We start from the raw sequence: 71223 nt of genomic DNA on the forward strand, positions 1-71223 counted from the left end.
GTGGCGGCGGAGGTTGGTATCAATCGACGTTGACATCCACACGCATTCTCCCGTCGCACCGGGTGATGCGTCGATCGTAGGACTCCCGCCCCCCGGGGGATGCCAGCCCGGCCGCTCGGATGCCTGCGCCGCCACTGCTCCCTCCCGCTAGCCAGAGGAGCACGTGGCAGCGCTATAAAAAGCAGCGCTGCGCGAGGCGCAGAGGCGCACAGGCACGCGGGCGCCGGCTGGCAAATATGGCTCCGGCGAGCCGCGAGCCAGTGCGGTCGGGACTCGGGAGAGAGGGCGGCCGCGCCGTGGAGCTGCCGGAGCCACCATGGGTGTCGTGGGGGTCCCGACGCCCCCTTCCCAACACGGCTAAGAGACCCACGTGGAAAACTTTGGACAAATCTCCTGGTATTTTTCAGTCCGCGTTTTTCTCCCTTCACCGAGGCATCGTTTCGCACATCGTGACGGGCCTGGATTTTCACCTCCTGGTTAAATAAGAGACACCGCGGGCGCCGATTGTGCCGACGACGACGGAACCTGTAATCGCATGGCAGCGCGCGCAGTCGGCTGGGCACGGAACTGCGGCAGCCAGCAGCTGCGCGGGTTAGCTGTGACCCTGGCCACGGGAGAACTCCTCCGTGCGTGGTGAAGCAGACGGGGCAGGGGGTGGGGGCGGCGAACTGCACGGATCCCGCCGGTAGTCCACCCTGTAACCACAGGTAGGCCCCCCCCCCCCCCCACGACTTCCACAGCGCGGGCCGGAGGAGGCGGTGAGACGTGTGGAGGCGACGGAGCCGCGCTGCCGACGCTTGCCCGGGGCCGGCTAGCGCAGGGTCTCCAGTGTCGTGAGTCGAGCGATAATCTCCGCGACTCCTTGATGACCCAATTTAGATTCTGACATCGGCTTGAGTTTGGTGACTTCTCCCAAGGCGCGTGTCGCATTACAGGGCCTTCTCGATTTTAAATATATCACAAATGCCACGTGCGGATTTTGGAAAATTACTTTGTATGTTCCACTGATGTCTTCATACCGCTGAACGTTACGCTGTGATGTAAGTTTTTAGTATTTTTTACGTTGTATAAGATTGATGTAATTGCACTGAGAGACAGAGGTGGTGGAATACAGGCATCACGGAGGAAGAAAAAAATCAAGGGATCATACCGACAATTAAGAAAACCTTGATGGGCTGGCGCTGGACTCATCGCTTGACTGGATGATGGTCGATGGACGACACTGGTTACGGAATGGCAGCCCAAGGAGAGAACATGCCCATGAGGACGTATGTTTGGAGATGGAGCATTGAGATCGGTTTAAGTGCAGTCAAAATGATGGATGGTAGCAGCGAGCAGCATTGGACCATGAAGAATGGTGATGGCGTGGGGAAGCCTTCAGCAGTGGATATACAATGGCCGATGCGGTGTTGAGATGTAATCATGCAGTGGCGTGATGTTAACTACTTCGCCTGGTATGCAGCAGGTCGTGGGTTCCATCCCGACTGACGCCTGTCTATTTGGAGTTTGCATGTTTTCCCCGTGGTCGTGTGGATTTTTCTCCGGGTCCTCCGGTTTTCCCCTCAACATTTAGAATCAATGTGCCTTTAGAGTATTTGTGGCCTTACCTGGTAAAATAAATATAAATAGTTTAGTTTAAATAGTTTATAATACGATGGCAAATTCGCAACCTGTCAATCCACCGGTGCGGGTGATGACACCGCAAGGGTGCACCCTGACTGGGCCTCGTCAGGACGATCGTGAACGCAGGGTGAATGCACCAAATCGTCAGTTGCCGAGACAGAGAGGCGGACGAAGTCCACCAGAGCACAGATCCGGAACCGCAGCCAAAACGCAACGAGCAAAGCGCGGCACACAGTGGGTGCTCTTCCGCGTAAACGCCCCCGACACGCACGAGGGCTCTGCCAGTCGAGAGAGACGAAAGCCAGAGTTTGGTCGAGAGGCAGGACGCACGACCGTTAGGCTCTGTTGATATCGGGGCTGACTCTCGGATTAACCCTTTTTTTAAATCTCGAGTTTAAAAGAAGCCAAGAGACTTTCCAGGCCGGCCCCTGACACTGGCTCGATACGGGAAACCGTCCCCCGTGGATCGGCGCATGCAGAGGGGTTACGTCCACCGGCCAACGGCCACATTTTGCGGCGTGCTGGCAAAATTTAACCCGGCTCAAAAGCCTGCTGGGAGGGGAATGACATTCGAGCCATTCACACGCTTCCAGCGCTCGGCTCCAAGAAGCTGTCACAGCCGCTAAACGCGTTTCCCGCGGCCACCGCCAACGTAGTCCCGTTGCCGGGCCATGGCGCCGCCTGCTCGTTCCAGCGTGACGCTGCGGCAAGGGGGCCCTGCCGGTGTAAATCAATACATTTTTTTTTATAATTGTTCAATCGCTTCGTGAGAGATAGATTTGTGTCTGCACCGTTTCCGATTTCTTCTGTACCAGCGGTTCTCTCATTTTGTTTTATTTGTTTTTTTTTACGTGATTGCTTTCGTAATTCTGGTGACACAGGTCACGCTTGCAAACGAGACTCACCCTGTTAGCTGGAGCTCACACGTCGTGAAACAAAATGAGCTTTAAACTTTATTCAGCTTCCACTGAATCGCAAATGCATTTTCACGTTCGATAAAAAGCCACACGTCAAACTGTCTGGTGATAATTTGTCTCTTTTTGGGTTTGAGCGATGGCGTGAATATTTGGTCAGTGGTGGGAATCATTTCCTAACCCCATCGCAGTGTCGCCATCACGTGGCCACCTCGCAGCCAAAGCCTCTTCCACACCTGGCATCCCATCCCAAGTACTAACCAGGCTACACAACCTGCTTAGCTTACAATAGCTGACGAGACCAGGCACGTTGTTCAGGGTGAATTTTGACACAGGCGAATGTGACACCGCGGTGACAGACCCATGTCACACCCATGTCAGCGTAAAAAATACCCCAGGGAGCCCACGCCCAGCCTATCGACGCTACGCCCCGTCAATCAGCACTGCTGCCGCCGCACCAGGACGGACACCTCACTATCGTACGGCCACCCAGAACTAGCACACGAACTCTCGACATCGCCACCGCTCAACCGGCCCACGACTCGCAAAGCTCAATAGCTGGGACGCGGAGAACATGGGCATAACCAGCGGTGAACGTAGAAACCAACGAGCCTGGTGTCGAGCGAGCCGTCGCGCCGGACAACCAGGCTCGCACGGACCACATGGAATTGAACACCCGAGAGAAACGAGAGGAGAGACACGGACCAGATGGTGGAGGTTATCGGCAAGGATTTCAACACGAGCCACAGTGATTTCCTGCTCAAACGAGCATCGAGTCGGTGCTCAGATTCTGTTTGCGGTGGAAATTCCACATTCGTATGGCGGGGGGGGGGGATCTCAACATAGGAAAACCACTGCTGACGTATCCACAGTGGCACTCATTCAATCGAGCCCAGAGGAAGAGATGATGGGCTTGAGTCAATCCCCAACCAGGAATTGAACTCGCGACCTTCCGCAAGCGAGCCGCATGCTCTAGTACCAAGCGATGCGGCCAAATTAAACAATAATTTGAACACAAGGTAAGAGGCGAGGCCGTCTTCGGGATGCACGCTCGCTCGCTGTCCACACCTCTCAGAGAGTTTAATGTGAATTCGTGTAGCGAAGGGAGATTGAGACAGCGTGTTTTGGTCGCCCGTATTTATACCTAGAGCCACGTGACTGACGGGACAGACGGACAGAGACAGTGCGCTGTGAGCGTCGGCAGAGTTATTAGAGGTCACATACACATTGCACGCACGCACATCCCTCGAATAGACGACACAGTGCACCGTGCTTCGCACCCGGCTGACATCAGTGGTGAGTGACATCTGAAACAGTCCGGGGCCTCCCGTATGTCTGTCTGCTCCAGCCTTAAAAACGAATACCTGGTACGGTGTGTAGTAAACATCAAACACTGGTGCTGCGAGCCACACCGTGCCAGCTCCGAGAGATGCTCGCTAACGTCACTTGTCCCAAGCAGTCTGCTAACGGCTACACCAGGCGTCTTCGTCAGCCACAGGCACGCGGACACGAACCTCGGGCGTGAGGTTTCATCATCGCCAGTCCTAGAGAACCATCGCGGCCGAATCGATATTTATCTCACCGTGTTAAACCGCAAGGGCGTTTATCATCAAACGGCGGCTCATCCACACGTGCCTCCGTCGCACCAAAACCAACAGAGCAATCGGCGAAACGCTTCCCTGCGCCTGCAACGGCACCCAACTTACACCGCGACATTTAAACAAGAACCGACGCAGAAGATTCCTAGGTTTGATCTTCCACGAAGCTGCTCACGGTCCACCCTAAAGCCGCATCCACTGCACCAACCGTGGCAGCAGCAGATGCACAAATGGAAAATTAAAAACTGTCCAGTGTGCGACTGTGGTCATCCAGAACAGAGGAAACAACATATATAACGACGCGATGCCCGATCCACAAATGCGAAGGCGACATCACAGCGATGCACTTCTCGTGATGCGGTTGTCGGGGCTTGAGCACCTGAATGTGAAAATTGTAGTCGTTGCTCAGCATCTACATCAGCAGCCGTACGAAAAAAGAAGATTTAAGCGCGCCGCATCGCGCTCATTACCAGCAGGGATGTTATTTTCTTACGATTGAATTTCCCCCGTGAGGAATTGGCCGAGCAGCGGGAGTAATAAGCGAGTAAAATTGGCACGGCGAGGGCTGCCAAAGCGGCGTGCCCGTGGGGGACGTGGAGGAGGGGGGGAGGGGGTTGAGCAGAGCGTGACGGCAGCCGTCGGACGAAGGGACACGGCGATCTACAGCTGCGGCGATTCGTCGCTCAAGTCTTATCGATCAGCAACGCGATTATAATCGACGCGCGGTCCATGAAGATAACTGGCGGCCGCCTCCAGCCCATCCCGACGCCAGCTGCTCCCCGCCCCGCACCAGCTCCATCGCACTGTTCCCGAACACCGCGATCCGACTAACGCGTTTCGATGCACGCGTTACGAGGCAGGCGACGATCGTGGGGCCGGGTTTTGGATGGGGCCGGGGGGAGGGGTGGAGACAAGACATTTGTCTAAGACTCTAGAGGGGCCCCACGCAAGAAAATAATAATGCATTTTTTATATATATAAAAAAGTACGACTGTTTATTCATACAATAACCTCAAGAATATCATTGTGAATGACATAAACATTTCACCATTATTAATCGTCGCTTTATTGTTTTAATCTTATCCTTAAATTTTCCCCTTCTGACAGATGAATATTCCCACAGCCGGGGGGAAAGGGGGAAGCAGCGGGGGGAGGGGGGGGGGTCCCGGAATTCCATGCTGCTTGAACAGGGCCTTACGTCGATGATAATTACAGACATGCAATGCGTTATCTCTGGTGAACATCAATATACATCAGAATCTGTATTTATTCTGGAGGAATCCGATGAGCTATGAAGCTCTTTTTCACAGACGTCCAGTAGGGGCAGGTCAGGACGTTGCAACAAACAATACACAATCACAATCAGGGTCTCGGTGGGTGGGGGGGGGGTATGCCCCCCACTTGGATCATCGATCTTACCTGCACCTCGTCCCCACAGAACTCGCAGGTCACACAGCGTAGCGCGAGAGAGGTGGAGTGGGGGGGGGGGGCGTTGGAATGGAGGGGGGGAGGCGTTGGAGTGGGGGGGGCGTTGGAGTAGGGGGGGGGGCGTTGGAGTAGGGGGGGGGCGTTGGAGTGGGGGGGGCGTTAGAGTAGGGGGGGGCGTTGGAGTAGGGGGGGAGCGTTGGAGTAGGGGGGCGTTGGAGTAGGGGGGGGGCGTTGGAGTAGGGGGGGCGTTGGAGTGGGGGGGGGCGTTGGAGTAGGGGGGGGGCGTTGGAGTAGGGGGGGGCGTTGGAGTAGGGGGGGGCGTTGGAGTGGGGGGGGGGCGTTGGAGTAGGGGGGGGCGTTGAAGTAGGGGGGGGGCGTTGGAGTAGGGGGGGGGCGTTGGAGTGGGGGGGGGGGCGTTGGAGTAGGGGGGGGGGCGTTGGAGTAGGGGGGGGGGCGTTGGAGTAGGGGGGGGCGTTGGAGTAGGGGGGGGGCGTTGGAGTAGGGGGGGGCGTTGGAGTGGGGGGGGGCGTTGGAGTAGGGGGGGGCGTTGGAGTGGGGGGGGCGTTGGAGTGGGGGGGGGGGCGTTGGAGTAGGGGGGGGGCGTTGGAGTAGGGGGGGGCGTTGGAGTAGGGGGGGAGGCGTTAGAGTAGGGGGGGGGCGTTGGAGTAGGGGGGGGCGTTGGAGTGGGGGGGGGGGGCGTTGGAGTAGGGGGGGGGCGTTGGAGTAGGGGGGGCGTTGGAGTAGGGGGGGGCGTTGGAGTAGGGGGGGGGCGTTGGAGTAGGGGGGGAGGCGTTGGAGTAGGGGGGGCGTTGGAGTAGGGGGGGGCGTTGGAGTAGGGGGGGGCGTTGGAGTAGGGGGGGGCGTTGGAGTAGGGGGGGGGCGTTGGAGTAGGGGGGAGGCGTTGGAGTAGGGGGGGGGGCGTTGGAGTAGGGGGGGGGCGTTGGAGTGGGGGGGGGGCGTTGGAGTAGGGGGGAGGCGTTGGAGTAGGGGGGGGGCGTTGGAGTAGGGGGGGGGCGTTGGAGTGGGGGGGGGCGTTGGAGTAGGGGGGGGCGTTGGAGTAGGGGGGGGGCGTTGGAGTGGGGGGGGGGCGTTGGAGTGGGGGGGGGGGCGTTGGAGTAGGGGGGGGCGTTGGAGTGGGGGGGGGGCGTTGGAGTAGGGGGGGGCGTTGGAGTAGGGGGGGGGCGTTGGAGTGGGGGGGGGGCGTTGGAGTAGGGGGGGGCGTTCGAGTAGGGGGGGGGGCGTTGGAGTAGGGGGGGGGGCGTTGGAGTAGGGGGCGCCGTTTCGGCTGAGGGACAAAACATTCCTCGGTGCGGCCAATGCGAGTGTGGACGCGATTTTGACTTCGTGAATATAACTGGCTCCGTCAAAGTAACATAATTTAGCTAAAAAAAAACAGTTAACTAAGATTCTGCGCTCGGTTTCACAAAAGACATGCGTTTACTTTATCTGTGCATATAGGAACACGCAAAACGTGTGGAGATTAATTATTACTGATAACAAGTGACGTTTTATTTTTAATCAGCAATCCGAACGTAGAGTTTGTTTCTCGCCAAGCGCCGCTCGCTAACGAGCCCGCCGGACGGACGTTCAACGAACAACACCAATCAACGAGCGATGGACACGATGGAGACCCCGAATCCTATAAAATCCATTTAAAATCGACACCTTGTGATGAAACCGTCCTTTCACAGACGCTCGTGCGAGGCGCGCGCGCACGCACGGCGGCGCACGCACGGCGGCACACGCACGGCGGCACGCGCGTATTCTATACCTGCGCGTGCCGTTCATTTGCCATCGGCCAACACGGCCACCGCCGCCCGATGAGCGGAGGGACGAGCGCGGCCGCTTTACTTCCGCTTGCAGTCGGCGACTGCGACGAGGGCACCGTTACGGCCGGCCGATCCCATCACGCCCCCCCCTGTGCCGGGGGGAACGCGCGACACGGAGAGAGGGGCGGAGGGGTTTGGGGGGGGGCACAAACCGGAGGTGAGGCGGGCCGTGCGAGGAAGAGCTGGCACTCGCACCCGAGTTGAAGTCAATTGCCCGCAACGTTTCTCGTTTTACGTCTGAAAAGGTGCAGCGAGCGGGCGCCGTGCCCCCCTCCGCGCGGCACCGTCCTCTGCCCACGCTCTGACGTCGCCCCCCCCACTCTCGCCGTCCCCCGCCGTCGCACCGAGCGAGGGGGGGGGGAAGAGCCGTACCTGGGTGCGCGCCGCTCCCGCACAGGTAGAGTCCTCGGACCGGCGACCTGTAGCTCACGTGGGACGTGACGGGGCGGGCGAAGTACAGCTGGTCCAGGGACATGGCGCCGTGGAATATGTTCTGCGGGGCGGCAAGGGGTTCATCGACGTGAGTGCTGTCCAAACACGTGCCCCGGGGCGCGCCGCGTGCGTAAGCGGCCCGTTATTAACGGCGGGGGCACACGCACGCGCGGGCGCGCGTGTCGCTGGGGCGCGAGCACACGGCCAAGTGTCGACGTCTGAACGATGCTTACACATGCAACCGCTTCCCCAGGGGGGGGGCGGAGGGCGCCGTCTCACGCGCTTACACAACAACAATCCCCCCCCCCCAGCTCCCCCCCCAAACTGGAACACACGCGGGGTTAAAAACGGGGACGTTAAAAAGGGGAAGGATCGCGGCGCGGCGTGTCGTACCCCTCCGGTGAGACCAAACTCCCTCTCCAGGTCGGCGGGAGTCAAGATCTCCCGGCCAATCACGGACGACTTGAACCCCGGAGCGTACTCCTCGATGCAGTCGAACACTGGGGCGTGGGGGAGTGGGGCGTGGGGGAGGGGGGCGGCACAGGACAGGCGGCGTAGCCTTGAAGACCGGCGGCTGCCGACAGGCCACCTCATCGCCGCTGCCGTCACCGGCATCGGGAGCCGGGTCCGCAGGGGCAGTGGCGGCCGCGGCCATGCGCCCGGAATTGGTCACGTTCCACGGACAGCAGCGTGTCCACGGTGACCTCCCCGTCGCCCTCCCTCGTGTGCCCTCGCTAATTTTAATTTCTCCTCAACGCAGCAGCGCCCGCGGCTCTTTCTCTCTCCGCAGGGGGTGCGGTGGTTATTTTGGTTGAATTTGGAATTAAACCTCTTCGAGGTAAGAGCGAGGGGACGGTGTTTCTCCGTGGAAAGGTTACGGCTTCGAGCGCGGATCGCCGTATGCAGCTCCAACAGAGAAATGTAACGTCCTTGTTGCAAAATACAGACAGCAGCAGTAGCAGCCGCCGCGAAATTAATTGAAGTTTAATGTCGCAATTGTCAGTCGTCTGCCGTTCATTAGTTTCGATTACTTGACTAACATCTCAAGAGGGTGCGGTACGCCCTGAGGAAGTCCTGTTTAGTATTCTATCGGGTAGCTTTTCTTACGTCACTAGACACTTATATGTTTAATAAAAAAAAGTTGAGTTAAATATAAATATTAGCTAATAAAAAGTCGTGTACAACAAGTTCACTGCACACAATAATTGCTGGAGGAACACATCTGAGAAACATAATCTAGCAGGCATCTCTAGGGGAAGTATGTAAGGTATAGCTAGGGCAACTGTAGGGAAAGTGTTTAATGGCATTGCATTTTTTCTATGAGTAGCCAATGGCTGATGACAGTGACGATGGGGATGATGGTGGTGATGTTTTTTGGTCCTCACTTAACGCGTGGTGTTCACACAACGCGTTTTCGCCTGAACGCGATTCTTCCATGCAAGAACACTTTTTACATAATGCAAAAAGCGCCCGTTATAATTTGGAACGCACGCCGTTATAACGCAGAGCTCATGCCATTATAATGGGTCGACGACAAACTACCGTGATAAAGTAACACGGCAGCGTACCCTCAGTTGTTTGTCCCCGACATCTGACTGTGTGCGCGTTTTTCGCTTGACGCGGCACTTTTCAGGAACGCATCCACCGCGTTAAATGAGAATTGAGTATTTCACGTGAATCAGCTCACAGGCACAGAGCTCAAGTCCTCTGAAAGAATCCCCTGCCAGCTGCCCCTCTGCAGCATGGCTGCCCGCAGCTGCCTGGGTCACATGACAGTGGCGGCCGGAGCCCCGAGCGGAGGTGTTGCCGGAGGGCGGCGGCTGTGGTGGTGGTGGTGGTGTTGGAGACAGTGGTGCCGCTGCCCGGGCGTCGCGGTCGGTGCACCGGGCCTACCTCGATCGCCGTAGGCCTCCTTGTCGGCCTGCGTCCAGGCGCGTCCCCCGGCGAGTAGGTACGGCGTGTACTGCGTGAAGAGTGACACCACGTGGCTTCCCGGAGGCGCCAGCGTTGGGTCCAGTGCCGATGGGATGCACAGCTCCATCATGGGTCTGCAGGGCCGGGGCACACCAGGAACAGGGGTCGGCGCACACAGCGACACCGTGCGCACATCGGTTATGCCACCTGGCACCGTCACACCGCCGAGGTCAGCGTGCACACCGCTCTCCGGACATGAGTGCACGCCCCTCCGCTCGTATTCCTCCACCCTCTCTGCCGATGTTACGACCGCACCTCTGTCTCCTTGCAGCAGTCGCATTGCTGATGCAGGTGTGGCATCAGTCGAGCCACACCGCTCGTCCACACCTCGCTTCTATCACAGGAGCGCAGGCAACAACACGGCGCTTCCCAGCCGCCGCTATCGGCCGTGCTCGATCTGTGCAGTAATCCTCTCTGGGAAGGCCGGCTAACGAATTTTCTTTTTTAATACTTGGCCTTTAGCGATCACGTGCGCTCGTTCGCATGCACGCGCGAGCGAGCGGGCGTCCTCCTATCGCCCGTGGCATCTCACACAGGCTCGCACGACAGCACCCGTCGAGGCTCCCGGCTTTTGTTGTTCGATTGCCGTCAAATGGAGCGCGGGGACTCGTCGCCCCCCCCCCCCCCCCCGCGGGGGACACCTGCTAAACGACGCGCCACTATCTCATTAAGGAACATCCCGGGAGATAACGGCTTTTGAATGAAGAAGAAAAAAGGCCGATGCAGCTGTCACAGTGCTTGGGGTTGATTTGCTTTCAAAATCTTTCCGACAAAGGATCAAAGCGCTCGTGCGTCAGCTTCACCGGTCCGTCTGTCCATAACCGGAGGAGGGGTCACGCACAGTGACCATTGTCCAAGATGAACAAAACTTCGCTATAAAGTTGTGTTGCCATTAGGGGCTCACACGACTGAAAATCGGCCAAGTCGACCGGTAGCGTTATTGGAGACCCAACACAGAGTAAAAATGACTAAGTGCAAACATGCGCGCATGTTCCACCCGGGTAGCTTCTGTCGGTTTCCATGCAGCGACATAAAAGCTACTTTTCCTATGATTGTTGCTGGAGCACGGCTCTTTCGCAACACGCTCTCGGGCTGTACCGCGTCGTGATGTTCGGCGTGATGTACGACGTTTCGCGCCACGTCATGGGAGCTTCTTCAGAAACGGAATAAACTCTCCCGAAGACAAACATGTTTCGAAAAGCCTTGATTTGAATTAAATTATCGTTTCTGCTTCCTCTATCTGGCCAGGTGGCTCAGCCGATTATGAGTGAGCCGCTCATAATTGGAAGGTTGCAAGCTTGGATACTGATTTGTGAGGGGGGGGGGGGGGTTGACTCAACCTATCATGTCTGCGGGGCCCATAAATTAACTACCAGCCTTGTATTGGCGGCTCTGATGGTGGTGGCGGCCGGGCAAGCCAGCCGGCCGGGCGGGCCAGCGGCCGAGTCGGGCCATACCGCGTGGACGGGGCCCCCTGCAGAGCCTCGTGGTAGCCGCGGTCCAGGCAGGCCATGTCCCACGTGTTGAGGTGGATGGAGCAGCGGTGGTGTGCCATCGCCTGCCCCGCTCGCTCCGTCGGCGCCGCCAGGAAGTTGGGGAGACAGTCCACGGCGACTGCGGACAGAGGCAGCAGCACCGGGAGACCTCAGAGCATCGTTAGCCATTATGAATCGACTGCTGGATGAAGAACTACTCCTGCCGTCACTTGCGTGAGTGTATTTATCTGCACGAGGTATGCATCTTTCATATGCCCTGATTGTGTAAGTATCAGAACTGGATTTAAACCAAATGAAGTGTATATGAAATTAAAAACGATGAACTTTTTTTATTTGACCATGTAAGGCCCACTGAGCTGTATTGCTCTTTTTCAGAAGCAACCTAGCCATAAATGATATCTCAACGAAGTGGCTCATCACGTGGACATTTATAGCAGCCAAATACTCTAAACGCACGTTTCTGAATGTGGAGGGAAACACCGGTGGACCAGGAGAAAAATCCACATGATCACGTGGAGAACATGCAAGTTCCAAATTATAAAAGCGCAAGTGTTTCATGGCATGGTCGAGATCGAACCTCCTGTATACCAGGCGAGATAGTTAACATCTTGCCACTGCGAATGTATATTCGGATGATGTTAGTTTGCGGGCAGTCATAAGCATCTGGGTTGTGACCACCACACGCTGCACTTGATAATCCGGTAAAATCACAGGCGGTTAAATCCGGATTCGAACCGCCGGTGCAAATGAATATTGGTTCCCGTGAGTGAACCTTTATACCCACCAGCAACCATCCGGTAAGGGTTCGGTTCATTGTAAGGCACCATACACGCAATGTTGAGCAAAAGTGTCACGGACACGTTTGGGGAAGTGGCCCTTTCGTCGAGGTACTCGTTGTAAATGGACGGACATTGAGTGTAGACCAGGTCCTTTACAAACACGTCATGGGGTACGGTAATACCCCGATTTACATCTCTCCCCCTTGTACGTCTTTACGCAAATTACGTCGCCACTTGATCATGAACACCCCGACCCGATTAGCGTCGCGTCAACCCCAGACACATACTCACGTCGCTGACAGCGTCGTCCGTGCTCTCTCGCTATCCGTCGCCTCTCAGCCCTAGGCCTCCACCAACTACTATCCTGCCAATGGCTTTGATTGACATCGTTTCGATATTCGTTGTCGCACCTTTCAGGAATGCATCCCCGACGCAAAGAAACAATCAGGACGAGAACTGATATTCCCAAATATTGTTTCCGAGCAGGAACCTTCATTGCTGGCAGAAATAAATGTTTTGAGGGAGAGTATATATATACGGAGCATACAGATATATTCTCTGATGCTGGCTCAGCGATCGCTTGGCAGAGTTGGACAGCCACATGGCGGGAGGCACAGTGATCGGTGTTGTGTCGATGTTGCTGTTATGTTGCGAGAGAAAATGGCAACAAAAAAAAGTCCATACCGTTGATTTTGGTGACGGGAGATGTGTAGTCAATCTGAGAAACCTCTCGGAGGAAGTCAGCCGGCAGGGCATCCTGTGTGGAAATCAAAAAGCGTGACGCGTTTCAATTATTAATATTATTATCTTAAAATTAAATAGAAGATTACCAAGAGCCAGTAGTTTACAAAGCCTGGACTGCATCTGCTCAGGTGTCCTTCCACTCTCGCGCTTTGCCTGGGCCTCTCAAAGCCATCCCATCGTGTACCGCTTCTCACCTGCAGTGCGATCGTTCATCGCAAATGTCCGGAGAAAACGCGCACTTTATACGGGGAGATATACGGGGAGGGAGGAGTTGAAAATCGCGCTCGCTGCACTGGCATCCCACTGGGGCCGCCAAGCAGCACGGCGGGTTTGGGAGTCGTTCACGGATCCCTCTGCAATCCACCAACCAGGGCCTGGCGTCAACGCCAATTGTAATCACAGCAGCATTGTTCACCAAACTTAGCGCTGCGATTGCAACTCGTGAGGGATGACACGGTTATATTTAGAATTGACGACACGTCGGGCCACCGATTCGATCCACGGCTCGATTGAAGCCCTCCCATGGGCGCAAGTTTCACCATACTGATCCGCGCTGAGCAGCGACGCGTTGTTGAAGGTCGCGGGTGCTTTAGCGTGGAGCACAGAAGCACACAGAGCCACCATGGACAACTGCTGCGCTGCCCCCTGCTGGCTACGACGTAGCCCCCCCCCACCCCCCAACAGGCCACCGCTGTGCAGGGCAGCGCTGAGCCAAGGAGAGCCCAGGGCCCTGTTTGAGATATGACCCCGCCACCAATGTTAGCTGAGGCCGAACTCGGGTAACTGACTCCATCGCGCAGTACGCTGACCAGTGTGCCACCACTTTACCCCAGACAGCATTCAATGAATCAATAAATCACTCAATTAATTTAATCATCACTCATCCTTCAACTGTTTCTTCGTTTGCCCCTCCGCTCCGAGACGTTTGTTACACCACGGGCGCGTTTGCACGCTGATGTGGTTATTGTTATGGTGCTTGCGGTTGTTGTTCTTGTTCTGGTAATTTATTGTGGTTGTTATTGCTGTGGTTGTGGTTGTTGTTGTGGTTGTTGCTGTGGTTGTTGTTCTGGTTGTGGTTGTTATCGTAGTTGTGGTTGTTGTTGTGGTTGTTGTTGTGGTTGTTGCTGTGGTTGTTGCTGTGGTTGACGGTGGGCACGGCGTCGCACCTGCGGCGTGAGCTGCGTGAAGGTGACGTGCGGCGTGGCGTTGGACAGCACCACCTTGCTGCGCACCTCTGTGCCATCGCACAGCACCACCCCGGTGGAGCGGCCCGTGCCGTCCACGAGCACCTGCTGCACCTCCTGCCAGTGCCGACACGCGACGCGAACGCACACAAAGACAAAGATCCCCCGTATAGCCTTCAAAAGACTGTCGGGGAAAGTGCTGTTAGCGAGCGCCTATGAAGGCCGGCACGGAACGTGAGGAGGTGGGTGGCCAACACCACGCCCGGCTGCCTTTGTCTCCCCAGTGGTGATATTTACATACCACGTACTAGGTACTCATTATGGCTGAGTCGACCAAGGGGAGGTCCATGACCAGTTCAGATATATAATCGTCACTGGTGTTGGCCGTTAGCAGGAATCGAAAATGGGGTCGCCGGGTTCCTAGCGCATGCAAGTACACACACACACACACGCACACACACGCGTGCACACACACGCGTGCACACACACGCGTGCACACACACGCACACACACACACGCGTGCACACACACGCACACACACACACGCGTGCACACACACACACACACACGCACACACACGCGTGCACACACACGCACGCACACGCGTGCACACACACGCACACACACACGCGTACACACACACGCACACACACGCGTGCACACACACACACGCACACACACGCGTGCACACACACACGCACACACACGCGTGCACACACACACACGCACACACACGCGTGCACACACACGCACACACACGCGTGCACACACACGCACACACACGCGTGCACACACACGCACACACACACACACACACGCACACACACGCGTGCACACACACGCACACACACGCGTGCACACACACGCACACACACGCACACACACACGCACACACACGCGTGCACACACACGCGAGCACACACACGCGTGCACACACACGCGAGCACACACACGCAGGCACATAAAGATGACACCTGCCCAGCACACGTCATCCCGATCGTGCTATCGGTGTCGTTTAGAAAAACGACCCCGACAGCCGAAATTGGTCCAACGGTGCCAACCGCATGCCACCGGTGGGACGGTGGGCTACACGCGCTAAGGGCCCTGGGAGGAAGGTCGATTCTGTTGCCCCGTTTTTGGTGAAGATGTGGGCATTTTAATGTAAAAAATGTACAACCTTGTGGGTGATCCCAGTGGGAATAATGCAGTGTCAGTTGAGTGCACGTGTGAGCGGGTGAGTGCGTGGACGACTGAGAGAGCGAGTGGGTGACCGGTTTCATGGATGATTGAGTGAGTGAGCAAGTGAGTGGGTGGGTGAGCGCTTGATTAAGTGGGTGGCCAGAGTGGATGACTGGTTGCGTCGGCCACGAGGAGGAGCGAGCTGGTGAGTCGGTGAGCGGGTGAGCGGTTGAGCGGTGAGTACCGCCTCAGTAAAGATGGACGCTCCACGAGAGATGGCGCACTTGGCCATGCAGGTGGATACTGCGCCCATGCCGCCCTCCACGTAGGCCCACATGCCCTTGACGCCCTCCAGCTCGCCCATCACGTGGTGCAGCAACACGTACCTAGCACCATCGCCATTGCCACAACGACCACTACCATCACCATTTCCACCATAACCAACACTACCACCACCACGACCAACACTACCACCACCACGACCAACACTACCGTGACCACCGTGACAACCACCACCATGACCATAATGACCACAACGACCACCGCGGACACACGTTCAGTTCTTTTGAGATGGTGGTCTGGACAAGGCCGAGAGCCCTTGTACATGGCATGCCGCGCACGTGTGCGTTGTTAAATCTGATAGATGATGGAGCAGAGTAGTAGGAGTGTCCCTGACCCCGTGGGTTCAGCTCACCCACTGCCCGGGGTCCTGGGGCTGACCATGGCTCCAATCACAGAGTCCGTGGCAAGAGTGGCCTTCAGAGGCTCCGACTCAAACCACCGGTCCAAAATCTGTTGGGACATCATCATCGTCTTCATCATCATCATCATCAGTAGCAACACCAGCATTTACATGACTATCATCAGCGTAGCAATGACATGATCATCATCATCATCTCACGATCGCTGTCATCATTGCCATCACCAGTCGTTGCCATTGTGACCATCATCATAATCATCATCACTTGTGTCACAATCATACCATGACCGTTGTCATAATCACCATCATCAATCAATGCCATAATTTAACGAGCGGAGACGCTGACTACACTGAACGCAGCGAGTGCAGCGAGCTAACCGAGTCGCCACAGGCCTGGCTCGCGCGTTGTTGTTGTTGTTGGTGAACGTGGCCTTCTCACCACGCTTCGTGAAAGGACGTCGATGGCTCCATCCGTCGGCGTGACCAGATCTGTCTGGGTCGGCGACCCACAAACATATTCCCGCACCCAGGACACCACATCTGGTATATCTGTCGCGACGGCTGTGGCGACCAGTCACGTGCCACCTGCTCCAGTTTACCAGTGGCGTGCAATATATTCGGGGAGAAAAGTAAGCCCAGTTTCCATTTGCCAACAACGGTTAGAATCCTTCAATGCACTACGATGATGATGCGTTTCGGCCGATGTGTCGTGACGTGAGCCTGGTTCGGGTGTCTCGCGTCTCTCTCTCCCCTCGCCTCGCCCCCCACACCTCTACCCGCCTCGCCCCCCACACCTCTACCCGCCTCGCCCCCCACACCTCTACCCGCCTCGCCCCAAAACTATCCTCCAGCGACTCCCAATTTCATTTTCACAGAGACCGCGTCGCTAGCCAAACACCCCCTGCGGCCTCCTCGCTTCCCCCGCGATCCCTGCACCTTGGGGGTGAAAGACCGCGCGGACGGTTGTGGAAGCTAAAGAGACGCTTCCGCCGGCGACTGCAGGGGTGCAACCAACGATGGGGCACACGGCTCGCCTGCTGACAGCCCAGCCAGCACCGGTGAACCGCCACACCAAGGCGATCGAGCAGCTCACCCGCCAACGACTCTCAGTCGGCTAAAGAACCCGGGCATTGATTTGTAACTTTTGTTGCTCTTCCAAAAAAAAAGAAAATCGGTTGCTTCCCCTCTGCGACGCGCCACACGGGAGAAATAACTGCCCCCTTGGATCGTGCCGCTCACGTGGAGTCATCTATCGTACGATTCACGGAAACTCAACTTGGTGGTGGGGGCCGTGAGGAGCTCGTAAAACTTGGGAAGATCCTTCCCCAGCCGGCGCACTGTCGCAGGGAGCGGGGGGGGGGGGCGAGACAGGCACACAGGTTAGGGTTAGGGTTGCGTGGGAGCGGGGGGGAGTAGGATAACATTTGGGTATTATAGGGGGGGAGGGGGGGCTGCTGAAGTAACATGCAGGGACATTCGCGATCAAGCGCTCGCCACTCGCCCCACCCCCAGCACCGCCGTCGCCCCCCGGCCTCGCTAACCCCATCGTCCGCGCCCTGTGCCGGTGTGCGGCGACCGCACGGCGAGCGATCGCGGCGTCTTCCGAACGAAGCGCGGGTACGACCCGGAGACACACCCGAGGGCCGTCCAGCGCAACCGTAAGCACCTTCGCGCCGCGCGTCGCCGTTGTTCGCTGGGCCGTTCCGCGGTGGCGGGCCTCACGTTGCCGTGGGCCGCACGAGACAAAGCCGCGCGGGTCATGTCTGGACCGCGGGCCGTAGGTTGCGAAGGGCGAATTTCTATCGGTGCCTCGCCTGGTACACAGGAGGCCGTGGGTTCGATCCCGACCCTGACGCCTGCTGTATATTTGGAATTTGAGTGTATCTCTCCCCGTGGTCGTGTGGATTTTTCTCCGGGTTCCTCCGGTTTTTCCCTTCACATTTCGAATCGACATCACGCGTTTAGAGTCGTTGGCTGCCGCTATACATTTCCACGTGATAAGCGACTTCGTTGAGATGTCATTTGCGGTAGCCATGCCGCTTCTGAAAAATAGAGCTACATAGCTCAGTGGGCCTTACCTGGTAAAATGAAGAATAGTTTTTAACAGTTTAGCGGAGCCGGGCCTGGCGAGTTTCGACCGAAACCCGGGCGGCGCGACTCACCGCAGCTCAGGGCAGGCAGGAAGGACTTTGCGGCACGCAGGCGCGAGCCGAGGGGGCCACCGTGGAACCCGGGGACGTCGGGCGGCGGAGCGTCGATCAGAGGCTCCACGGCCCAGGCCAGCTTCTCCATGAGCTGCACATACTCTGCGTACGCCTGCGTGCACGCGATGCGACAAACGGCGCAACGAAGTGGCTTTTTTCACGTGGAAAAAAAATGACAGCAACGGCCAAATGCTCTAAATGCGTGTCGGTTCTAAACATCTGGAAGACCCGGAGAAAAATCCACGCGAACACGGGCAGAGAAACATCTAAACTCCAAATATACAGCAGGCGTCAGAGTCGGGGTCAAACCCACGACCTCCTGTATATCAGGCGAGGCAGTTAACATCTCGCCACTGCAGAACCCCTTTGGCTTCTTTGGTGATCCCTGAGTTGACTCACCGCCAACACGCGCAGATACACGCGCAGGTACACGTTTGCATACCTCTGTGTACACATTTGCATACCTCTGTGTACACGTTTGCATACCTCTGTGTACACATTTGCATACCTCTGCGTGCACGTGTGCATACCTGCGTACACGTGTGCGTAGCTGGGTACACGTATCAGCACACGTGTGCATACCTCTGCATACCCACACAAACCCTCTGCACACATCTTGAGGTCCTCATCCAGCAGTGCACCGACGGGCTGTACGAATACTCATTGCGTGAACTATGGGTGATGCAGCGCTCCAATAATTCACTCCAGTCACTCACTCGGTGGTCAGTCTCCTCCTCATCACCCGTCTGTAACTACCACCACGGTTTCTACTCCCGGCACCTTCGCTCGTTGATTCCTCTGCCCATGTTGAGGAATCTGCCACACTGCACGGCACGACATTTCTCTGTCTGCTCCCTCCCCTGCCCTCCCATCGTCTCTTTTCCCACGCACAATTCAATGCTCAAGAATTAAAATTACACGAAAAAATGCGTTACACTGAGCTATTTCAACGTTGACAGTGCCGCTTGTCGCCGGCCGCTTGACGTGTTGGGCCTCTGGGCCTGTGGCTCAGCGATCAGCTGAACGTTCAAGAGCGAAATCGTGCGAAGAAATCAAAATCGCGTCGCGTGGTGGTGCTCTTGCTGGCACGTGGCGTCTCTGCGCCAGCACCCCCGCCCCTCGCCCTCCCCCCACCCCGCGCGTGTTTGCATTCGGCTCGAGGGCGGCGTGACACGGGCGGCGCGACGGGTCACAGGTGCGTCTACAGCTCGTGATTTGCCATCCGTGCCAGCACACTCCCTAGGTCACGTGGGACGCCAAGATGAGATTCCTGGAAAGAATTCGGCGAAGGTTCCACACTGCACGTCCATTGTAGCCGACACTTTTTCGACGGCGTGAGCAAACGCCGGCTTTCTTCGGATGACGTGGGGCTGAAGAGCCACGGTGGATCGAGGCGGAATCGCGTCAAAAAATGCGGCAAGGGAGCAGTCTCTCGGGATTAAGGGGGGGAGGTCACAGCGTTCAAGCGCAGACGAATAACGAGGCAGCGAGCGGGCCGCGGCTGGCGACCACGAGCGGCGGCTGCGTCGGTTACTTTGGCGTCCCTCGCGGAGAACCTGGCGATGCTCCGCTGGTTCTCCTCCATGTCCATCCCCAGCAGCAGCGACGGTGGCGGGCGGCTCACGCTGCCGTCCGATGGGAGGGGGTTGAAGGAGTATGGGTCGCGGGGGTAGAGCTTCAGCCCGAACTTCTACAGAGAGACGCAAACACCAAGAGCCGCCACCCCCTCACCTCCACCACCACCACGTGCAACCTTTAAACAGACTGTGGGGGGCAAGTGCTGTACACGAGGTGGTGTGGCCAGGCCACCTTTGTCTCCCCGGGGCTGATGCGTCACACACAGCATCAGCTACTCGTTTCAGGCACAGTTGACCAAGGGAGTAGTTCGGATGTCACTCGCCACTGATTTTAGCCGTGGCTGGGATTCAAACTCAGGTAATCCAAGCCAACTCTAAGATCCCTTCAATTGACCTCCAGTCCACACCTTGAGATCTGCTTTGTCACCGAGGGTAATGGTTATCTCGTAATAGTCAAAACGATATTCAGATTCAATTATCAGACCTGGAGTTTAGTAAGATTAAGTGCAGAACAAACTTTACTCTCATTCTTATGCGTGCAGTTGTTGGTGACTGGGCTGAGGCCATCAACTCGCTGCGCTTGAACACCCAAGTTTAAACACCCGGTTTAATCACCCAATTTTACCATCCCGGTTTAACCACCCGGGTTTAACCACCTGGTTTAACCACCCAATTTTACCATCCCGGTTTAACCACCCGGGTTTAACCACCAGGTTTAACCACCTGGGTTTAACCACCAGGTTTAACCACCGAGTTTAACCACCCAATTTTACCATCCAGGTTTAAACACCCAGGTTTAACCACCCGGGTTTAACCACCAGGTTTAACCACCGAGTTTAACCACCCAATTTTACCATCCGGGTTTAAACACCCAGGTTTAACCACCTGGGTTTAACCACCCGATTTAACTACCCAGTTCAACCACCCAGGTTTAACATCTCGGTTTAACCACCCAGGTTTAACAACTCGGTTTAACCACCCAGGTTTAACCACCCAAGTTTAACAACTCGGTTTAACCACCCAGGTTTAACAACTCGGTTTGACCACCCGGGTTTAACAACTCGGTTTAACCACCCAGGTTTAACCACCCGCTTTGACCACTCGGGTTCAACCACCTAGTATAACCACCCGGCTTAAACCACTGACTGTAATCACTCAGTTTAACCACCCAGGTTTAACCACTCGGGTTTAATCCCTGGGTTCAACCACCCGGGATTCACCACCCGTTTTACCCACCCGATTTAGCCACCCAGGTTTAACTACCCCGGTTTAACTACCCCGGTTTAACCACCTGGGTTTAACCACAGGCAGCAGCTAATAACCTGGACTGGAACCCAAGCTCTCGGCGCTCTGATCTGTGAGCAGCCGTGCCACCTCTTTTGATAGATTTCTGCACTCGGCAAAAAGAGAAAAAACCGAGCACAGCGGAGGGAGAGATGGGGGTGGGGAGGAGGCAGCTCCGTACCTTCAGCTCGAGGTCTTTGTAAATCTGCGGCCTCAGCAAACTGAGCACGTAGGAGGCGCGGGAGAACTTGAACCCTGAGGGGCGACACGAGCGAGGGGAAGAGACGGTGCGAGGGGCACCACGGTGGCGAGATGTTAGCTACATCGCCTGCTATACAGGAAGTCGTGGGTTCGACCCTGTCTATTTGGAGTTTGCATGTTCTCCCCGTGGTCGCGTGGATTTTTACCCGGGTCCTCCCACCACATTAAGAAACGTGCGTTTAGAGTATTTGGCTGCTATAAATTCCCACGTATGGTAAGCCACTTCGTTGAGGGGGTCAATCTGCCAGGGGGGTGGAATACACCAGAAGACCGGACGTTATCCCTGACATTAACCCGAACCCAAGCAACCCGAAGCGACATTCACTCGAGCCCAGGGGTTGGTCACCTGTGGCTCCGGAGTCGAATGCGGCTCTTTAAGGACCGCTGCTTCGTGACGTCATTCACGAAGGATCACCGTCTCTTGGTCACCCGCAGTGCATTGCGGCTATTGAAATATTGAGGTGTTTTACCCAATTCGAACAAAAATGGCTCCTCTTGTTGTTTTGGTTGCCGACCCCTGCTCCAGCCGCCGCTACCCTTGACCCGAAGCACACGAGCCAATCACACGTTAGCTCTGCCACTAAGCCTAACCCGAGCCAAACAAATCAACTAAAATTACAGCCTCCTACCCTTAACCGTAACAAACTAGCCAACCACACGCCAGGCCGGTGGTGTCGCAATCGAGAGGTGCAGGCGGTGCAGCTGCACCGGGCCCCCGGGCTGGGTCCAGGCAGCGGCTACGGAAGGGAAAACTGGACATGAATTCCTTGTGCCAGGGCACGTGCCAACCACGCTGGTCCAAGCCTGATCCACAATAGCCAACCAGACCCTAGCCCAACCCCTAAGCCTAACTCTTAACAATGCATACGACGTTTCGATTGCAACACAAGCAATCATCATCAGGTATAAATGAAATAGAAACACAAATCTAGTATACTTAGAAATGTAATGTAATACAACAGAGAGTCGGATAACATAACAGTCAACACCCTACCTGGTTGATTACGTTCTTCCTGAGAATGATACATTTGAGAGAGAGATACAACACAGAACCAGAGACATATAGACAGACATATAAGTAGAGACAGATATCACAGAGATACATAGAGAGAGAGACGTACATAGGGACACAGAGAAACCACGTCTCTGTGTCAAGGCCTTAAATAGAGAGAGGGGGCGGGGGTGGAGAGAGAGGGAGGGGTTAGAGAAATTAGCATGGCAATGAGTGGCACGCTGCAGAGAGGGAGAGGGACAACAGCCGAGACACACAGAGAGAGCAGAACATAAAAACGACAAAACGAGTGGAGACAGAGAAAGTACCCTAAATTAAATAAACCTAGCAAAATTTCGAAATGTAATGCAGTGCAACACAGAGGGTCGGTCAACACACAATTAACGCATAGCCTGGTTGATTACGTTCTTCCAAAGATTGCTAAATTAGAAGTTAAGTGTGAAATTTGTAAGACACAGACACGAAGACCGATACACAAGCAGAGAGAGACAACAAAAATCCAGAGAGAGAGAGAAAAAACAAACTTAAAACTTCCCCGTAGAAGTGGTTCATACTTAATTTGGAGCTTTCGTGACTGCAGGACTTTACCGAAAGAACCAAACAGTAATTCCTGCAGTCCCGAAAGCTCCAAATTAAGTATCTAACAATGCAGCCAAACTAACTCGAACCCCTTCAAACTAACTCGAACCCTATCTCCTTCCCCACACCTCCGATTAGCACGGTTGGCTACATACCATGCGAAAGAAGTTCAACATGAATGCACACAACAAACTCTCCAAACAGCCCTGAGCTATATCCATTCCCTTGACCGTCACGCCAGCTTTCGCCTCACCTCTGGTGCTTTGCCCCAACCCAGTTGCCACTTTTTGTTTCATTGTCGCTCTAATTGCTTAAAGAGGCACTACTGCTCCTTGTGGGGGAGGGGGGCAGGGGAGCAGAGGGTCAGTGACCTCTGACTCACAACACTGACCTGGGACGATCTCCTCGGTGATGGCCGCTCCACCGACCACGTGCCGGCGTTCCACCACGGCGGTGTCAAACCCGGCCTGCTGCAGGTAGCAGGCCTGGTGATGGGCGTCGGGATTAGCGGGGAGCAGGGGGAATGGTTGGGGAGAGGGTGGAGACATCAAACGTCCCGGATTGGCCGGGACAGCGTTGATTTCAGAAAGTCTCTCCTGGTGCCTCTCTTCCCAACCCTGAAGGTATTGTGAAGTTCAAGAATTTGTCTCTGAACGACATCAGTAGGGGGCGGGGCTACCTGGCTAGTGGGCAGGGTAACCTGATTAGTGGCTGGGCTACCCGATTAGTGGGAGGAGCTGTGTAGTGAGCGGGGCGACCTGGTTAGTGGGCGAAGCTGCTTGGGTAATGGGCGGAGCTACCTGTGTAATGGGCGGAGCTACCTGTGTAATGGGCGGTGCTACCTGGGTAGTGGGCGGACCTACCTTCCTCAATAAATAAGGAGACAATTCGTTACCTTCACATATCTGTCCCTCCACACGGGAAATAAAAGTCATGTTTTTAAATCTCCCATCGGTCACAAAGCCTTTTGGGAGCTCACAATTTCAATAGCGTTGGTTCGATACAAACTCTTGACCAGTTTCGGCACTTAGTGTCTCATCACGCTTGCTTGAACCAATGCAAATAGCTGGCCAGATGTTTACTGGCAAATACCCCCCTCTGTTAGCCATTGCTCTGCTGTGGACATTACTGTGGACATTACTGTGTGGCAGGGTTTGCCGGGGCGTGCGGTGCGATGGTTCCGTGCTTGCGCCCGGCTCTGCGAGTCGTACTCACAGCAACTAGACCGTTGTGTCCTGCCAGGATGAGAGGAATACAACTCGGGATTAGAGCAGATCTATAAAAGAATATCCCCCTGTAGCCTCAACAGACTGTTGGGGAAAGTGCTGTTAGCGAGTAGCACCTATGAAGGCCGGAACGGTGCACCAGGGGGTGGGTGGCCAACACCATGCACGGCTGCCTTTGTCTCCCCAGTGGTGGTGTTTGCACACAGCACGAGGTATTCATTTGTGAGCGGGAATCGAACTCAGGTCACCTGGTTCGTAGGGCAGCACGCTAACCACTGTGCCAGCAAACTAAACACGGCCGCACACAACTGTGGCGTCACGTTCATTTGTTAATTACTTGGTTTAACACGTAGGCTTTCGCGATCAATATTATTCATAATAAAGGTTTTTGGGTTAGATCACGATATTCATGAATGTGTTCCAACCGTCCACCACCCGACACGGCCAATCAGTAGAAAAAGTGTCACGTTGACAAAAGACAAATAGTTCACTACTTTAGCCCACCGGTGTGTTGAAGAGTGAATCCACAACATTTATTCTTTTTTAGTACGACGTTTCGCTGGTAATTACATCCAGCATCATCGGGCGATTTGCCAGAATAGTGAAGCCCTCCACTTGCTTCCGGTCTTAAATAGAGCAGAAGGTTGACGTCATCATTTAACCCAATCAGATCAGAGGCGGAGGGGTAATTGTAATGATATAATAGATTAGTAATCAGTTAATTGTTATGATCCCTCTATAACGAGTTGTAATTTGTATTATTTAATAACTGAACCCAATCACTATACCCAAGCAGATGCAGAAATGGCGGAGGGGGGGGGGTATTGTAATTATATACTACGTTAGTAATCAGTGAATTAGTATGTGTTTCCCCCGATAAGGAATTGTAATCGTAAAATGTATTATTTAATAATACGCTTCCAGGCCACACTAAGCCTGTAGCTGTCAGAGCGATTGAAATGATTTGTATTTCTCTCAATTTCGGTAGATTCTATAATCAGTCTCGGCCAGTAATAATTCGTTTTAAATGACACTTCAACGTTATCAATTGAGTGGCCTTGTTGGCAAGCATGTTCTGCCACTGCCGACAGTTGTGTTTGAGATAATTTAATATTTATTTGGTGTTCTTTTAATCTTACGCTGATGTTACGTCCCGTCTGTCCAATATAGCATCTGCCACAAGCAATTAATCCGATATACATGTTGATAATTTAGGTAATTCGTCTTTCGTACAAGATACAGGTACTAGTTTTTTTTATCATTTTGTGTACTGTTTTACAAAAGCAAAACATTAAAGTAAGATTTGTTACAGATAGTGACGGTAAAAAACATACGCAGCACACTGCTACATCCGTACGTGACGTCACCGCAAAAGAGCCCCCCCCCTCCCCCACTAGCGCAGAGGAAGGTCGAGCTCGATTAAATATTTTATTACGCAAAGTCACTTAAAATGAGACGTTTCCTTACAGAAAGTGACAATAAAAAATAAATATACACAGCACAGTGCGACATCCGTGCGTGACGTCACTGCAAAAGAGCCCCTCCCCCCTTCATTAATATTCATGCTCGCGTGGAAATTTACACGAACGCACAAGAAGGTCGCGCCCTCCACATGCCGCACCCCTCCCCTCATTAATAATCATGAGCGGGTGACGTCACTACACATGCCGCACCAATCCACAAGAACCATGAATGAGTGACGTCAATCCACATGCCGCACCCCTCCCCAATAACCATTAGCGTGTGACGTCACTCCACATGGGGCACCCCCCCCCCCTCATTAATAATCATGAGCTGAACAATTTTTCGATTTAATATTTCAGATTTACTGCAATCTACACCCGTCCTTGGACGGGCACACAAGCTAGTCGACAATAACAATGACAATTCCTATAGCGCCAAACATGGCCAGCTGTTAGAACGCAACTGAACAAACAACAACAACAGACTCATCTTCTTGGTTCTTTCGGTAAAGTCACGTAGAAGGGAAATAATAAAATAATAAAAATGAAACATAATAAAATACAATTCTCACGACGTTTCGGCCACAACGCAAGCAGCCGTCCTCAGGTGAAGAACAGGTCTGTCGGAAAGACAGCGTCAGACGCTGTGGCCGAAACGTCGTGAGAATTGTATTTTATTATGTTTTATTTTAATTATTTTATTATTTCCTTTCTACGTGACTTTACCGAAAGAACCAAGAAGATGAATCCCTGCAGTCACGAAAGCTTTAAATCGAAACAACAACAGAGTTTAGCAAGGGATTGAACACAGTGCAGACGTTAATGTTGATTCCGCACTACGGGTGAAACCAGTCGACTCCTGGCTCGTAAGTTTTGAGGTCACAAAATGTAGAATCTTGGCTTTCAGACTGTGCTGTATTTTGAACAAATGTAAGCGTCCGAACCCTTTTATAACATGAATGTAATTGGCATCGCTCACTCATTCGCGAGCATCGGCATATGTGAAATGCGTAACAACAGCACGACAGAGGGCTGTGTTGGAACAAGTTGATAACCCACGTATTGTTAAGCAAAACCCATGCTCAGGTGTTGTTGAAAACTTTACAATCCACTGTTGCTAGGTTAGTAGTATTGTATCTGTTTTATTTTATTTTACCAGGTAAGGCCCACTGAGCTATACGGCTCTTTTTTTAGAAGCGACCTGGCCACAAATGATAACTCAACAAAGTGGCTTTTCATCACGTGGAAACTTCTAGCAACTAAATGCTCTAAACGCACGTTTCTAAATGGGGAGGAAAAAACCGGAGGACCCGGAGAAAAATCCACGCGAACACGGGGAGAGAGATACGCAAACTCCAAATATATAGTCAGGGTCAGGATCGGTCGAGGTAGTTAACATCTCGCCACCGTGACGCCCCTATCGTCTACGCCCCACCCACCCCCACCATGGATGGCCGCACAGTGAACTTCACACATTGTCTGCTGCGTTGGTAGCGGTCTACGAAGCACAATGAACAACAACAAGAAGTAACACTCGGCACAAAGAGCATTCTATTTTTTATCAGCCTGCTCTCAACAACGCAAAACTTCCTCATTTCTCATTCCCTCTCCGGGCTCGCTGGACCTCCGTGCGCATGGCGCCTGTCCAGAACACTCCTCGAATTTGTCGTCAAGGACCAAGAGCACGGGGGAGCTGGACACTTTGGGAACAAGGATTGAAACTTATGAGATGGTCAAGTAACCAACGGAGATTGGGGGGGGGGAGGTGAAGGTGATTCTAAACTGATGGTTTGTATGTTGAACTTCTTTCGTACCGTACGTAAGCCTACCGTGCTCATAGGAGGTGCGATGGGGGTACAGCGTAAGGCTGCTCAAACGTTTTGGGGGGCGTAGTTGCACCTGCACCCTATTCCACCACCCCACCCACCTCCCCTCCGACCCCACCCCCCACTGTTCCCACCGATGGAAAATAAAAACCATTGACGCGTCAGAGTTCACAACAAATTGAACTAACAGTGGGGATGGCCAGAAGAATCGCTAACCATGAAACTAGAAAATCATCCTGCAGTGAATCCACTGCTGGATGAAGGCCCTAACCGACATGGCGTCGGTTAGAGGGGGTAGTTTGACCACACCGGTTAGTGCGGGTTGGTGAAAGGCGCAGAGGAAGGAGGAACCAGGACCGACTCGGATGCCACGCGCTCGCTGATGTCAGCCGCAGCCGGGAATCTAACTCGGGGTCCTGGGTTTAGGGCGGCGCTGCGCTAACCGCTGCGCCGCCGCTCCATCTCGTGCAAACCAAAACGACGAGTCGGCAGCGCGTGGCGACGGCGCCATGCGATGGATCTTGCAACCGCGACACCCCAAGCCAGCCGGCCAGCCCTGTATTGCGACCGTGTTTAAAGGGGGGGGGGGGGGGGGCATACAAACACTCAGATGGGGGTGAAAGTGGGTGGATGGGGGGTTCGCATCACAATGTTGAACAAAGAATAATAGGCTTAATCCTTCACAGCAATCAAACAGAAGGTGTTAAGATTTTGATTTAAAGCTTTCGTGACTGCAGGGATTCATATTCTTGGTTCTTTCGTGAATTTACCGAAAGAACCAAGAATATAGGCGTTAATACGTTCAAACACCAAACAGGTACACCTATTGCAAGGCATCAAGTCTGCATCAACCACACATAATTGCGGAAAAAGACATGCAAACAAATATGCTCCGATAGTTATCTACGCATTGTCTTTGAAACGGATTGGCCTCCACCAGAGGCAGCCTCCCTCGTGGCCTCGACTCGCCAGTGCTAGAGGCAGAGGACGACGCCATAAAGGCGAACAGGGCAACGGCAATGCAGGGAGCAAAGTGTCAATAGCTTGGGTTGAGCAGTTATATCTATGGGGCCTTTTTGCCAGTATGAAAACGATGAACAAATCAAACACCTGCTTTCACTGACAGTTTTATTGCCAGAAAGGCTAAACGCCTACTCCTGTGTTCGTCATTTTGATACTGGCTAAAAGGGTGCCACGGATACTGTTGAACAAACTTCAAACCAAATATTCAACGCGAAACCTGAGTGCGCGAACGATGCGCTCTTCCGCTCGTGTTAATGTCACCGCCCGTGTGTGTGTGTGCATGGTGTCACTGTGGGGAGCGGTGGCGGAGCGGTTAGCGCTACGCTGCGCTACGAAACCTGGCGACCCGGGTTCGATATCCCGCTCACGACCAACACCAGTGACGATTATCTGAACCTGCTCCTGGGCCTCCCCTAGGTCGACGCAGCCTCAAATGAGTATTTTGGTGCAGCGGTGTGTAAACATCGCCACTGGGAGACAAAGGCGGCCGGGCGTGGTGTTGGTCACTCACACACTCGTGTGCCGTGCTGACCTTCACAGGTGCTCGCTAACAGCACTTGTCCCAACAGTCTGTTAAGGCTATACGGGAGGTCTTTGTAGGGCGAGGAAAAGGCTGTGACGCCACCCATCACGGGCTCTCGCAAGTTGCCGAGCACAGAACGTCCAAAGGCCAAACACGTCAAGTGGTCAGCAACGAACAGCGCCATCGTGTTAGCAGACAAAATGCGACTCAATTTCAGCGCGGCTATCAGAGCTCAGTAAAGAGACGTTGGCGATCCTTCAGCAGTCGGTGGGGGGGGGGGGCTCAGCCCCCTAAAGCCCCCCTCCTCCCCGCCCCCCCGACACTATGAGTTTGTCCAAAGCCACCCCCTCCCGAGTTGCGAACCCATGAGTTCCGCGCCGGGGGTCCACTCGCCTGCTCCAATCACCACGGCGTCGTAGCTGCTTTTGAGGGTGGCCCCGGCCAGCCCCGTGAGGCCGCGGGGCCCCGGGAGGCTCCGGACGAGCTGGCGGCCCCCTGCGAGCACGCGGCCCCCTGCGAGCACGCGGCCGGCCATGGCGAGCTGGGGAGGGGGGGCGCCTAGAGAGAGCAGCGCAGAGCAGCGACGAAGTAGGGGGACGAGGGAGACGAGAGCAGAGAGACGAGGGCAGGTTTACATAATCTGTGTCGCCCGCGTACGCGGAGACTTAAGTGCACTTGCACGAGACCTTGACCTCCAATCCCCTTATTTGGCCCCGTATCCCCTCCCCCACTCCCTACTCCCACTCTTCCCTCACCCCAACCAGGGGTGAAGTTAATGACACCGCACATTGCTGGATAGAACGGTAAGAGAGCGAGAGAGGGCCGGGAGTCGGCAGGTCAGGACGTGTTGGCTGCTTGCGTTCACCAGGCACGGGCTGGTGAACGCAAGGGTGGGGGGTCGTCAGCCTGTCATATCACACGTGCCACCGATTTGTTAGCCGTGACCGGGAACGGAACGCTGAGCCCGCGTGGTCAGCGTTGCGAAGTGCAAGCCACGCGGTGCAGGTGCCCCAATCCAACCCGGTTTTTCATTCTCACTCCATATTTTCTGGGCCGCCAATCCCGACTGCGACTGTTCTCGAGCCATCCACCACCATCAACACTGCATTCGTTGTTAAACGTACAGTACGTTTACTTTGTGGACGAATTTACTTTTGCTAAAACAATCATATTACTAATCCACGTTACAACGCGGTAGTGTCGATGATGATGATGATGATGTTGTGGCCCAGCCCTTTGGAGCAGAGGGTTGGTGGATCACGGAGCGTTTTAGGAAACCTCAAAATCCACTGGGCTGTCAGGTGGCCGGGAGATGGCAGTACACCACGTGGGTTCGTGAACCCGCCTGTGCACTCCTCGACGCGCTCATTCTTAAATTGCCCACCTCCCTGTCTCTCCACCCACCTACCTTCCTCTTTAATAACCACCACCTGCCTTCTCTAACGACCCAGCGACCCGCCCACCTGCCTCTCTAGCCATCCTCCTATTTTTCAACCCACCCACTTGCCCCTCGACTCGCTCACCTGCCACTTCACCCGCCCACCTATCTCTCTACCCACCCACCTATCTCTACACCCACCCACCCACCTATCTCGCAACCCACCCACTGACCCGCCCACTTGCCCTCTACCCGCCCACCTGCCTTGCCCACCTGTCCGTTTCGCCTGAGCTGCGGAAGAACATCGGGTTACAAACGGAGGGTGTGGGGCATCCGACCCCTGCATCTCGTTCGGTTGTCGAAGCAACGCGCGGCTTTTCTTGACGCGTCCCAGCGAAACCGGCGTCCACCACGCGCCGTGTTGGGCAGCCTGTGCCAGACTCCCCACCGCTTTCTCTGCCTACAATAAAACACAATCGCCTCCATATTTTCGAACCCGATTTTTTTCCAACACGCGCACACACTCGCCTCCTCCGGGGTTCCCTTCGCTGTGTTGAGCCTGAAGTGGTCGGGCGGGGAGTTCCGTGGCTTTACAACCCCGGCCAATGTTCTTCTGAGTTCAAGGTAAAATAGGACGATCGTTGTATTGTCTGTGCAATGTTCAACGTGTAACGGCGCAGGCGTCACTCTGCCGCGTGTCTCTCTTAGGGAGCCCCTTCCGTAGCAGTCCCGTCCCTGTTGAGTTCGGGGGCTCAGCGCCGTGCGGGCCACGTGCGGCGCGCTCTGGGGGCCCCCTCCTCCTGGCTCATGGCCGTGACCGAGAGACCCCGTGCCTCCACCCGCCGCCGCCTCCGCCCACCAATCACAGCCGGGCACCGCGCTCACATTCCCACCCCGCTCAATAAACACTCGCGCCCATACATTGCTGGCCTTTAGCCAAAGAGGCTAAAGGCCAGCAAGTCCGTCGAAACAATGCTATGTATGCGGCCAATGGTGTCTATTCGTATCATAATCCCACTCATTAAAAATGGGTGCTATCTACCGCACGCTATCTTTGACCGCATGAAGACATCGCAACTATGAAGGTAATGCCACCTCGGGAGCTACCAACCACGTGGAATATCTGCCGTCGGTTCGTGGACTTCAAGCAGGTTCGAGCCTGTCAAGTGCTTAGAGGTGTTGACTACCTCGCCTGGTGGGTTCGATCCCGAAGCCTGTACATTTGGAGTTTGCGTGTCTGCCTCCCCGTGGTCGTGTGGATTTTCTCCGGGTCCTCTGGATTTTCCCTCCACATTTAGAAACATGCACTTCGAGTATTTGGCCGCGATAAATTTCCACATAAGCCACTTGGTTGAGCTATCATTTGTGGCCTGGTCGCTTCTGACAAATAACTCTATATAGCTCAGTGGGTCTTACCTGGTAAAATAAAAAATAGTGTAGTTTTAGTTTAATGTGCACGCAACAGCCGGTTACTCCGACAGAGGTTGCTATGGAGGTGGCCGGTAAGGCTCAAGAGGTCAGAGCAGGAGAGAGCCGGCACAGCTGAAAAAGACCCGAGTTTAAACCCAGGCAGCCGCCTGCAATCAAAGCTGGATTCTCGAGCGTAGGGAGCCGATGGTCTGACTCAGCTTGGTCACCTGATGAATGCACAAACAAAACAAAACCCATCACAACAAATCAATTTGGTTCCGCATTTCATTTGGCAATGTTGGTTCTCCGGAGAATTAAAAATCTCAGAGAATTAAACAAAGACGGTTTGTGGAGACGATGCCCCCTGCCGTGTGGACCAGCTGTGCCACTTGATGAAGGCATCTCAAGGAGGTCGCTCGAAGACGTCTGCTTACCTGCGCCGTTCACCAAAGCGCAGCTTGGCGCACACTGCTCGCCACCGCTCGTTCCGAACTCCCTCGACGTCTCAGACATATCGTCACAATGTTCATTCATCCTGGAGGAATCCGATGAGCTGTGAATCTCTTTTTTTCACCGACGTCTCGGGACATTCGCGCTTCCGACCGAGTGTGAACGCAGGAATTTAAACGCGCACTCGGCGGAGCTCCCCCCCACCTCTCCCGAGACGGGGGCGAGCGAGAGCGCCGGAGATGAGCGCCGCGCACGGCTGGAGGCAAGCGGCGGTCTCGCCTCACCTGCCTCGACTCGCCGCCTCACTCCGCCGACGCTGTGCGCGGCGTCTATTTTTAACGCCGTCCTCGGCACGAGCGCCCCGGTTTGCCCCCCCCCCCCCCGTCGAGCGCCTTCAATGGAATTTTGGCAGCGGGGATCCACTTTAAATAAAGATCATCAGCCTCTCCGCGGCTGCAAGCGGTGCTGCCTCCACCGCGCTGCCTGGTCCCTTGGTGGGGGGCGGGGGGGGATATCGCGACGGACGCACGGCCGCGGTGCCCTTGGCACTGCGGAGAGATTTGACGCCGTTCGCATTTTTTGGAAATTAATTTATTAAATAACTGTGGACGGACATGAGATAATTTTGTGCACACTCGGGCGCTGAACGCGGCACGCACAGTAGGAGACCGACGAAGTTTTGTGGAAGCTTATACAGACTCGCGTTGAATATCCGATGAGTTTATACTTCACACCAACAAGCAAAGTACTGTGTACAGAATGTGTATATATGTTATATGACCTGAACGATATCATTATCATCACCATTATTACTCAGAATGCTATTTATAACCTGCTCAAACGAGATAAATGAAAGTCTATAAATGCGCCCAGAATTAAATGCCTCATAAAAAAATGACATTGCCACATTCATATGTATAACATACACGGTTACATAATCGCTACACGTAGACATATGAGCCACTTGCATAGGCAATACAACACGGAGTGAAGATCATGGAAGAACTGCCAACGAAGGCCTCTCTCCTGCTTGCTATTTTCCCCGATCACGTTCCTGTAAGCCTGCAGAGAGCAACGGTCCGTGATGGTCTCATGCCTGTCTCACCCGTCTCTCCTGCACTTTGCTTTCCATTTGGACAAGTGCCAAATCTCTGCACTCCTGAAGACAATCTTGTCAGGTGCGAAGTTGCAAATCATCGGGCCACTCTCCAATCTTTCTACGAACTCGAGAGGAGATGAGCGGCTCGTGTAACTGGCACGGCTAAGGCCACACACGGAGCTCGCTCGATTGAACTTCAGTCCGCTTACCGATCCCTCTGCTCCACCGACACCACGGCCGTGGCTATTTTCCACGATCTCCTGGTGGATGTCCATTGTGGGTGGGCGGACTGAACATTCTGGCCACTTGTGTCCCCATCGATCACCGTGTCCTCCTGCACTCATCTGGCCGTTTTATCTTCACCAAAGATGGACCGTCGTCCTGTCTCCACCATCATCCTGTCTCCGTTCGGCATCCCACAGGGATCCGTTCTCGGTCCCACTCTCGCCTTGACGATTGCAACTCGACGCTTGCTGTACGGAGTAAACGATGCCCTCGGCAAACGTCTCCAGCGTCGCGCCAGAGCGGTTGGGATGGCCCCACCTCTCACAAGCGCATATCATCACCTACGCTCATATGCTTTGGGCCTGCTGCTGCTGCTCTTGCTGCTGTGTGAAGTCCACTCGGCTTAGGGCAGCAGCAGAATGGAGTTTTACACCTGCAGCCTCGGTGTCTGGAACAGTATCCGTTACCTGCTCTTCAGTCCGGACGAGAAACATTTATTTTCTCTTCTGGTGAGTTGAGTTCAGTTTAATTTTCTCAGCGCCATAAGTGCTTCCGTCTCTGCCTTTTGCCCAACAAGGCGTGTTACAAATCTTGGGATTGATCGCTCTCCAATTTCCAGGCCCCAGCCAGTGCTAATAATTGCACATTTCTACGGGGGTTGGGGACGACGAATTTTATCCGCCGTCTCGACTTCCCCACAAAGTGTTACAGATTTGATTGACTCGAGAGGGACGGTGGAATCGCAGCGTTCACCACGACGAGCCACGCGCCCTCTGACCCCCGCCACCGGTCAGACAGTAGACCAACTCGCGAGGTGCTGCTGCTGCTGCCCGGCTGGTGGGTGGAAAGCACAACCACGAGCATTGCTCCATAGATTAGGCAGACTCACACAGTCACGATTCTACCATAATCCCATTTTACATATATACACAAAGACAAGGATCCCCTGCAAGGTCTCAACAGACTGTTGGGGCAAGTGCTGTAAGCGAGCACCTGAAGGCCAGCACGGCACACGAGGCGGTGGGAGGCCAGCATCACGCCCGGCCGCCTTTGTCTCCCTCGTGGCCATGTTTTCACATCGCACTGAACACTCATTTGAGGCCGAGTCGATCCAGGGGAGGCTCAGCACTGGATCAGATAACTGCAACTGGTGTTGGCCGTGAGCAGGAATCGAACTCGGGTCACCGGGCTTGTAGCACAACATGCTAACCGCTACACTACCGCTCCCCACTATTATATATACATATAAAAAAAGATCCCCTCTATAGGCTGAACATACTGTTGGGGCAAGTGCTTTTAGCGAGCACCTATACACACACACTTGCAGTGTCATGTTTAACGCAATTATCTGTTGAACGCAATTCATAAAATCTGTAAATGTTTATGGGATAGGTCGTTTGTTTGACACAAATTGTTTGTGTAAATTACAGGCCGAATTGGGTGACATACTATGAATGAAGTTATAAATCTATGCTCTGATGATGTGAATGACAATCGATATCGCTAAAGTGTCTGAAATCATCATCGGCTATGTTCAGTCCACTGCTGGATGAAGGCCTCCCTCCATGCCGCCGCCGTCTCGGATGGCCCTGCAATGATCCCTCCATCGCCCTCACCCCCCGGGCTGTGGGGGGGGACCTCTCGGCCCGGCTCCCACCACTGGCGAGACGCACAACGCAGGCGAGAGTCGGGCTCGCAGAGACGAGAGCGGGGCGAGTGGAGCAGAGCGCAAGCAGAGAGAGGGGGCTAGTGGTGTACGAGCAGATAGAAGATAGAGGGGCTAACAGAGAGGGAGAGGCTAACAGAGAGGGAGAGGCTAGCAGAGGGGGAGAGGCTAGCAGAGAGGGAGAGGCTAGCGGAGCGCTGCTAGCGCTGCATGGTGCCGAGGAAGCTGGCGGGCACGTAGCCCCGGTGGCCGCCGTCGCTCTCCACGAGCCACCACTGCGGGTTCCCCGCGAGGTCGCTCGTGTGCAGCACGCGCACGCGCTGCCCCGCGAGCACGCTCGCCTGGCCCACGCCCTGCGCCGAGAACGTGAACAGCGCACACCACTCCTGCACGGGAAGTGGGGGGGACGAGAGATGGGGGCGTGCACAGTTACACACGTGACCGAGTTGCACAGTGGATGTGCATCACGTGGAAGTTCCACCGTTACAGACGTGCACATTTTTGCCTTTTGGCAGACTTCATGATCTGTCCTTATCCATGGAAAGAGCTGACATCCATGTGGTTATCCACAGATGAGCGTGGATGATTGGATGAACCTTGCCACTACTTCCTGTTTAAACGTAAAAATACACCGATGACCAGATTACATTAGTTACTTCTGGGTGATAGCTTCCGGGTGACTTATCTGTGAATTCATGCAGAAAATATTAAGGCAATACATTCACAAATGATAAAAAAATTCATGGATCGATGGACCTATGAAGAAGTGTAATTTCACCGCATCGTGCTGTAAGAAAAAGACTCCCTCCTGTCTGGGGTCAACGGTGGCGTTGGCACTGCCCACCTGTCCGTCCGATGGCAGCGGAGAGGCGGTCGGCACCGCACCGGACGGTTGCTGCCCCCCTTCGCTCTCGGCCCTCGGCCCCATGGTCCAGCGTCTCCTCTGGGCCACGTGCTTCTTGCCGCTCGCCTGGCCTGCCGGCGAGTGTTCGGCCCCGCCGTCCATGGTGGCAGTACCACCACCAGTACCGCCCCAACCGCCGTCACCGCCACTGTCGTCACCGCCACCATCGTCACCGCCACCATCCTCGGGCACCGCCCACCCATAGCCACGCTCCATGTAGACCGACGCCGATCGCGGCCGGTCGTCCCCCGGCTGCAGCAGTTCATTGTGCGAATCGGCGATGCCGGGCCTGCCAGGTTGAGGCTCCCCTGGCGTCGGCAAAGTCACCGCCGGTGCCGCCGCCAGGCCGAGGCCACCCCGCTTGGCGTCGAGGGCGCCGCTCGGCCGATGCACTGGCCGGGAGGCGCTGCCGCCCGAGGGCGTCGCTCTGGGCGTTCGCTTGGAGATGCCGTCACCAGGTGGCGAGTCGCCGGATACGAAGATGGACGGCACGCTGAGGTTGATCGCCATGGAGGAGAAGGAGGAGGAGGAGGAAGAGGAGGAGGAAGAGGAGGAGAATCCCGCCGCCTTGTACGGCACGAGCAGCGAGGACTTCACGAAACCACGCGACACTGCAGGCGGAAGCAGGAGCAACAGCAGCAGCACACGTCATCATTCGGGGCACGGTACAGAAATAAAACATCGCCACCATCGGGCCGACGAAAAATTAAACTTCTCAGCCAAATGTCATCTTCATAATAATAATATTAACAATAACAGAGTGGCAGCCGAGGATTTCAATTATCCAAATGGAGCGATGAAATCGGTTTGCGTGCAGGTGCTGGGTGGGCCGTTGCATCGCAGGATTGCGAGAGGAAGCAGCTTGGGGAAGCTGTCATCCAGCAGTTGATTGATCATGGCTGATGATGGTGAGGATGATGAAGAGTCAAAGGATATTCTATTTAATCGATGTAACGTGAAATCGGGTCCCGATTTACTTCGGTTTGTATCGTGCAATTATTTAATGCACAGGAGTTAGGCAAAATAGTAGATGGAGTATGTTATGAACAAGCAGATATCGTTCCCCAGGTGTTTCCCTCCATATTTAGAATCAACGTGCATTTGTAAGAGTAATTTTTTTGCTTAAAGCGCGTAAATATATAAATGTGCCATTAAACCCGCCACCACCCGACACAGCCAATTAGTAAGCTTTGTTACGTAAACAAAACATGCCAATTCGTTACTTGTACATCCCCCCCTTTGCACATGAAGGGCTCACAAGTGACATCATCACATCTATCTCTCTATTGAAGGAATGAAACAGAAGGATTTCTCCATAAATCTGGCTGTCCGCCTGAAGATGCTGGTTGTAATTACTGGCGAAACATCGTACTCAGATTGTAACTGTTGTGGATTTGCTCCCCAACACACCGGTGTGCTGTACTAGTAACAAATTGGCACGTTCTGTTTAGGTGACAAACCTTACTAATTGGCTGTGTCGAATGGTGGCGGGTTTAATGACACATTTATATTCGTGCAATCTAACCCTCCCCAAAAAACCTTACATTATGGATGATATTGGTCGCGGAAGCCGACTTGTTAAACGTGCGCTTAGACTATTTGGCTGCAAAAAATGTCCACGTGATAAGCCACATGGTCGAGCTATCATTTGCGATAGTCAGGTCGCTTCTCGAAAAGAGCTCCATAGCTCAGTGGGCCCCCGACGGGACGCCCGGCGACCCCTGGCGACCCCTGGCCTCACCCCCGCTGTCGACGAGCCAGCGATGCGAGTTCCCCTGCGTGTCGTGGCGCGTGACGACGGCCACCAGCGCACCGCGGCTCAGCCGCAGGTCGGTCTGCTTGAGCGGCGTCGTGTTGGCTGTCACCAGGTGCAGCTGCTCCGCCGGGTACTGCGCCAGCTTCGGGTGCAGGACAGGCCCCGGCGACGCGGGGCTCTGATGAGAAAACAAAGCCAGGGGGCAGGAGCAGGGGGTTGCCAGCCTTGAGTCGAGGCGGTCGGGCGGTGCCGTGCGTCGTTTGGCACGGTGTCCGACGTTTTTGCCGCGCGTGTGCCGGGAGCGCTCGCGAACCGAATTGCACCGAAGAAGCTCCCAAAAACCAAAAAGTGAAGCTCCCAGCGCTCGGAGCGAAAGCTGAAGGCGTCACGGCGAGCAAGACGCGGCACACGCTGGAGGCGCGTCGTCAGAGAGACGCGTGGCGGCACGACAGCAAAAAAAAAAACCTGCGCGCCCGCTCGAGATATCGTCACATTGCACGTCCGTGAGCGATGGCGGTGGATCGGGGAGCTGTGCATTCAGCAGTGGATAGAACATGACTAACGATTGTCCTTGGGCACATTTTCCGAAGGCATCAAGTGCTCAGATAGTAGATGACCAAGCATCCACAGGTGCCAACGTGGGCTGAGCAGACCAAGGGATCGGGTTGCATGCAAGGTGCATGATGACAATGTTTTTGATGATTTCGATTTTCAAGATGATATTGATGATGGATGTATGTTTGCTGAACTTCTTTCGCACCGTACGTAGCCAACCATGCTGATCAGAGGTGCAGCAGAAGGACAACAATTTAAACACAAAAAGCAGTTCAAAAGAAATACGTTTACAATCTAGATTTAAACGTGCATAGCTCTATTGGCTTCCTAATATCGGAAGGAAGAGCGTTCCAGACGGCCGCAGAAGCACATCTGAATGCGTGCAATGCAGTGCCCGTCTTCGTTCAATGGTTTGCCAAAAGCCGCTGAGAGATGACCAACGATGATGATGATGACCGAGGACGACGATGATGATGGCGACAGTAACGAGGAGTGTCTCACAGCAGAGCCGCTGGTGCTCGAGTCTCTCCTGGCGGCAGGAGAGGGGAGGGTGGAGCCCGGCAGGAGGATCATGGCATCTGCAGAAAACTGTAGGCGCGAGAGGATGTCCCCGTGCCTGGCGCTGGCGCTGAGGAAGTACGGGAGGATGTTTGGGTCCCCGGCCTCGATGTTCATCATCTGCGGCGAGAATTGTCGAATCGTCGATGCTGGGCACCATATCTAAACCATGTTCATGATGCCAATTAATTACGGGATGTATGTATGCACTGTATATAGCCAACTGTGCTAATTGGAGGTGCGGTACAATGCTTTGGCAAGTGAAGTGAAATAAACAACTGAATCGATGAACAAATGCATGACTGACGAAGAGTCGCCAGCCCACTGATCACCTCGGGAGCTTCGCTCTGTCCCAGCCCATCTTCTCCACGTGAAGCGCGTCTATGGGTCTCCATGTGAGTCTCTGGGTCTCTATGTGGGTCTATGGGTATCTGAGTCAATGAGTCTCCATGTGAGTCTCTGGGTCTCCATGTGAGTCTCTGGGTCTCCATGTGAGTCTCTGGGTCTCTATGTGACTCTTTGAGAAAGTGCTGATGAAACCACCATCATTGCTTTCCATTTTCTCAACGAATCCACCTGCACGCATTATATATAATTATCAGCTGAGACTGGAAACCCCTCAACCTGGAGCCATGTGCCAATACCACTCTTACACCCCCGACCCCCCGACCACCCGATTCTCTGCCCTCCAACCTCTCGGAGCGGTTCCATCTCCGTGGTGGCGGCCCCGAGGAACGCTCGGTGGGCTCGGACGAGCCCCTGGATGGCGCCGAGTGCGAGCGCGGCCACGCAGCGGCAGAACGTCGGCAGCTCCTCCAGCAGCTGCACGTTGAGGGCCTCGTACTCGCGCCGCGACAGCTCCAGGGGCTGCTGCGCATCATCCAGCGAGCCGGCGTTCTCCATCCAGCGGCCGTAGTCGAGCAGCTTGTCGAAGCGCTTCTGGACCAGCAGCTGGGGCATGGCGAAGGCGTGGTGGGCGCCGCTCAGCAGCGGCACCACCCGGCTCTCCAGGCGCGAACGCTGCGGTTTTCCACCGCGTCGGGGACGATGAGTGGGAGGGCATGGGGAGCGGGGCAGGAGGGGTAGAGGAGCGGAGGAGAGGAGAAGAGGACCGTACGCAATTTTAAACTCGATCCGCACGCGGCGGGGACAGCGTTGTGGTTTCCGCGCGGCGTTCGGAGGTTTTATTTTTTTTCCCATCTGTGACCGCGTCTCTTAGCAAACATGTCGCCCGCTTCTCCTGCACGGCATCCCGAGCTGCGGCCGCGTTCGGTCCCCGTGTGAATCCACGGTGTGCGGGAGCTGAGGGGATGCACCGCGCGACTCGGCTTGTCGCTGTGACGCAGATTGATCCCCGGAGATCGGGCCTCACGGCTAACCGCACGCGCTATCGAGCAGCACGAATAACGATATTGATTCGTTTTGATTCACATATTTCGTAGTTCCATTGTAGGAATGAACACGCACGGAGGGCAGGTACAGATATTCTAATTGCCCATTTTCTTACTGCACAGCAATCCGCAGAAACAGCTCGAGGGGCGACAGCGGCCCACCGGCCCGGTCTACGACGTCCAACGGCCGTCTCTGCACGACACCGGCGGTCGCGGCGCTGGCACGATGCGCGCTGGCGTCCAACGGACGGGACCCTCCGACGAACTATAAACTTAACAATTAACTATTTTTTATTTTACCAGGTAAGGCCCACTGAGCTATATGGCTCTTTTTCCAAAGCGACCTTTTTTCATGTGGAAATTGATAGCAGCCAAATACCCTACAGACACGTTTCTAAATCTGTTGGGAAAAACCAGAGGACACGAAAAAAAAATCCACGTTACCACGGAGAGAGACAAACAAACTCCAAATATACAACAGCAAGCGTCAGGGTCGGGATCGAACCCACAACCTCCTCCATACCAGGCGAGGTGGTTAACATCTCGCACAAGTCCAGCGCAGCGCCACCGCTCCCGTTGCGAACTCACCAGCTGCTGCATGTGCCTCTCGGCGATGGCGTGGAGCGCCGCGCGGAGCGGCTCGGCCACGTCCCGCTCGGGCCACAGCACCCGCAGGCCGGGCGCGGCCACCAGCCACGCATCCTGGGGGCCCTGTGCACAGCGGGGCCGGGCTTGACCACGGCGGCAACAACACGTGACCGCGGTGGTGGCGACGACGCAACTATAACCACCACCCCACCCCCCCTTGGCATAGCATCATCATCGTTGACAGCATCAGCAACAGCATTATTATTGTTATTACTCTCCGCACCTCCGATTAGCACGGTTGGCTACGTATGGTACGAAAGAAGTTTAACATACAGTACATACAACGAATGTGGATGTTGGTGCAGAGTTTGCCTGTGTTGAACCAGTGCTATGAAGGCGGAGTTGGGGGGGGGGGTGCAGCAGCGCTTTTCGACGGACGGGGGCGCACTGCAGGCGCTCACCTGCAGATGCAGCAGGTACCCCTCCAGCCCTTGCAGCAGGGCTCCGACGAGGCGGTGCAGGGCGAGGAACGAGTCGTGCGCCTTCTCAAATTCTTCATCCGCGGGCTGCCGACAAACATGAGAAGTATCTGGGCATTAGGCCGGCGGTGCCGCGCCTTCTGGCTGGCACCCGTCAGTGACGCTCGCCTCGATCGCCGGCCGGCCGTCGCCTCCCCCCTCGCCACGACGTGCCCTGCATTCTCCCGCTAACTCTTGCCAACAGGAGTGCACGGCAACGCGAGTGATGCGGGATTCGATTTCAAATGTCCGAGACAGAGACGGATTGCTCCCCGCCCTCTAATCAGCACACACCCTGACACCTTCTCTTTGCTTCATTGCTGAACTTTTTTTTTTTTCATTTTGGTGACACGGGTTGCTCTTGCAATTGAGACTCCTGTTCTTGGTTTCTCGAGGTCTGGCTTGGTGAAAACAAATTAAAGCCCGACCCTTGAATCCCTGTTAATACGGCAATTTCGTAGTTTGTGATTACGAACGCACATTTCTGTTTGGGAGGAATGTGCACGCGCCTCGCTTCCGAAGCTCTCGGATAAAGCTCTTGGACCTTTAGACCCGAATCAACGCGACTCTACAGAACTTTATCACAGCTCAGCTGAAACGTGACCTGAATCGGGACAAGGGCAGCACGGAGCGAGCCAGCGAATCTTAACAAACTCCGCCGTCCAAACTCCGAGCTAAACATTACCCAGCATGGACCAGGCTCGTGCTTGAAAATGTCACAGCCAAGCTCCGCTCCGGGTCTATAACCGCGCTCCGATGGCAGCGGCAAATTAATTTCCGTTCATATCGGCTCGGCTGTCAGGCAGTGGGCGGGCCCCATGGCTCCAGTTTTAAGCAGGCTGCGAAATTCACTCCGGGGTTTTCAAGGTGGATTTGTGCAGTGGATTCAAGGAATGCAGTGCGCGATGATGATGATTATCATCATGATGATGATGATAATCATCATCATCGCATGTCGCCACAGTGGCGATGTGTGAACGACCTCGCCTGCTATACAGGGCGTGGTTCCACCCTAACGCCTGTAAATGTGGATCATACTAGTTCTCGCCGTGGTCACGTGGATTTTTTTCTGGGTCCTCCGGTTTTTCCCCACATTTAGAATCCGTGTGTGTTTAGAGTGTTTGGCTGCTCTAAATGTCCGTGTGAAAAGCCACTTCTTTGAGCGATTTGTGGCGAGGTCGCTTCTGAAAAATAGCCATATAGCTCAGTGGGCTTTGCCTGGTGAAGTAAAAATGATTTAGTTTAGTTTATTATGAGAGTGACGATGACGATGATAATGCTGCATCATTGCTGGGCTCCACCAAACCAGTTTCTCCAGGGAAGCTGCGCCCATCTGCTAGAGAAATCTCTGGTGATGAAGCCACTGCCAGCAACATTTCAGTTCCCCAGTGGGGTCTCTACGCGAGCCTGTGGGTCTCTCAGCGAGTCTGTGGGTCACACTGTGAGTGTAAACAGGCCTTTACGTGAGTCTATAGGCCAATATATGCTGCGGGTCTCTCAGGGTATATTGCCAAGTCACTGCCATCGAGAAACATAGACGGGCGAGCGCCGTCGCGTGTGACCTCAATGCGGAGCGGTCGTGCGGTGCCCGGGCGCCGTGCAGCAACGGGAGGGGATCGCGTGCGAGCGTGCGGACCGCTTGAGCCATTTTCCAGCTGCTTGAAATTGCGCGGGCACGGGGATGGGGTGCGGTGCCGATGTTCATAAAACGCCAAACTCCCCGAGACCCAGACCCACCACCGGGCGGTGGGGGGCGGGGGTCCTGAAATTCCGGCGCACCCCCCCGCTCCATTACTTAAATTACACTCTTCGTTCGGCGCACCCCGCACTTGATCACGCTGCGCTGTTGGCAACGGTCGAATTTGCCGGCAAGCTCTGGACAAATGAAGGGCAGCTGTCGACATTGATCCCCGCGACTCCCCACCGCCGTCCTCCCCTTTAGCTTCCTCGCACGACTCCGCGTGCAGCGGCGTTGCCCGAGATGTTGCCTGCGAACGACGCGGTTGACGCGCGACCTGATAGTTGCGGGTAGCTCTCCAACTGCGGACGTCTTCAACTCGCGGACGCTCCGCCGACCCGAGCATTTCTCTCCGACGGCGCCACCGCAACGGAGCGAATCCCGTTTCTCCCGAAGGCACCGAGTGAACAGGGGAGGGGGCGTAGGTGGGAGCCAGGGGGGAGGGGGGGGGCGCGGAACGTCGATTCGACGGCGGCGACGGCATGAGGCGGCATCGCCCCGGTGAGCGTGCGGCACGCGGAGCCGCGGACGAGCTGCCTCAGCCTAAATGTGGAGCGCGAGCGGCGGGGGCGTCACGTGTCTGCTCGTCATTGCACGCACGTGCGAGGTGCGCGCGTGTGCACGTGCGCGTGAGCGTGAGCGCATGCTTGTAGACGAGTAAGTGACGTGCGGCCCTTGCCAGTGCGGAGAGCCCCGTGGCCGTTCGGAACTGCTGGCTCAGGCGCGCCCCTTTCTTCTGCAGCGTGTGCAGGTTCAGCCGCGACAGCCGATCCACCAGCGGCATCGCCTCCTGTCGGCGGTACTTGAGCACTACCGAGGGGGACAAGTGGGGGGGGGAGGGGGCGTCCGGGGCCGGTCAGGAGGAAAAGGGTGAAGGGGGTCAAAGGTCACAGGGAGGGGCAGCGGGGAAAGCGGCAGTGAGCACGGGCGCGAGCGAGCGGGAGCGATAAAAATAGAGGAGCGATCGAACACGGGTCGCCGCCCCGCGGGGAGTGGGGGCCTGGGGGGGAGTGGGTGGGGGGGCATCTCCTGTTGTGGTCTCCCAGCAGTTACAGCTCACGACGAGAGGAAGCATTAGATCCCATTACGATTCACGGTAGTCGAAGGTTTTTTTTCAATTAAATCCACCAAGACAGATGTGACGTCCGGCTAATAGAAATTGCGACGGTGCGCCTGTGACTCTTTCAATTAGCGTTATCACTCACTCCCCTCACCGTGGGGAGCCTTAGGAAAGTAGGAGGGTGGGAGGTTGCGCCACTTGACCCCCGCGAACCCTGCGACACAGTCGCCAAGCTCCGGAGCCGTCGTGGTTCCGACTGGAAGTTTTAAAAGACTCTCCAAGCGGGGACCGCTCTGCCGCCAATCCTTGCGAGCCACGACTTCAGTGTCTCACCGAATATTTTCCGGGGCCGCCGGTCGACTGGAGTAAGCGGCGGCGACTCAAGTCAGACATCCGCATGCGCGCACGCAAAGACAAAGATCCCCCGTGTAGCCTAAACAGGTATACAGGCTGTCGGGGCAAGTGCCATCAGCGAGTTGACCCAGGAAGGTGCTCGCTTATGACAATAAACACGCGAGCGAGTAAATGGGAGGGCGAGAGGGCGAGCGTGACAGTGAGCGTGAGAGTGAGCGTGGGAGTGAATGGGAGAGGGAACGGGAGGACGAGCGCGAGCGCACGTGGTGCCCACCCTGGTCGGTGCGCCGCTTCTGCTCGTTGATGCTCGAGTTGACGTCGAGCATCGCCCGCACGGCGCGCCTCAGCGCGGTGCGCTCCGGGTGCCCCTCGGGCGTGCGCTCCAGCACCGCCTGCAGCAGCAGTGAGTAGCGCATCACGCGCTGCACCGGCTTGATGAGCATGAAGCTCAGGTCCGCGTTCATGCCCAGCCTGGGGGGGGTGGGGGGGGGGGCGGCACGGGGGTGGCGTGAGTGCACGAGGGAAGCCAACCGGTCGCCCGACGCGATCGTCGACCCACGCGGCCGCTTTTGTCCGCATCCGGGCGAGCGGTCGCGCCTCAAGAGGGGAATTGAACGGCGTGTTCAGGGTAGTGACGACCGATTACAGCTCGCTAAATGTGCATGTCACGCGGCGATGAAATTCGTCGCTGCGCTGATGGATGTGTGAAAGACGGGTTGTCTCCACTGCAAGCAACCGGTTGTGCAACTGCTCACAACTGGTTGCAGAGAAGATGTCCACATACGAGCATTTAACTTGCATGCAACCGAATTGTGTCACTGATCGCTCAGGTGTGGAGCCGGCTTCAGGGTGTTTGTGTTTGTGCAGGTGTACAGTGTGGATGTACTGCGTGTGCACTGCATGTGCACTGCGTGTGCACTGCGTGTGCACTGCGTGTGCACTGCGTGTGTACTGTGTGCACTGCGTGTGTACTGCATGTGCACTGCGTGTGTAGTGACAAAGAATTGGTCACTATATAGCATAGCGCGGGTTGCTGGCAGAGAAGGTGATCTGCAGTTGCAGCAGCCCTGCCTGGCAGCAGGTCACGTGACAAGCCAGAGAGAGATGTAGGAGAAAGGTTACAGAGGGGGCACGTGAGGGAAGCCCTGGAACCCGCTAGTAGGTTCTAGAAGGGGGGCGTGGCCGGGGCAGAGCGAGGCCACGCCGGGAGGATAAAAGGGGACCCCTGGTCGGGAGCTCGGGGCTGTCGCCTGGAGTGGGATCCCCTCGTCGTGCAGCTGGAGTCTTCGCCGCCGTCTTCACCTGCTCGGCGTCGTCAGTCAGGCAGCCTGCCAGCTGTCCTGACTGGGAGCTGTCGTTACCTCGTGACCTGTGAAGGCTGTCAATAAATAGAGTGCCTCCTACTCTTCGTGTCTCCGAGTCAGTTACTACACACGTGCACCGTGTGTGTACTGCGTGTACTACGTGTAATGTGTGTATAGTTTGTGCACTGCGCGTATACTGCGTGTACCGTGCGTGTATATTGCATGTACCGTGTGTACTGCGTGTACTGCGTTCATTGCGTGTACTGCGTGTACTGCGTGTGCTCACTGGGCCGCGAGCTGGGCCTCGCAGGCTTCGATGCGGGCGTTGGTGGCCGGGTTGCCGCGGCAACACTTGAGGCAGGCGGCGGCCTCCTCATAGTACTGGCAGTAGGGCCTGTAGGCCGCCTCGATGTCCGGGGAGAACTTCTCAAACACCTCGCCTGACACGGCAACAAAAAGTGCAAAGATCCCCCACGTAGTCCACATTGGCTGTACGGACAAGTGTTGTTAGTGAGCACCGCCTACGCAGGTGGTCACCAACAACAATAAACACACACACTCTCACATTTATACACAACACACGCGCACAGACTGTTCGGGCAAGTGTTGTTAGCGAGCGCCTATTAAGGTGGGCACGGCGCACGGGAGAGTGGTGTGGCCGGTTCGGCCTCCCGCCCTCGTTCGTCCCCTCGGCGTTCATGTTTATACTCCGCAGCAGGTTTAAGGCCAAGTCGACCGAGGGGAGGAACGGCACTGGTTCCGAATGCTTGCCACTGATGTTGAGCTCACTGCTGCTTCCAAGTTTGCTTCCTTCTCCATCTCAGGACTTGCACGACGTGGCACCCCTCGTTACCCAGGGAGGAGGAAGGGGGTTGGGGGAAACATTTAATATGAGTGCTGAATGTGGCTCCAGGCCGGGGAAAGTGCAGCAGCAGATGGTGCTGCTGCATTCGTGCTCAGCAGGAAGTACACCAGGCGCGGGGCTCGAACGCCAAGTGGCGCCTGCGGTCGATCCCTCCCCGCACCTCCTCCTCTTCGGAGCGTGCGGCTCACAGCACCCCGCAGCACCCCGCAGCACACCGCACCTCATCGTCGTCTGGTCAACCCCCGTGAACGCTGCTGCATTTTTACCGAGCGCAACTCGCATCATGATGTATTTAATATATTGTTTTACCCAGGGTGCTGTGCGACTCGGAGCCGCCCCGTGTGCAGTCGTGCAGGGCCTGGAGAAGGTTCTGTGACACGCCGATGATCTCCTCCATATTGCCGAACACCAGGCTCACGTCGAGGCCCTCCACCTGCGAAAGGGTCAACAGGTAAAGGCGCAGCCCTGCGAGTGCTTGCTTGTACCATTGCCGGTGGAAGAGCGCTGGTGGAAGGGCCTCCAGTTGACGGAGCTCTCGAGTGCCGCCCCCCCCCTCTCTCCCACTGTCTAGAGGGAATTTGGCCTACTCTTCCAGGCTGGCCGGACATCTCTGAAAAAGGTTGGGTAACGCGCATTTTCCCTGTGGCACGTGATCTGCCGATTAACTCACTGTGGTAAACCTGTATGTGTATGTTGAACTTCTTTCGCGCCGTACGTAGCCAACCGTGCTAAATCGGAGGTGCAGGGGATGGACAACAAACTAACCACAAAATCAGTTCTAAAGAAATTAATTCTCAGTCTAAAAAAACCTATTTACACTGCTGTGGCAATTACAGACTTGGAACAAACTGTCATTAATTATAGTTCCACACTATCTTCGATTCAATTCCCTCCTGTAAATAAATCAAAATAAATGGGTTTGACCGGTCACAGGGTGGATAGGAAAGTGCTGCCCCCCTTCCAGTGTGGACCTGAGCAGTAGTTCTATGATATCCACCTCCGTGGGCCATCCTCCTCTGACGCGAACAATTGTACTGCTCCGTGGAGAATTTCCGGGTGCGATCGGGACCGCGTTCGGGATTGTTTTTTTCTTTTCAATCGCAAACTTTGTTGGATCCTTGCAGCGAGCTAACGAACGAGTCAGGTGCGGCGCGACGCCTCCCGCCGGCGTGGACGGCCTCACCTGCGTCTCGCGCAGCGGCGCCAGCATGAAGTCCACGCACAGGTGCAGGTGGTGCAGGAACATCGTCTCCGTGTGGACGATCTCCTGCACGGCGAGCTCCCGCTTCAATGCAGCGCCGCTCTCAGAGCTGCTGGGATTGCCCGGAGCTGGTGGGGGGGGGGGCACAAGGGATTTAGGGGAGAGTTTAGTGAAGAAGGGGAGGGGGCAGCAGGGGTAGGGGGAGGGACACGGGAAGTACAGTCTCTTGTTCTCCTATAACGCGGGAGTAGTTGCGTTCCTGAAGAACACCGCGTTATGGAAAAATCGCGTTATAATAATATAATATAGGGCAAGGCACAGTACGCGATAGCACGCGAGATGCACGTATGCAGGCTGAACAAAGACTGAGATGCGTGGGTAGCATCTACACGCATCCAGCAGCATCCCGCTGCCTTGTGTGATGCTACACCGAGGCAGCCGTACAACCGCTAAGTCCGACTCGAGCGACGTGGTTCCGTTCACTTAATCGCGTCATTTACAATTCGTATCCGCGTCAGAAAAATAATGTGTTCCCTTCTCCATCCATCGCGTTGTATCCAATTCGCGTTATGAAAACAACAGGTGTTACCGGAGGAGAACAGACTGTGTATTAACGATGAAAGTGAGATGCATTTCCTGCTCAAGTGAGCATTGAGAGGTGGTGCTATCTCCTGTGTACAACCCTGACTCGCGTGTTGGAACTCCCATATTCACCACGGCAGGGATGAGTCTCTCCATCGGACCAACACTGTTGGACTTTTTCCAGAGTGTTACTCATTTTATACATTCTGCAGGGATGATGGGCTGCGTCGACCAGGATGTGAACTTGCAACCTTCTGATTGGAAGCCGCTCGCTCGTCTGCTGAGCCACCGGGCTACCTGGTGGGTTCATAATAATGTTGCTTATACAAATATAGCTAGAATAAGTGTGTATGTGTACACAAGAGCTTAATTCCTCACTGGATAAAGTTATTCTTGGTTGCTGGTAGAACAATGTAGGCACGTGATTAGTCAGGGTTCGTTTGTGGTGGGGTGAAGTGTGGGTACTCCCACCTACAAGTCGTCTGCCCAGTGTGGAAGAGTAGACCAAAGACCCTCTCGAGGGGTTCTCTAGAGTTCCCTCTAGTGGAGGCCCTTCTGCCAGCAGTGGCTCAAACGAGTAATTGCAGGGCTGCGCCTTTACTCCAAAAAGGTAGGTTTGATTTTAATAACATTTGAAATAAATGTTTTTCTCTCCCCTGCCCATTCTCTGTTCTGCAGTCAAAATGCAAATCCTCCTGCAAGGGAGAGGATGGGGGGGGGGGCGGGGGAGGGTGTGACATAATCAGTAGCCGGTGTCGCACACACCCGCAGTGGCACTCCGCATGGACTCCGGGATCAGTGAGTGCGGAGAGGCGATTGCTGGCATGCGGCGCCGATGTTTTTTTCAAGTGTCACGCTCCTCGTGAAACAATGCCAGATTTGCGCCTGCGTCATCATCGGCCATGGTCGATCCACTGCTGGCGGTATCCCTAGCAATTTGGCGGGCGATGATCGACCGAGCACCCACACACGAGCTGATTTCATCGCTCCATCTCCCGTGGTGTACGTACTTGCCGTACGCGTTAATAATAATAATGCAATTTATATCGCGCGCAAATTTGCGGACGTAACGGCCGCAACTCAGAGGCGCGGAGCCAAGCTCAGAGTCGCTCGAAAGCATGGCTTATAGAGGTGAGTTTTTAAGTCTCTCTTGAAGGAGGCGATTGAGGTGATGCTGCGAATGTGCAGAGGGATGATGGCGTTCCAGACTGTTGGGGCTGCCACCGAGAAGCGGCATTGCTGGGACCTGCACAGGCCTATTTTGCGGTTCTTAATGGTTCAGGCGAAGTAATTGACCTGTGCATGTTCCTCTAATCCATGTGCACCTCGTCCTGTCTCTCCGTGTAATGAAGACGAGTGTGTGTATGTGATGCACGCAGTTGGGTCATGCACCGTGTATTTCTGTTGCTACTGCTCCACTTTGCTGTGGGCGATGAGAGAGGGGAGAGGTAGGAGAGTGTGCGTGGAGGGGAGGAGAGTGAGATGAGTGGGAAGAGGTAGGAGAGTGCGTGGAAGGGGGGTAAAGTGAAATGAGAGGGGAGAGGTAGGAGAGTGTGCGTGGAGGGGAGTAGAGTGAGATGAGTGGGAAGAGGTAGGAGAGTGTGCGTGGAGGGGAGGAGAGTGTGCGTGGAGGGGAGTAGAGTGAGATGAGAGGGGAGAGGTAGGAGAGTGCGTGGAGGGGAGGAGAGTGAGATGAGAGGGGAGAGGTAGGAGAGTGCGTGGAGGGGAGGAGAGTGAGATGAGAGGGGAGAGGTAGGAGAGTGCGTGGAGGGGAGTAGAGTGAGATGAGAGGGGAGAGGTAGGAGAGTGCGTGGAGGGGAGTAGAGTGAGATGAGAGGGGAGAGGTAGGAGAGTGCATGGAGGGGAGTAGAGTGAGATGAGAGGGGAGAGGTAGGAGAGTGCGTTGAGGGGAGTAGAGTGAGATGAGAGGGGAGAGGTAGGAGAGTGCGTTGAGGGGAGGAGAGTGAGATGAGAGGGGAGAGGTAGGAGAGTGTGTGGAGGAGAGTAGAGTGAGATGAGAGGGGAGAGGTAGGAGAGTGCGTGGAGGGGAGGAGAGTGAGATGAGAGGGGAGAGGTAGGAGAGTGCGTTGAGGGGAGGAGAGTGAGATGAGAGGGGAGAGGTAGGAGAGTGCGTGGAGGGGAGGAGAGTGAGATGAGAGGGAAGAGGTAGGAGAGTGCGTTGAGGGGAGTAGAGTGAGATGAGAGGGGAGAGGTAGGAGAGTGCGTTGAGGGGAGGAGAGTGAGATGAGAGGGGAGAGGTAGGAGAGTGCGTGGAGGGGAGTGGAGTGAGATGAGAGGGGAGAGGTAGGAGAGTGCGTGGAGGGGAGGAGAGTGAGATGAGAGGGGAGAGGTAGGAGAGTGCGTGGAGGGGAGTAGAGTGAGATGAGAGGGGAGAGGTAGGAGAGTGCGTTGAGGGGAGGAGAGTGAGATGAGAGGGGAGAGGTAGGAGAGTGCGTGGAGGGGAGTGGAGTGAGATGAAGAGAAGGCCTGTGGAGGTGGATCGCTCCACGCCAATCTCACTCCACCACCGCAATCCCGCGAGACACATTTACGTTCTTGTAAAAAGTTCTGTTTAATTAATTGCACAAAAACGTGTCATTTCAGCAACAACAAGAAAAACCTGCTGAATCCACAACAGACGACGCAGCGCAGATGTTCCGAATCATCGACGAGAAATCGCGCATTCATCTCAATCTGCACCCCTTATGTTCGGCTTCGCGCGACGGGACTCCGCGCGTTCGCTCGCTCGCGGCGCCCCGTCTCGCCCTGCCGCCGCCCCGAGCCAAGATGCTCCTCCGGCGCTCAACTACCGGACGGACAGACGCTAAATCCCACGGCGTACGCGTGGCGTCGGGGGGGCTGGGTGGCGGAGTCCGCTTCAGCTGACCACTGCTACCCGGCGCCGGGCTGAAACTCAGCTCTTCGTAGAGGTTTTCTGTCTCTGTCGTCGGGCATACGGGGCCACAACGTTCCACCGGGGCACGGTTATATTTTTGGCACGTCTTGATGAAACTCGCGGTGTGTCTTTGGTCTGCGTGTGCGTGTTTGGCTATTCACTTTTTCCCGTTCCGAGATATCTGCAAGTTGCAGGGTGGGTCCCTGTTCACCACTGAATCTCGGAACGCGCAAGCGGTTGAGCGTTAATTGTATTTAGAGAAGCGTAGCGCTGTTGTTTTTAAAGACATTGTCAACGCTGCACAGTTCTGTAAATACACGGCCGCACTCTCTGATCGCTGGCGCCAAACGGTGCCGCACACCCTCCCGCATGGCCTTGTGGGAACCTCAGTACCCCAAAGAAGTTATTTTATTTTATTTTTTATTCCGTTTCCATTCCGATGACGTACGCATATGTCATCAAAATAGAATTGAAAAAAAAAACGAATGACGTATGCGTACGTCATCGGAACTAGAAAGAGTTAACCGTGCGCCGAGCCAGAGCTGCGGGTCTCCAGAAAAGCAAAGTGAAATCTCACACACGCAGAAAACACAAAGACAAAGATCCCCCGTATAGCCTTTAATGGACTGTTGGGGCAAGTGCTGTTCGCGAGTAGCACCGATGAAGTCCGGCACGGTGCATGAGGGGGTGGGTGGCCAGCACCACTTTCTTTGTCTCCCCAGTGGTGATGTTTTACACACTGCTTCAGGTACTCATTTGAAGCTGAGTGGACCTAGAGGTGGCCCAGGACCAGTTCAAATAATCTTCACTGGTGTTGGCCATGAACGTGAATCGAACTCGGGTCGTCAAGTTCGTAGTGCAGTGATCTATCCACTGTACCACCGCTTCCCATGCATAAACACACACGTGCGAATGCACATACAAACTAAAAGTTCTCCCTCGTGTTGCCTAATAGACTGCTGGGGCAAACGTTGTTAGCGAGCACATTTTAAAGGTCCACATGGTGGTATGACTAGAACCGAGGTACTTATTTATGGCTGTGATGAGCTTGGAGAGGCCTATCACCGATTCAGACATTCGCCACTGATGCTAGCCGGGCAAGGGATTGGACTCGGGCCACTGGATTGGGAGTGTAGCGTGTGACCATTGCACCACTTCTCTGCTTATGCTCACACACACACACATACGGATTTCCCCTGCGCCTTGGCGTAGATCCACAATTCTCACGAACACCTCCTCATTGGAACAGACCCACAGTGATACGTGTAGTCCCTTGCCGGCTCGTGGCTCCAACTTTAGGAGGCTTCAAACGCCACCCCAGTTCTCAGCTGACAATGAATGCAGGTGGATTCATTGGGATGCGTCGGCAGTGGCTTCCCCCGAGAACCGGTCTGGTGGAGCCCAGCACTGGTGCCGCATCATCACCATAAGAATTATTTTATTTTATTAATTAATTCATCATCTTCACGCGCCACCTTCCTTAAATCCACCTGCACGAATTATCAGCCGAGCCTGGAAAACCCGTAGTCCCGAGCCACTGCCGGGGCTCAGCAGGCCCGACTCCGTGCCACTCACCTTGCGTCCAGCTTTTGATGGCCTCATAATCGTCGTCATCTTCGGGAGGGAGGTCATAGATGAGGTCACCGGGAGGAGGGACGTCATAGATGGTGTCACCAGGGGTAAGATCATAGATGTGGTCCATGGTCCGCAGGTGCCGGGTCTGCTCCAACAAACAAGTGCGCACGGTTAACCTGGCAGGTTCAGCATAGGGGCACCATGGTGGCAAGATGTTAACTGTCTCACCTGGTATACAGGAGGTCGTGGGTTCAACCCCGACGCCTATATATTTGTAGTTTGTATGTCTCTCTCCCCGTGATTGCGCGGATTTTTCCTCGGTTCCTCCAATTTTTTTCCTCCACATTTATAAACATGCATGTCGAGTATTTGGCTGCTTTTAACTTACACGCGATAAGCCACTTCGTTGAGCGATCATTTGTGGCCAGGTTGCTTCTGAAATAGAACTATACAGCTCAGTGGGCCAAGTTTTCGGAGGTGGTGGGGGTGATGCTGCTGCTGCTGTGTGTAGTCCCAATTGAGTGATTGGCAGTGTAATTGTTCAGGATTGGGATGTTTTGGCCAATACCAGTGTATTTAGCTGTGCAAGAAAACTGCAGAACCCGGAGGAAACCCATGCAGAACAGAGGGAGAACGTACAAACTCCACATGCATTGGCTCCCGAGTCGGGAATCGAACCCAGGCCCATGTTGGTGTTAGGCACGAGTGTCGCTACTGCGCCACTCTGCCCCATGAACCAACACACTCGTAAAATTGGAATTGACCAAACGTATTAATGCAGGAACCTCCTGAACAAGTGTCTTGAGCCTCAGTGAGGTTTTCTAGGATAAACAAATGCCACCATCATTATCATCGTCGTCAATATGATGAGCAATATTCCGCAGGAGTGAATCGCACGACATTCTGCTGGACACCCTCACTCATCACCACGAGGCGGGGGGGGGTGTGCTCGTCTGTGCTCCTGGGAGGCAGGAGTTGGTGGATCCATCGGAGATTCATGAAACTCTCAAACCCCAGCGGAGAGTTCTCCCTCGCTTAACCTAATGGACCGTTGCTGCCAATGCTGTTAGGGAGCACATATTAAAAAGTCAACATCGCGGTGTGGCCAGCACCATACCTGGCGGCCACTTTTGTCTTCACAAGTACTGATATTTACACACGACAGCAGCTACTCATTTGAAGCGGAGTTGACCAAGAGGAGGCTGTGCTGTGACCTCAAGCTGTGCTGTGGCCAGGGGAGGTCAGTCACAGCTGTTAGGATCGTGAACCCATCTGTGCAGAGCCTTGAGTGGGGGCGGTGGGGGGGATGTTGGGGTTTCTCCAGGTTATCCGGTTTCCTCCCACAAGCCAAACGCTCATGAACGTAACTGGACGAACATCCCAATGCGAGGCAGGGTCCTCTTGCTCGGGAGCCTTGGGAGTCGGCGAGCGACGATTTCCACAACCATTAAAATGACCACGCGCGCTTTACAAACCGGCAGCAAACATCACCGGCGCTGGATCGAATATCTGAGCCTCACGGCACGAGTCACTCAGCCTCACCACGCTGGGTACAAGCGCACGGCACGCGCCTGCCTGCCTGCCTGCGTGCTTCAGATCCACTTAGACCGCGGAACAAACACCGCGTCCCGTCAAACGCCGTGTCATCCAAGCGCAGGCACCATGACGGGCAGATGGGGGGACGGAGGAGGCGGAGAGGGGGGCGAGGAGGAGGATGAGGGGAGAGAGCAGGGAGTGAATGGAGATACAAGCAGTAGAGGGGGGAGGAAGATTGGTAGAGGGAGACACGAGGAGGAGGAGTGGAGGAACCAGTCGGAGCCCACTGGCACAGAGAATCAAAGTCTTGGACAGTGTCCGAGACAGTTTATGTCAGCTGGCAGTGACGGCGCAGTCCAGGCAGGCGAAGGAGGCTGTGTCATTGTAAGCTCGACGAGGCTATCCGCTGCGTCATCAAACATGACCCCAAGCAGGGGAGGCGCTGCCGCCCAAAATAAAACAACCACGTGATGAGCAAGAGAGGTGGTGGAGCGGGGTGGGTGGGGGCGATCAATGACGAATATTATAATTCTCCAAATTCCTCACGGGGCCAACGACGTAACATCTCTCGCAGTTTACCATTCACTTCCGCCCCCAAACAAACGCAAACGGGGTCGGGAGCACGCTGCCGCACGCCCCAGATGGTCGCCAAACACGTGCCAAGCGACGTTGGCGAAGCGCGAATTAACGCGAGGCGGCGCGCTCTGCCACGCCACGTGCGACGTGCCTTAACAATCATCAGACGCGTGCAGCGTGTAAAACGACCTGAGTTGTATTGGGGAAGCGGCTACGTTGGTAAGCTCGGCACGATGGCAGCTTGGGCCAACGGTGGCTGCAGCAGGATGAATGGGGGGGGGGGAGGGAGTCGCCACGGTGGCGAGATGTTAACTACCTCGCCTGGTATACAGGGGCACGTGGGTTCGATCCCAAATTTGACGCCTGTATATTTGGGGTTTGCGTGTCTCTCTCCCCACGGTCTCGTGGACTTTTCGCCGGAGCCTCCGGTTTTCCCCTCCGCATTTAGAAACGTGCGTTTAGAGTATTCAGCTGCTATAAATTTTCACACGATGAGCCACTTCGTTGAACTTTCATCACTTGTGGCCTGGTTGCTTCTGAAAATTAGTTATAGAGCTCAGTCTTACTTGGTAAAATAAAAAATAAAAATTAAGGTTTAGTTTAGAACGGCCGAGTGGTGCTCGTGATCAGCGACGTCCGTCGTTTGACTCTGAACTCAACGCGTCCTGGCGAGTGAGCGAACAACGCCAATCGGCAGGCCACCGTGCACGCCTTGGCCCCATATCATCACCTCGACAACAACAATAGCCAAGGTGTATTCTACACATCCCATAAAACCACACGTGTCTTGTGGGCAAGGGCATAATCTGAGCAACTTTGGCTCAGCGCAAGCAAAATAATATAATACAGTGCATCGATTTTTTTTTCTGCTCTTAGCATTGCAAACTTGCAGGCGCAAATTCAACCAATCTCAGCAACCCCAAGAAGTGTCCTGCGAATATCGATATCAGGCTCGGAATTAATTCCCATCAGGGTGCGCACACCCAAGTGAACTGATTAACAGTTGATTTACAATCATGCGACGCATCTCATGTGCCCCGGCGAGCCACCTAGCCAGTGTGTGCGTGTGTGTGCAGGCGTTCGACACTTCACGTGGCCTCAACGTGCACATAGCCTGGCACAAGCGTCGTGGTGACGTCACCGCCACTTAGTGGCGAATGGCGATTGTTGTTGTTGTGAGCGTTCGAAGGTGTGTGTGTGTGTGTGTGGGGAGTGGAGGTGTCCTGGTTAGTGCGCTGCACTACGAACCTGGCGACCCAAGTTCGATTCCCACTCACGGTCAACACCAATGACGATGATCTGAACCGGTCCTGGGCCTCGCCTAGGTCGACTCAGCCTTAAATGAGTACCTGGTGCAATGTGTAAACATCGCCACGAGGGAGACAAAGGCGGCCGGGCGTGGTGCTGGCCACCCACCCCCTCGTGTGCCGTGCCGGCCTTCATAGGTGCTGCTTGCTCACAGCACTTGCCCCAAACGTTTGTTGAGGCTATACGGGGGAACATTGCCTTTGTGTGTGCGAGCGAGCGGAGAATCGTGGCCATAGGGAATTGTGACGAAATAATTCGACGCGGTGTCTTTATTCATTAATTTAGTCGACGAAAACTGTGAGTGAGCAAAAATCACGGAGCGTGACGATGGCTGCTCTGCTGGCATGCTGCCCGCAAAGAGGTCAAAAGGTGACCGGGACGGCGCCGAGCGACACGAGATTGGCTTGGATGGAGACGCACAGAGATGCGTCACCGTAACGTTACCAGAGGCCGCAGTGCGCCGAGCATAACACAGCAATGGTAGTTACCCATCATATGAATAATTTAACTTATTTATCCAGGAGAGCCACGCCAAGATGCAGGACTCCTGCCTCAGGAGGGTCGTGGTCACATTCGTTTTGTTGTTGTTGTTACTTCAGGATGTTTACAGCCAATTAACGAGACTACACGTGGGAGGAAACCGGAGACACGCGGAGAAAACCCACGCGCGTCGTGCGAGGGAGCGACTCATTATCCCCGTACGGATGGAAACAGATGTAGATGAGTTCACCTGCTCTACCGCCATCTCCTGGCGTGCCACGGTATGTGGCACTTCCTCGGCGTCCACGGGAATGGAGTTCCACAGCACTTGTGTGCGGTGATCCACCAACTCTCTCTCTGCTGCCTCCACAGTACTGGATTACAGGCCAAGCGCGATACCTCCACCAGCACCCGGCTATATATACACACATACACACGGGTGTGTGTGTATGTGTGTATATTAAATCACTGATTGACATGATAATATTGGTGCGTGGTATGGGGAGCGGGGAAATTGCGGCTAAAACATATTCTGGATAATTTAACAGTGGTGAGGGCATGCGTTTGTAGGTGTACGTTTGTAGGTGTGCGTGTGTAGGTGTGCGTGTGTAGGGTGTGCATGTACGGGCGTGGTGCTGGCCACCCACCCCCTCGTATGCCATGCCGGTCTTCGTAGGTGCTCGCTAACAGCACTTGCCCCAACAGTCTGTGAAGGCTACACGGGGGATCTGTGTGTGTGTGTGTGCACGCGTGTGTGTGAAGATTGGTATGTGTTCAGGTTGATGAAGTTCAAATTGATTTTGTTTTACCGGTTGATAACTCGGAGCCCAATATGGGAGTCTCATCTGCAAGAGTAACCTGGGTCATCCAAATTAAGGAAAGCAAAATAAATAATATAAAGTACAGACAGTGATTCCATTTAGTTGCATGGAAGCGAGGGGTGGGTACATGAGCGAGGGGTGAACGAGTGAGCAAAGTATGAGTGTGTGTTTGTGTATGCGAGTATGAGTATGTGAGCAAGTATGTGTGTATGTACGGGAACGTGTGTGTATGTGAACGAGTGTGTATGTGTGTGAGTCAGTGTATATGTGAGCGGGTGTGTATATATGAGCGATCTGTATATGTATGCGAGTCAGTGTGTGTATGCAAGTCGGTGTGTGTATGCGAGTTGGTGTGTGTATGCGAGTCGGTGTGTGTATGTGAGCGGGTGTGTGTATGTGAGTCGGTGTGTATGTGAGCGGGTGTGTGACCTTGCTCCACTGTACCTCACTCACCAGGCCTTGTACCTGCTGGGTTTCTCAACAGAGCGAAGGCGGCTCTCTCTCTCTCACACACACGCGGCGTGCACTCACTCACTCACACGCACGCCTGAAGCCGCGTCCGGCCCGAGCGTGGTCTCCTTAGTCAACACGCCCAGAGCCGTTTGGCCACCCTGCTCGCCGCCTCACAACAACAGCCACATCATCCCTTCCACAGCAGCCGCAGCAGCAACGCGGCAGCGGCAGCAGCCGCCTCCAGTGCCAATCCCTGTGGGCCCCCCCCCGCCTCGCCCTGGCTACAGCCGTAGCGACGGTTCCAGTGCGGGGGGGGGGGGAAGGTCAAGCACGTGAGAGATGATGGTGATGGTGGTGTGCCGCACACGAGAAACGCCCGCTTGCAATTTTAGCGGATGATTTAAACAGCAAGTTAATAATTATCAGCCGTGGGTGAGCTTTGCGCCGTCACAACACGAGCAAACGTGAGTGTGTAACGCCGACTCCACGTCGTGGCAACATTGTTAGGTCGCCGCATATCCGATTAGCAAGCACGGTTGGCCACGTGCGGTGCGAAAGAAAGTTCAACGTACACACACACACACGTGCAACGCACACACACGTGCGATCCCAACAGAGACACCCACCGCTCGTGGTGGCTGCTGGCTGGACGGTGATGTCGATGTCGCTGCGGGGACACGGTGTGGCTAATCCCAGCAATCCCGCCCCTCCACCCCTCTCGCCTGGGCTCAGTGGCGGTGCCAGTCCCACGTGGCTCAGGAGTCAAGCGCCCACACCCACGCGTCCCAGCGGCCGCATTGGTCAGCGGGGGGCTCTATCCGAGTGACCCCCACCGCCACCGCCGCCGCGTGGCCAGTTCCATCTCCCCTCCCTCGCTCACTCGCCACTGCCAGCGCTTGGGCATCACTGTCAACAAGTGCGGCAATGGGTGCCCATCGTTTATATACAAGGGCCATTTCCGGAAACGTCGCCAATCAGTTTTTTTTTGCGAGGCAGTAACAGCATAGGTGACTGTGTCCCTTAGGTAACGGGTGGTGGGGGGGGTGAGGAAACACACCGCCTGCTGCTGCTGCTGCTGCAGTATTGCTGATTCACGTTTATTGTACTCGTTACAGGCACGGCGTGTCGGAAGGCAGCGATAAGCGCGCTTCCCACCTCGCAGCTGTTTCTCTGAAACTACAAACCACACAACGCTCCCTCCCCAAGATCCCTATTGATACGGGCTGTCCCTTTCGATAAAGTACAAGTCACAGACTAAACATGTGTGTTGTATACGTGTCATTACGCGTTTGCCAGGCGTGTGACAATGAACGCCCTGGACACCACTGCAAAGCAGATGCTCCATCCCAAGAGATTTCCAGGCGGAATATTTGAATAACAAAACAAACACCGACGTCAAAATACACCCACATAATGACTGCAACAGGCTGAGAATGCGTGGTCACCACATCGACGCATACAAAAGGAACGAAACAGTTAGACTTCTCCACAAATCTGGCTGTCGCCTGATGAAGCTGGTTGTAATTACTGGCGAAACGTCGTACTCGGATTGTAAATGTTGTGGCTTGGCTCTCCAACACACCGGTGTGCTGTACTAGTATACTACACTATACACTACATTATACACGATACTCTACACTATACACTACACACTACACTAGTGCTGTACTAGTGACGAATTGGCACGTTCCGTTTACGTGACAACCCTTACTAGTTGGCTGTGTCGGGTGGTGGCGGGTTTTAACGACACATTTACATATTTACGCGATCTAACCCAAAAACACTATTAAGGCTGAGAATGTCCGGCAATTGATGCCCTCATCCCCCCCCCCACCGCCTTTCTCCATTTAATTCCCCTCTTTACCCCGTGATTGAACACATTCTTTATAATATCTCAACGAGTTGACAACAACAACAATACAATATTATCATTTACAGTCCCGTTACGTGGCGAAAGAGAAACCGCGGCGACGGTGACGCAAAGCGACGGAGTCGCAGCCGAGGGACGGAACGTGGCCAGGGGTTGATTTTTTTTAGTCCACCAGGGAGACGGAGCGATGGAAATAATCTCGCGTGCACTTCCCACGTTGGCTGGCGGGGGGGGGGGTCTTCAGTGGTTGAGCGCGACTGATGATGGTGATCCTTCTGCCAACACTGCTGAATGAAAGCTACCCTATTTGGAATGCTGAACACTATTTTTGGTAAATCAACTAAATTACACTTTTTGTTATAAACGAATTTTTTTTTTACACCAGGTAAGACCTAACTGAGCTACGTAGCTCTTTTTCAGAAGCGACCTGGCCACAAATGATAGCTCAACCAAGTGGCTTATCATCATCACGTGGACACTTATAGCAGGAGCCAAATACTCTAAACGCGTGTTTCTGAAATGTGGTCGGAAAACCCGGAGGACCTGGAGGAAATCCACACGACCACGGGGAGAACATGCAAACTCCAATATACAGGCGTCATGGTCGGGATCGAAGCTACGACCTCCTGTATACCAGGCGATGTAGTTAACAGCTCGCTACTAAATAGTTAACATATCGCGACTGCGGCGTCCGGGAATTGAGGGAGGAACCTCCGCGTCTGTGTGTTACTCAGAGTGTTTTAATTGCAATGTTTCAATAAAAACAGCACAAACCCGTCGGGTTTAAACGTAACGATCGTACCAGCATCGGTTTCTCCGTGTAAAACAACAGTGATGAAGAACAACACGTGAGCCCATTCGCCTAGCAGCCAACAGAGCGCCACGGTCGAAAGATGTTAACTACCTCGCCTGGTATAGAGGAGGTTGTGGGTTCGAGACCGACCCTGACCCCTGTTTATTTGGAGTTTGCGTGTTCTCCCCGTAGTTGCATGCATTCTTTTTCTCCACATTTAGAATCAACATGCGTTTAGAGGATACATTTCCACGCGATAAGCCACTTCGCTGAGATTTCATTTGAGGCCATGTCGCTTCTCTAAAAGAGCATTACCTGGTAAAAAAAATAGTTTAATTCAAAAAATTGTTTAGTTCAGTTTTACAGCAGTACTTGTCTATGCCGACAAAACTCCCGCACCAGTTTCATCTGTGGAGTCATTAACGCAGCAGAGCTGCGTGAAACGAGAGCTGCCGGGTCTTCTCGCGGTTGTTACCACGCGCCCCCCCCCCCGGTCGCTTACACACAGCTTAATGAATGCAGCCGTCAACTTGAGTTTTTAAATTATTCCTCTAGACCCGTGAGAGGAACAAAAGGCCACTTCAAAAAAATCACGCCTGTTTGTCCAAGGCGCTTCACCACCTCCCCGCCTACCGTCTCACGTCTCATTTTTAATGGGTACAATTCATTTTCACACTCAGCTCAAGTTTCCTTTCCTCTACATTCGTCTCGGAAAATCACCACCACCACCACAACCCCAATTTAATAAAATTGTGGATTCACGCAGCGTCTAAATGTAACCGCATTTCAAGACTCGGCACAGAAACAGTGGGATGTCGCGATAACAGTGAAACAAGGGGGCATATTTATAATTATTTTCTTATTTTTATATATTCTATAATAATAGATTACCACTCAGGGGGAGGAAGTTCAGTCGTAGGCAGAGGAGAAACAGAAGTCCCTGAATGTGGATTTGAGAAAGAGGCAAGGGGGTTGACGTCAAGGATGTCTGGCGGTGGGAAGGAGTCCCGGATTCGGGGTGGCAACAGAGGAGAAGGAGCGACACCCCCGACTGAGCGAAGGTCCACTGGGAGCCTAGAACGCCTTGGGTGCTGGAGCGGACACCGCGTGGAGGAGGAGTGGCGTGGGATGAGAGGGGGAGGTAGCGAGTGCATGAGGTGGAGTGGAGGTGAGGTGAGAGAGGAAGGGAACTGTTGTTGTCCTTCCCCGTACATCCGATCAGCACGATTGGCTACGTACGGTGCGAAAGTAGTTCAACATACATCGAGGAGAGAGCATGGAATAGTGTTGTGCTGCAAGAGGGAGTGAGATGAGAGGGAGTGAGATGAGAGGGAGTGAGATGAGAGGGAGCGTTCGTCGATCGAGTCGTGGGGTGGTATTCAGGGGAGGTCTCGGCGAATGGGTGCCGACGCGGCGATCTCGTTTGTAGCTGCGGTTGAGTCGTCTGGTAATGACATTGGTGAACCATTGGCTACATTACCACGCGCCCATGCTAACTTCACAGCTGTTTGCCAATGTTTTAGTGGCAGTTAATGGGCGAGGCGACTTGATCCGAATGCGCGCGTGCGTTCGCGAGCAATAAAGCAGGGGGTGCAGAGGTGCGGTGCCTCCACAGCGAACAGAGGGCACAACAAGAAAGCCATTTACATGTCCTGTACAGTAATAGTTTTGAATATATCGCGCAGACTTGTTATTCAAACGGTCTGCGGCGCTCCCAAGTGCGTCCGTGCGCGGCTTTTAATGAAGAGAATCCACTTAGCAGAGACGTTTATCGTTTCAGAGTTGGTGTTGCCCTGTGGATGAGTTGAGTGCAGTAGATAAGTGCATGTTTCTCTCTCACAGGAATAGTTTTAATTGTGATACACGCATGACGCTTGCTAGAGTTGTTCACAATGGCTTGTCTTCTCGTAAAAAACAACTTCAGCCACCTCAATATCATTGGTGCTCATCTGTTATTTTCAGGTGGCTCAAGTTTTTGTTCTCTTAGCCAACCTAGGAGACAATGTGTGCCAAATGTATGGTGCTTGCTCGTACAGTCTGTTCTCCTAGAACGCGGTAGTAGTTACGTTCCTGAAGAACAGCGCGTTATGGAAAAATTTAGTTATACAAAAATAATATAATATTAGGGTGAAGCACAGTCACCATACCACGTGAGATGCGTATGCAAGCTGTAAAGGACCGAGGCGCGTGGGTAGCATCGAGGAGCATCCAGTAGCATCCCAACGCCTTGTGCGATGCTGCACCGAGGCAGCCGTACAGCCGCTTATTCGTCCTCGCGCGATGTAGTTCTGTTCACTCAATCGCGTTATATCCATTTCGCATCCGCGTTTTATAGAAATTTTAAGTGTTTTCCCTAAATACATTAAATCGCGTTATTTCCAATTCGCGAAATGAAAACACGCAGCGTTCTAGGAGGACAGACCCCATCCCCGCTTGAATGATCATTATTCACGTTATCTGCTCCACGAGTTGCAAAAGCCGCAATGCATCTCCCCGTTACCGCACAGATGTTATCTCCCAGGCAGATGTCGTTACCTTTGAAATAAGCACCCAGTTTGCATTTCTTATCACGCAGCCCACGACCGGTTCAGACATCACTCGCCACCGGCGAGATCCGTGGCCGAGAATTGAACTCAGGCAGCCCGGTTCAGAGCACAAAAGCACTCACCCAGCAGTGGAATGCCATCGGTGTACATATACCCCCAACTTGTTGTCATGAAGACAAACGAAATGGTAAAAAAAATCTAAAATGTAATTGATTATTGAATACGACTGGAACAGCGACAATGCATCATACCACGGGAAGGATGGGCAAACAAGACTTTACGACACCAGCTGAAGGCTGAGCGGCTATTGCCGGGCTGCTCAAACTATTCTAAAACTAGCTAATATTTACCCTGATACAGCTTTTACAATCTCACACACACACGGCTACGCATAACAACCCTCTGCTAAGAGCTCTCCCAGTCGGCTTGTTTAAAAGGCCCCGCCTGGAATGTTCCATCCGTCACGTGCGCCCGGTACGGCGAGCGCCGACGGTGCGTGGATGAGCGACGTGGGCATTGGGAGGAGGGGGCAACAACGTCCCGCCCTCCCTCTACCCCCCCACTTCCCCTCTCCCCCGTTCACCCGCCCCCCTCGCACAGTCCACGGCATGGAGAAGCCCTTAGCATTTTAACGCTCACATTGAAAACAACAAATGATGTGTAAGAAAACAATTGTTAATAATCATAAAACTAAATATTATTTTAAGGTGTTCAATGCGCCTGGCGATTGGCTGTTGAACTCTTGAGTGTGAACGTAAATTAATGGAAGTGTGGATCAATAAAAATGTAATTAGTTTCATCTGTACGAGAACACGGAGCCTTGAGAGTGATAAGGGCAACCTTGGATTTTGACTACGAGTCAAGTGAAACCAGACACGGTCCCGCATTTACATATCTGCTGACGAATGTGTGTCACTGAATGCGTCCTTACACGTGGCAAGTTCCAGCTCCAGGGACTGTGCATGCGAAATAGTTTATTTCGCAATTATTCATAACCGGATTTTTCTGCACGCGAGTAGAATAATTTACATCACCGATGCTTCGAAATATATTCATTGGTTTCTGGCGGAATGGTGGTGCAGTGGTTAGGCACTGCGACGTATACCTGGCGCCACCCGAGTTCGATTCCCGGCCTTGTCCAGTGCGTCTCTCCACTTCACGAACCCGCAGCGACCAGCGCGGTGAAGTGTGGAACGAGAATTACCCCCCGTGGTCTGGACCCCATACCCCCCCCCCCCCCCTGTGGTCTCCCTCTTCGGCTGAACGATTTGGGGGAAATATCTCATTGCGATTTTTCTGACAGATATTGCGATTTGATGTTCGATTTCATGTTTTTGACGCCAAGCTTCAGTTCAATATTCACTGTGTAATAGATTTAAAACATGTGATGGGGCATTAGCACATGATACCATCAAAATATGAACTGCTCTAGATATTCTAATGTAATGGTGAGAACTTAAAAGACATTAATTCCAACATGTATCTATTAAAATGTATTAATTGAAATAGAACAATCAAACATAGAACAATTGTTAAGTTAAATAAATAAAGTTATAACAATAAAAAACACAACAATTCCAATAATAGGACTCTTCAAATCGCAAAAATCGCAGCCTTTGAGATTTGCTAATCGCATTGTTTCAAATTGCGATTGTTATTTGAAATCGATTAATCGTTCAGCGCTACCCCCTACCCCAGTTCAATCCCAGGTGTAGGACTTCTTCCTAAGGCCATGTCTACAAAGTAAACGTGCCTACCGACGGTTTCTGTGACGCAGTGGTTCTTCATTGCAAGCCCCGCGGACTACTGGCGGCTCCTGGTGGCCAAGAGTGTGGGGCCCTGATGTGTGGATCCCGGCGATACACAACACGTGAAAACAACACGTGAAAACACCCCCCATCATCATCGTCATCGTCGTGTTGCTGCCAAACTCCAATGCTTTCAAATATGTGGCGGCTCTCGCACTGATGATGTCTCATCGGCGAAAGTGACCCCTCCCCCACCTCTGATAATTAGCGAAGAAAGCTGCTGTTAAGCGTCTTGAATTATATAATTCAATATGGTTCCATATTGAATTATATAATTCTATGAGCAAAGGGCTCCACGTTTTTTCAAAATTTCCACGATAAAAACGCTCGGCACGCACTCTCGCCACGCACCCCATCCCATCCGCACACCAACAACACAATCCGATGGCAGTTCTAACACCATGCCTCCGCGTAGGCTCACGAATACACCGTTTCAAACTTTAGACTCGCTCCGAGTGATGCTTACGCAATCGTACCTGTTCAGAAACCTCAGCGAGGCTCCCCACCCACCCTCCGCGCGCTTTGTTGCACGTTTCTCGGGAGACTCACGCCGCGACGCAGCTGTTGAACCCAAAAACTCTTTGGCGAATAAACTCGGTACAAGGCAGCGGGCGTTCGGGTCTTTTAACTGCTCCCCCCCCCCCTACGATGAGAACGGCGAATAAGCAGGGCAGGCGCTGTGGGTAAGCCCCTGCATGTTTGTGTGTAATCTATGTATGTGTATATCCGCAATATATGTGTGTGCGTAATCAGTGTGTGCGATTGGGGAAGCGGAATTTTGGATATGCGTTATGAGCAACGTGCACGTACGGAGGCCATGTAGACCGGTAGAACCAGTCGAACGAGATGTGCACGGCTGATCACGGCGAGGTGGGCAGACTGAGACGTACAACGGAAGGCGTCGTCACAGAGAAATCCACAAACGCACACACGCGCGTGGCTGGCTCGGCACCCCAGCCTGCCCTGTACGCAAACAAGACGCTTTATCCTCAACAATTCCGCCCTCGCCCCGCCCCGCACTTAAAAATGTGCACCGACGTGTGATGGGACATTTTGGGAGAGCATTGTCGCGTGAACGGCCCTGTCCTTTGCAACTCCCCAGCGCCACCCGTTCGCGGGGCATGGCCTCGAGGGTAGCGCGTGCGCTGCGAGCTGTCGCACAGGTGGACGGCGCGACTCCAGCGGCAGCCCGGATTCACACGGCGCCCCGTCTGCTTCGCAACTGGAGGTTAAAGACTCCGTGGCGTTGTGCGCAAGAGAAAGCGACTGCGTGTCGGTGCCCCGGCACAGAGTTGCCACATTTGACAACTTTGCCCGCAAATTGGTCAATTGGAACACGCATAGCAATCACCTGCGATTGGCACGGCTGGCTACGTACGGTGCGAAAAAAGTTCAACATACATACACAGAGGCTCTTCTGCATCAACAAGTATAATTATAATAAACAATAGAACGTAATGATCTTCCGGCTCCGTACATGTGCAGCCCTTTTGTCAATCCGTTGCTGGATAAACATATCCCCATGACGCAGTGCGAGTCGTGGGGATTATTTGACGATACTTCACCACGCTGGTGAGTGCGGGGAGTGTAGTTCGGAGGGCATAGACATACAGTACAACAATGGATGGTGCGGCCTCGTAGCCCCGCAAGCCTTGCAATGGCCACCCATGCAAGTACGGTCCAGGCTAGGACACGCTTAGCTTCCGAGATCGAGACATCGACTCGGGTCAATCCATGTGCACTTTAACATATCGCAAGACAAGTCTTTATCAGCCATCTCATTATCAGTCCACAGTTACAGTATTCTACACATTACGTTGTCTCCCTGTATATTAAAGCAAACGTTTGGGGGGGGGGGCGGGTTATTGCGTTCATGTTGTCGAGCGGCCGCCCTGATTAATACTGCGCGGCCCATTGACCGGAACGCGCCACGTGACCATTGCAGTGGAATGGTCAGCGTCCCCGTGACGTCATCACAAGAGCACGCGCCGGTGTGTTCCCGGCGTCACGGTCCAAGAGCGCGTTGGCAAAATTCAAAAATAAAAATAAACCGCAGGTCACTCGGTAGAACAGTAATAATTGACACCGGGCACACGTTCGCGGTGAGTCTTCCGTTTGCGGCACGGGACACTATTGTAAGTGTCGTGGGTTTACTCTCCAACACACCGGTGTGCTGTACGAGTAACGAATTGGCACGTTCTGTTTACCTGACACACCTTACGAATTGGCTGTGTCGGATGGCGGTGGGTTTAACGACAGACGCATTTATATGTACGCGATCGAACCCAAAGAAACCTGTTACTGACGGCAAAACTATATTTAGCGGAGGAATTATTTGCGTGCTTGGTGTGGGGGGGCTGCTCTATGGTGGAATGCGACACCTGAGGCCAACTGCCGATTCCATTGTTGTTGTTGCCATTGCTGTTGTTGTTGCTGCTGCTGCTGTCGTCGCTTCGGTTTCTGGGTGCAGATTCCTGGCGCGGAATGCCACTGAGTCAGGTGTGACGCGCGAGGGCTGTGATTTAAATCTATTGGAACTATTTTTTTTAATTTTACCAGTTAAGGTTCACTGAGCTCGACGAAGTGGCCAGTCACGTGAACATTTCGAGCAGTCAAATACTCGAAACGCGCGACGTTGATTCTACATGTGGAGGGACAGACCGGAAAAGAGTCCACCCGACCACGGGGAGAGAGACACGCAAACTCCAAATGTACAGGCGTTAGGGTCGGGATTGAATCCACGACCTCCTGTATACCAGGTGAAACAGTTAACATCTCATACTCTTAGGTTTTTTCGATAAAGTCACGTAGGTAAAAATAAATAATACAAATAAAAATAATAGAAATAATAGAAATAAAAATAATTTTTGTATTTTTATTATTATTCTATTATTTTTATTATTTATTTTTCCATACTTGACTTTACCGAAAAAACCTTAGAGTATGAATCATTGCAGTCACGAAAGCTTCAAATCTAGAGTTAACATCTCGCCACCGTGGCATCATCAATGTAAATCTGGCTGCCAGATCACAACGTGAAACATCGCGACATTCCTTTGAATGTCGCGTGAAACATTACATGTCATGTGAAAGAATGTCACGTGAAACATTACATTCCTTTGAAATCCGTTCCCAGCATGTTGACTTACGGTATAAATGGAATGCATGCGATTCACGGTTAGTAAAAATATTGGTGATGCATCATCCCAGAATAAAAAATATTAATGATGATGATGATGTTGATATTATTCACGAAATGTTTGTGAAAACAAGACTGACGAGATGCGTAGGGCACTCGACTCATCTCTGATCACACGATTGTCCCAACACACAAATGACGCACTGGCCTGTGGAACCCGCCTCCCGAGTTTGTTTCCTGGCTCTGGCTAACATCAGTGGCGAGTGATATTGTGTGTGTATATATATTGTATATATATTGTGTGTCTATATATTGTGCATATAGTGTGTGTATACAAAAACGTTAACCTGTCCTGCCCCGCTATTCACTAACGCGCATTGACCAGCGTGAAGTATGGTCAAACAACGCTCACGACCGACACGGAATGGACAGACCTTCATCCAGCAGTGGATTGACAGTGTGCTTTACATGATACACGTACGTGTACAATGTAGTGCGACAATTGTAGCTCTTATTACAGCTCTTTGTCAAACCACTGCTGGATGATGGCCTTCCTAACACAGGTTCAGTCGTGGGTGTCGTTTAACGACATGTCACATGGAGACCCAAGAACTGGATCAGATATCACTCGCCACTGAAGTGCGCCATCGCCGGAAATCGAACCCAGGTCGGCTGGGTACTTTGTAGTCCGTCACAAAGTAACAGCAGAAATCATCGCAGATGTCCCCTCTCATCTCACTTAGCCCCATGACAAATTGTTCAGGAGGGGCTCGCACTCTGATCGCACAAACAATTCACACACAGGCCCTGCACACCACATCCGGTCTCACGTCGCTTTCAAAATCCCCCCAACGAGAACCCACCCACTCGCCCAACTACCCAACTATCCATCCACCCATCCATCCACCCATCCATTCATCCACCCACCCATCCACCCATCCATCCACCCACCCACCCACCCATCCACCCACCTACCCATCCACCCACCCAACCACCACATTATCCACCCAACCACCCAACTACCCATCCATACACCCACCCATTCACCCACCCACCCAACCACCACATTATCCACCCAACCACCCAACTACCCATCCATACACCCACCCATTCACCCACCCACCCATCCACCCACCTACCCATTCACCCACCTACCCATTCACCAACCCATCCATCCACCCATCCATCCACCCATCCATCCACCCATCCATCCACCCATCCATCCACCCATCCATCCACCCATCCATCCACCAATCCACCCATCCATCCATCCATCCACAAATCCACCCACCCATCCACCCACCCATCCACTCATCCACCCATCCACCCACCCAATTATCCACCCAACAAATTACCCACTCACCCACCCAACTACCCATCCACCCACCCAACTACCCAACCATCCACCCAATACCTCCCCCACCCAAATACCCACCAACCCAACCTTTCACGGAACCCACCCAACCATCCAACCCACTTTTACCCCCTGCTGGCTACCACGTAGCACAGTCGCCTCTGACATCGTGGCGTGCACGCTGTGTCGCCTCCACTGAAGCTCAATGCGAGACCGGAAGAGTTCGGATGGGGTGCATATCCCGGGTGAATTGGTCACAGGCGGCCAATTAGTTATGCAAACCCCGGTCTCAGGGAGACGCTGACGATGAGAGGGAGAGGCACGACACGAGGTCGCTCACCGCGTGGTATCGATTGCAGTCGGCGCGCGTGAATATTTACCAGCAGGCTGTGTTTACAATTACAGGAGCAGATTCATCTCACATCTTCAGCTCCGAGGTGGCAGGGTGGCGGTGGCGGGGGGGGGGGTATTAGCATAAATGGAAATGTAAGCAGACCTCCGTCCAGTGTCTTCATATGTAAATACATAAGGATTCAGGTTTTATTCCTGCTTTGGAAATGTTGGTGACGAAGACATTTGTTTAACCGACATGACTACTGATGAGACCCACAAGGTCGGAACCTATGCAGAGTCGGCTTGCTCCACGACAGCTCACATACTGAGTTTGTTAATCCCCCACAGAACGCGCCCGATCTCGCCACATTGTTGAAGCTAAGCAGGGGCGAGCTTGGCCAGTGCTTGGATGGGCGACCACCACCCGCGAGACACGTGTTCTATGTTTGTGGGCAGCAGTCGGGCAGGACACTTTGTTTTACTACATCTCTCCACGGTTCCATCCACAGGGCGCTGAAACGAGTCGATCCTAAATTGGCCAAAACGTTTCACTGTAGCAGGGCACTCATGAAAAAATACGTTTTAGACTCAGTCAGGCTCTCCTGTGAAAATTCAATAACTGTTATTTTGATAATTATCAGAAAAATGACCGAACAAATTCAGCGCAGGACGCTCCCGCAAATGAGTCTTGAGACTCGGTGGATAAACAAATGACATGAATGTGATTACTCCTCTCACAGCCGCTCTCTAATCTACGACTCGGGGTCCAGCACCTTGGCTGAACGATAACAAATTGACGGATTAAAGAGCGCGTCAACGGCTTAATTAGCTGCGACCCTTCGTCCAGCGTGTCCCCTTTAGGCAAAGACACAACAAGACAAAGATCCCCCGTGTAGCCTTAACAGACTGTTGGGGCAAGTGTTGTTAGCGAGCACCTATGAAGGCCAGAACGGCACACGAGGGGGTAGGTGGCCAGCACCACGCCCAGCCGCCTTTGTCTCCCTAGTGGCGATGTCCACGCACCGCACCAGCTACTCAATTTTAGGCCGAGTTAACCGAGCGTAGGTCCGGGACCGGTTTAGATGATCGCCATTGGCGTTTGGTGGCCGTGAGTGGGAGTCGAACTCGGTTGGCCGGGTTCGTAGCGCAGCGCGCTAACTCGCACACCACCGCTCCCTGCCACGCGCACGCGCGCGCGGCCAGACACTCACTGCCAAGGTGCGCGTGCCGCCGACGCAGGCCGCTTCACACGAAAAACCGTCACGGAGATCCCTG

General features: G+C 54.1%; 2 protein-coding genes across 5 annotated transcripts; both read right to left on the minus strand.

Moving 5' to 3' along the window:
* Positions 1-7410: 7410 nt before the first annotated feature.
* PYROXD2 (pyridine nucleotide-disulphide oxidoreductase domain 2) lies at positions 7411-30337 on the minus strand. The gene is made up of 19 exons (XM_078861833.1): positions 30322-30337; positions 29222-29416; positions 23956-24032; positions 23189-23282; positions 21127-21200; positions 19541-19774; positions 19389-19454; positions 18043-18196; positions 17547-17597; positions 17139-17217; positions 16817-16876; positions 15425-15566; positions 13984-14118; positions 12758-12830; positions 11256-11412; positions 9718-9872; positions 8218-8324; positions 7765-7885; positions 7411-7481 (listed from the first exon to the last, which is right to left on the minus strand). Exons 1-19 carry the CDS (start codon positions 30335-30337, stop codon positions 7411-7413), a joined length of 2061 nt encoding a protein of 686 aa, XP_078717959.1.
* Positions 30338-32700: 2363 nt separating this feature from the next.
* LOC144935018 (dynamin-binding protein-like) lies at positions 32701-58820 on the minus strand. Of its 4 annotated transcripts, none has more exons than XM_078861307.1 (14): positions 58732-58820; positions 52932-53076; positions 47861-48006; positions 46987-47110; positions 46099-46252; positions 44783-44979; positions 43774-43904; positions 41300-41404; positions 40839-40961; positions 39553-39879; positions 38803-38979; positions 37732-37924; positions 35931-36601; positions 32701-35472 (listed from the first exon to the last, which is right to left on the minus strand). In XM_078861307.1, exons 2-14 carry the CDS (start codon positions 53056-53058, stop codon positions 35287-35289), a joined length of 2661 nt encoding a protein of 886 aa, XP_078717433.1. In that variant the 5' UTR covers positions 53059-53076; positions 58732-58820; the 3' UTR covers positions 32701-35286. The 4 variants fall into 4 exon arrangements, with proteins under 4 accessions (XP_078717433.1, XP_078717434.1, XP_078717432.1 ...); XM_078861308.1 differs by lacking the exon at positions 58732-58820 and adding an exon at positions 58106-58337; XM_078861306.1 differs by lacking the exon at positions 58732-58820 and adding an exon at positions 58097-58337.
* Positions 58821-71223: the final 12403 nt, after the last annotated feature.

The sequence above is a fragment of the Lampetra fluviatilis genome, chromosome 12 (assembly GCF_964198595.1).
Source record: "Lampetra fluviatilis chromosome 12, kcLamFluv1.1, whole genome shotgun sequence".
Classification (NCBI taxonomy): Eukaryota; Metazoa; Chordata; class Hyperoartia; order Petromyzontiformes; family Petromyzontidae; genus Lampetra; species Lampetra fluviatilis.

What these genes read in the sequence shown, in the direction of transcription:
- PYROXD2 (XM_078861833.1), bottom strand. An exon ending in CACCGAGGAGATCGTCCCAG is followed by an intron (nt 21,201 to 23,188) that starts GTCAGTGTTGTG and finishes GTCGCCCCTCAG; the next exon opens with GGTTCAAGTTCTCCCGCGCC. An exon ending in TTCGTCTGCGCTTGAACGCT is followed by an intron (nt 19,455 to 19,540) that starts GTGACCTCCCCC and finishes GTGGCTCTTCAG; the next exon opens with CCCCACGTCATCCGAAGAAA.
- LOC144935018 (XM_078861307.1), bottom strand. Translation starts at nt 53,058, where the DNA reads ATGGACCACATCTATGATCTTACCCCTGGTGACACCATCTATGACGTC. An exon ending in GGTACCTGCTGCATCTGCAG is followed by an intron (nt 40,962 to 41,299) that starts GTGAGCGCCTGC and finishes CGCTGTGCACAG; the next exon opens with GGCCCCCAGGATGCGTGGCT. An exon ending in AGATGGAACCGCTCCGAGAG is followed by an intron (nt 38,980 to 39,552) that starts GTTGGAGGGCAG and finishes TTCTCGCCGCAG; the next exon opens with ATGATGAACATCGAGGCCGG.